The sequence below is a fragment of the Furipterus horrens genome, unplaced genomic scaffold (assembly GCF_987537825.1).
Source record: "Furipterus horrens unplaced genomic scaffold, mFurHor1.1.pri manual_scaffold_4, whole genome shotgun sequence".
Classification (NCBI taxonomy): domain Eukaryota; kingdom Metazoa; phylum Chordata; class Mammalia; order Chiroptera; family Furipteridae; genus Furipterus; species Furipterus horrens.
Genome location: NW_028327174.1, coordinates 120,648,636 through 120,720,724, shown reverse-complemented (window position 1 = coordinate 120,720,724; position 72,089 = coordinate 120,648,636). Strand labels below are relative to the sequence as shown.

General features: G+C 39.1%; 1 protein-coding gene and 1 pseudogene across 1 annotated transcript; one reads left to right on the top strand and one right to left on the bottom strand.

Moving 5' to 3' along the window:
* The first annotated feature begins 47,100 nt into the window (after nucleotides 1–47,100).
* On the top strand, nucleotides 47,101–69,917 carry FAM240B (family with sequence similarity 240 member B). The gene is made up of 2 exons (XM_090275184.1): nucleotides 47,101–47,243; nucleotides 69,830–69,917. The coding sequence occupies exons 1-2, from the start codon at nucleotides 47,101–47,103 to the stop codon at nucleotides 69,915–69,917; spliced, it is 231 nt and encodes a 76-aa protein (XP_090131310.1).
* On the bottom strand, nucleotides 65,554–67,628 carry LOC150012758 (nucleolar RNA helicase 2 pseudogene; annotated as a pseudogene).
* Nucleotides 69,918–72,089: the final 2,172 nt, after the last annotated feature.

The window sequence follows — 72,089 nt, the reverse complement described above, 5'->3', positions numbered from 1 at the left end:
CTCTCTCCTTTTCTCCCCTTCTGTTCCCTCCCTTCTCTCCCCTTAGCATGTCTCCCCTGCATCCTATTCTCAGTTAATTTTTTAATTTTAAGTTCTCCCCCTTTCTCTCTCTCTCCTTTCTCTGCGCTACGCACCTTCAATTTTATTAAATTTCTTTATTTTGTCCCCCTTCAGTCTACATTCATTTTTCTTTCATCCCTTGCCCTTGTTTTCCTTCTGTCCCTATACATATTCTCTCTCTCTTTCTTTCTCTCTCCCTATTCCACTTTATATTGTAATCTTTTAATATTCAGAGAATAATTCTAATCTATCCCCCTCTCCCTTCACTCTCCCATTCTTACCCCTTCTCTCTTTCTACCCCATCCCCTCACTTCTTTCTCTACCTCTCGTATTTCTCTCCTTCATCCCATCTTCTGTCAACTCTTCAATTTCAATCTTCCCCTCCCTGATATCTGTTCTTCCTCCTGATTTCCTTCCCTCCTCTGTGCTCTTTCCCTCCCCCATCCTCTTGCTTTCCTATCTCCTATTCCTCTCTCTATATATTAACCCTTTCTCTCTATCCTACAATTTTATATCACGTTTTAATCTCCTAATATTTTTATAATATATAATTTAAAAGAATTTTAATCTAGTCCCCCCTCTTCTACCTCCCCTTCTTCTTTCGTTCTCTCTCCTACCCTTCTCTTCTCTACTTTCTCTCTCTCTTTCCTCTCTCCCTTCCTGTCTTGCTATTTTCTACTCTGTATTTTTATTCTTGAAAAATTCTTTCTCAATCTGTTTCCTACCTTCTAACCTCCCCAGCCCTCTCTTTCAATTTCTGGCTGTCTGTCTGCCTGTCTGCCTGGATGTCTGTTGTGTCTACCCTACTTTCCACGCTAATCATATAGTATGTACCAATTATATAATCCTAATACTATACACTTCCACTTTCTCACTACACACTGTAACCCTCCCCTCCTTTTCAAACATACAGTGTGTTAATTGCTCTCTTACATAACCTTGATCCCAATTTCTAATATTATTACTCTATCAACTCCAGCTCAAAAATTACCCTTCCTTCATTTAAAACAACTCCTTTCTGTTTCTCCTACAAAATAAGATTCCCAGTATCTCCACAAGTATATTAACACGGGCTCATTTGCAGCCTATAGTGAGATTGTAGTTGGGGGAGATATTGGAGGGTGTGGGTTTCTTGCCTGGGTTGTGTGATTATGTTTTAGCAGCACCTCCACAAAAGATCTCAAGACGAGGTGGGCAGAGTGACTCTCAATCAACTAACCAGAGAAAAAGATCCACCAAAAAGTAGCTGAAATACAACCAGACAGATTAAAGAAATATCATCAAGGACAACACAGATGGAGATCAAGGAGGGCGGAGGAGTAAGTGGAAGCTACGCTAACCTCCTCCTAGGACCAGCCAGCACTGACTCAGCCCCAGTACAGCAGACAGACCATTCCCCTCCAAGTGGCGTCAGACTAAGGGGAAATAAAAGCCCTGCCTACAGGAATTAAGCTGCCACACCCACAGTCCTTAAGCCTGATGGCCAATCACAGATTGAGTATATTAACAACTAAAGACAGACAAAGGCAGTAGATCACTGAAAGTCTCCAATAGGCTGCCTAGGGCCAGTCTGGTACATGATCTGACGCTACCAGAGGCAGATCCAGGAAGAGCAGATCATTCTAAGAAGCACCAACAAACAACAGGAATCACAAAAATGGGGAGACAGAGAAACAACCCCCCATCAAAAGGAAAGCTAGAATGCCCAGAGAGAGTACTAAATGAAATAGAGGGGAGCAAAATATCAGATACGGAATTTAAAACATGGATTATGGAGAAGATGAATGAGCTCAGTGGAAACTACAAAGAACTCCAGGGAAACTACAAGGAACTCCAGAAAAACTACAAGGAACTCACAGAGAATTACATGAGCATGAAAAAGGACATAGAAGCTATCAAGAAGAGCCAGGAGGAAATGAAGAATACGAACTCTGAATTGAAGAACACAGTAGAAGGAATTAAAAGCAGGCTAGAGGAAGCAGAAGATCGGATCAGCGAGCTGGAGCACAATGTACACAAAAACTCCCAGACAATGCAACAAAATGAAAAAAGACTGAACAAGACTGAAGAGGTTGTAAGACAGCTGCAGGACAACATGAAACATAATAATATCGATATCATAGGAATTCCAGAAGGAGAAGAAGAGCAAGGGATAGAAAACCTCTTTGAAAAACTAATGACAGAAAACTTCCCTCACATGAGGAGAGAAAGAGTCACGCAAATCCAGGAAGCACAGAGAGTCCCAATGAAGATAAACCCCAACAGGCCCACCTCAAGACACATCACAATTAAAATGGCAACATTCAAAGACAAAGAGAGAATCCTAAAAGCAACAAGAGAGAAACAACTAATAACATACAAGGGAGCTCCAATAAGGCTATCCTCAGATTTCTCAGCAGAAACACTACAAGCCATTGCAAAAAATATTCCAAGCAATGAAAAACAAAGGCCTACAACCTAGAATACTATACCCAGCAAAGCTCTCATTCAAAATGGAGGGTGAAATAAGGAGCTTACAAGACAAAAGAAGGCTAAAAGAATACATCTCCACCAAACCAGCAATGCAAGATATGCTAAAGGGTCTGCTCTAAGAAGATAAAGGAACAGAGAGAGACAGAGAAGAAATGAGGATGAATAAGTACTTATCAGTAATAACCTTAAACATAAATGGATTAAATGCTCCAATTAAAAGACATAGGGTAGCTGAATGGATTAGAAAGAATGACGCACATATATGCTGTCTACAGAGACACACGTTAGAGCAAAAGATCTACACAGACTGAAAGTAAAGGGATGGAAAAAAGTATTTCAAGCAAATGGACATGAAAAAAAGTTGGGGTAGCAATGCTTATATCAGACAAAACAGATTTCACAGCAAAGTCCATAAAAAGAGACAAAGAAGGGCATTTCATAATACTTAAGGGAAAAATCCATCAAGAAGATATAACCCTTATAAATATATATGCACCCAACTTAGGAGCATCCAAATATATAAGGAAAATTTTGAAAGACTCCAAGAAAGATATAGACAGCAACACACTCATAGTAGGGGACTTTAACACCCCATTGTCAACAATAGACAGATCTTCAAAGCAAAGAAACACCAAAGATATTGAGGCCCTGAACAACACTCTAGATCAAATGGACTTAGTTGATATATATAGAAGTTTTCACCCCAAAGAAGCAAAATATACATACTTCTCAAGTGCACATGGAACATTTTTGAAGATAGACCACATGATAGGACACAAAACAAGCCTCAATAAATTCAAGAAAATTAAAATTATATCAAGCATCTTCTCAGATCACAATGGCTTAAAATTGGAAATCAACCTCCAGGAAAAAACTCAAAAACATTCAAACTCATGGAGAATGAATAACATGCTATTAAATAATGAATGGGTTAACAATGACATCAAGGAAGAAATCAAAAAGTTTCTGGAAACCAATGACAATGAACCCACAACAACACAAAACCTATGGGATACAGCGAAAGCAGTCTTAAGAGGAAAGTTCATAGCAATATAAGCCTACCTAAAAAAGCTAGAAGAATCTCTAATACAAAATTTAACCCTACAGCTACAAGAACTAGAGGAAGAACAACAAGCAAAACCCAGATCAAGTAGAAGGAAGGAAATCATCAAGATCAGAGCACAATTAAATGACATAGTCTAAAGTAACAATTCAAAAGATCAGCAAAAGTAGGAGCTGGTTCTTTGAAAAGATAAACAAAATTGACAAGCCTTTAACCAGGCTCATCAAGAAAAAAAAGAGAGGGGACCCAAATAAATAAAATCAGAAATGAAAGAGGAGAAATCACAACTGATACAACAGAAATACAAAGGATTATAAGAAATTATTACGAACAACTGTATGGCAAGAAATTTGACAACCTAGAGGAAATGGACAAATTCCTGGAAAACTATAGTCTTCCCAAACTGAATCAAGAAGAAGCAGAAAGCCTGAATAGACCAATAACAGCTAGTGAAATTGAAGCAGTAATCAAAAAACTCCCAGCACACAAAAGCGCAGGACCGGATGGCTTCACAAGTGAATTCTACAAAACATTTAGGAAAGAACTAACTCGTATCCTCCTCAGACTATTCCAAAAGATCCAAGAAGAGGGAAGACTCCCAAACTCGTTCTATGAAGCCAGTATAACCCTAATTCCAAAACCAGGTCAAGACACAACAAAGAAAGAAAACTAATATTTCTGATGAACATAGATGCTAAAATCCTCAACAAAATATTGGCAAACCGGATCCAGCAACACATTAGAAAGATCATACACCACGATCAAGTGGGATTCATCCCAGGGATGCAAGGATGGTTTAATATTCGCAAATCAATAAACGTAATACACCACATACACAAAATGAAAGACAAAAACCACATGATCATACCAATAGATGCAGAAAAAGCATTTGATAAAGTACAACACCCATTTATGATAAAAACTCTCAGCAAAAGGGGAATAGAGGGAGCATACCTCAACATAATAAAGGCAATATATGAGAAACCTGAAGCCAACATCATACTCAATGGGCAAAAACTGAGAGCATTCCTCCCGAGATCAGGAACAAGACAAGGATGTCCGCTCTCTCCACTCCTATTCAACACAGTCTTGGAAGTTCTAGCCACAGCAATCAGACAAGAAAGAGAAAAGGCATCCAAATTGGAAAAGAGGAAGTAAAACTGTCATTATTTGCAGATGACATGATAGTGTACATAGAAAATCCTTTAGACTCCACAAAAAAACTACTTAACCTAATAAGTGAATTCAGCAAAATAGCAGGATACAAAGTCAATATTAAGAAATCGAAGGCATTTTTATACACCAACAATAAAAACTCAGAGATAGAAACTGAAAGAAAAATCCCATTTACCATAGCAACAAGAAAAATAAAATACCTAGGAATAAACTTAACCAAGGACGTAAAAGACCTGTACACAGAAAGCTACATAACACTGAAGAAAGAAATTAAAGAAGATACAAATAAATGGAAGAATATATCATGCTCATGGATGGGAAGAATCAACATCATTAAAATGTCCATACTATCCAAAGCAATTTATAGATTCAATGCAATCCCTATTAAAATACCAATGACATATTTCACAGACCTAGAACAAATACTTCAAAAATTTATATGGAACCAAAAAAGAGCCCGAATAGCCACAGCAATTTTGAGGAAGAACACAGTAGGAGGAATCACAATACCTGATATCAAACTATACTACAAGGCCACGGTAATCAAAACAGCCTGGTACTGGCATAAAAACAGACATATAGAGCAATGGAACAAAATAGAGAGCCCAGAAATAAACCCATGTTCATATGGTCAACTAATATTTGACAAAGGGTGAAAGAACATCAAATGGAGTGCAAAGAACCTCTTCAACAAATGGTGTTGGGAGAACTGGACAGGGACATACAAAAAAATGAAACTGGACCACCAACTTACACCATACACCAGAATAAACTCAAAATGGATCAAAGACTTAAATGTAAGCCGTGATACCATAAAAGTCCTAGAGGAAAAAATAGGCAGGAAAATTTCAGATATCCTACGTAGCAACATTTTCACTGATATATCTTCTAAGGCAAGGGAAATAAAGGAAAGAATAAACAAATGGAACTACATCAAACTAAAAAGTTTCTGCTCAGCTAAAGAAAACATCAGCAAGATGCAAAGGAAACCAACCATATGGGAAAATATATTCGCCAATAACATCTCAGACAAGGACTGATCTCCAAAATATATAAAGAGCTCATACGACTCAACACCAAGAAGACAGACAACCCAATTTAAAAATGGGCAAAGGACCTGAACAAACACTTCTCCAAAGAAGACATACAGAGGGCCCATAGACATATGAAAGTATGCTCAACATCACTAGCCATCAGAGAGATGCAAATAAAAACCACAATGAGATACCACCTCACACCAGTCAGAATGGCCATCATCAAGAAACCAACAAACAACTTGTGCTGGAGAGGATGCGGAGAAATGGGAACCCTGGTGCATTGCTGGTGGGAATGCAGACTGGTGCAGCCACTATGGAAAACAGTATGGAATTTCCTCAAAAAACTAAAAATGGAACTGCCTTTTGAACCAGCAATTCCATTGCTAGGATTATATCCGAAAAGTTCTGAAACACCAATTCAAAAGAACCTGTGCACTCCAATGTTCATAGCAGCATTATTTACAATAGCCAAGTGTTGGAAACAACCTAAATGCCCATCTGTAGATGAGTGGATCAAAAAACTGTGGTACATTTACACAATGGAGTTCTATGTAGCAGAAAGAAAGAAGGAGCTTCTACCATTTGCAACAACATGGATGGAACTAGAGAAAATTATGCTTAGTGAAATAAGCCAGGCAACAAAAGAAAAATACCTTATGCTGTCACCTATTACAGGAAACTAATGAACAACACAAACAAGTGAACAAAATCGAACCAGAGGTATGTAAACAAGAAGTAGACCAACAGTAACAAGGGGGGAGGTGGGAGGGAGAGAAGCGGGTAAGAAGGGGAAGGGTCAAGTAAAAAAAAAAAAAGAACATGTATGAATGACCCACGGGCATGGGCAACTGAGTGGAGACTGAATGTGGGGGAAGGGAGGGACAGGGTGCAGGGAAGCAAGAGGGGGAAAAAAGTGAGAAAACTGTAATGGAAAAACAAACAAAAAAATTTTTTTAGTGGGGCAAAAATGAAAATATGAAGAATGGAAATGCCAGTTCAGTGAATATTAGGAAAAAGGTTTTCCTTCACGTTGTATATTTTTCTCCCTATTTGATTCCTCCAGAGTTTGGCATTCTAAACAAGTAAGTAATGACATAAGTTTCTTTGCATAGAACTAATAAGACCAGTTGTTAATAGAGGTTCCTTTTTTTTTGACCAAGTCTTTGACTGGAATGTCAAGCCTAAAGGAGACATACTTGGGCTCAGGTTGTTACCAAAAAGCCCTGAGGAACGGGGAATGACTTTCAAAGGTAAGAAAAGCCTGCGAGATAAAAGGCCTGGTACCATAGTTGGTTGTGTGGTCCACAGCAATCTTTCCAGGGAAGAAACAAAGGTTGTTTTCCTGAAAGATGGCTAGAAGGGACCTTAAGGCACAATGAAAAACCAGAAAGACTTGGAAAAAACAGGTGTGTCCAGGCAAGGATGAATGCCAGATATGTGGCTCAGCTTCTGTGCCCTGAAGAACAGACTGAGGGTCACGCCAAATATTCCTTGGGTAAGTTCCAGCAAAGCAGAACTAGAGATCATAAGTGATCATTTGCTGCTCTTGTTATGTTTATGCGAATGAACAGGATAAATTAAAAATGGACTTAATGTAGTCCCTTTAAAGACAAGGAGGGTAACCTTAGGGAGAAAAATCATTATTCAAGGAAAATCACAATGATCAGTAGTAGAGTATAAAATAGGGCAACTAACCATCTTAAAATTTCTTCTCATTTAAAATATGGTTTCACTTGAAAATTAAACCATGTCTGTGATATCATCAAAGATATTCAAGTTGTAGACAAATAGAATTTCAAGTGCCTTGCAACTGGATGTCTTCCCAATAAGACAGTCTTACAGATTTAGAGACTTGTTTGTGGGTTATGTTACATAAATTAACATGTGTTTTCTGTTTTCAAAGGACATAGGCCTATGATCGCATTACCTGAGTGATTATCTGTATGCATAAGCCTCACTTAATCCTCTCTGCAGCGCTGCCTCCTGAAACTCAATGGTTTGGCTGAACTAAATGGCTGGGTTGATGAAGAATGGGGTGGTCTGTGGGCTTCACTTTAAAACTGGTTTCTCTTTTCTGTCCTAATGGCTTGGACAGAAAAGGCCCAGAGGTCTGAGAGGGGGAAAACCTAAACTATTTCCCTCAGCCCAAACTAAGTATAATGGGCAAAAGGGTTTTGGACACATGAGATGTGCCTAGCACACCTTCCTACAAAGAAGCCCCCCCTTTTTTTTTTCTTTCTCCTAATGTGGAACATTGAAAAATTAATCCCTGCCTTTTGTCATCTAGTAGTTATGGATTGAATTATGTCTTTTAACCCTTTTCGCCAAATCTGTTGCCCCCAGAACACAACAAGTATTCCAGCCTGTTACACCAAGCACGCCATTGACCAGAGACAACCAACTGACCTGCAGTCTGCACGATCCTTCCCCGTGTGGGAAGGCCACCCTCCCCTCCACACCCCCACTATTATTAGGGTTTTCTGGATCCAAGGGTAGGTAGGACGACGACCATGTCCAGCTTGACGCAGCTAGAGGAGCTTGAGACCTTCGCCCATTGTCCTTTACAAGATTACAAATGGTCTTAATATCTGAGAGGGGAGGGATAGTTATTTTTTATGAACCAGGGGTATGGACTTAGTGAGGGATTGCTGGGGGAGGGAGATGCTGGGTGGAGGGGAGTAAAGGGGAGAAAATTGTTTAATGTTTTAAAAAACATCAAAAAATAAATAAATAAATAAATAAACAAAACAAATCAACAAACGATAAGTGTTAGTGAGAATGCAGACTGATCCAGCCACTGTGGAAAACAGTATGAAATTTCCTCAAAAAACTAAAATGGAACTTGCTTTTGATCCAGCAATTTCACTGCTAGAATTATACCTGAAGAATCACAAACCACCAGTTCAGAAGAATATATGCACCCCTATGCTTATAGCAGTGTTATTTACAATAGCCAAGTGTTGGATATAGCTTAAGTGCCAATCAGTGGATGAATGGATTAAAAAACTGGTAGGAGGAGGAAGATGGCAGAGCAGTGAGGGGAGGCTGTGCTCTCAGGCTCCCGAGACCCGTCTGTAGTTTGGACTAATTGCAGGCAGGACATCTCAGTGAGCAGCTGGACACTGGCAGGAGTCGAGCCTTGGCACTGCTGGATTAGAGAAAAACCATCTGGGAACAACCTGTTTAGTGAGGATAGCGGAAGAAAAAGGGGCTAAACGGGATTCCTGACTGAGGTGGATGCCTGAGCTGTGGCTGGAAGGACACAAAGGCTTTTTGGCGACCACAGGCTTCCCCAGAGGGGAGTCAGGAAGAAAGCAGATCTCTGTCTGCTGGCAGAGACGGGACTCGACCAGGTGGCATTGACGCTGGAAGACGGGAGACAGCACGCTGTTGTACAAGTGAAAATGTAATTTTTCCTTTGTATTTTTCTCTTGTGAACTGCAGAGAGGGGGGGAAATTTTGGGGGTGATAGGACATTCTTGAGGCGCGCAGGTGCAGAAGTGTGCTCGCCCACTCCCCAACCCTTGCACAGGTGCGCAAGCGCAAAAGCACCCGCCAATCACTCACTTCCACTGAGCACAAGTGTCCGGGGCCCCGCCCTAGGAGGCGAGAGACCAACTCCCAGAGAGCAGCTTGGCAGGCCTGAGATGGGCTCTTGGGCACCTTGCACGCAGGGGCACCTCAGCTAGCTCCAACAGGCGTCAGAGGAACACGCCACGCTGGTCACCGCGCGCACACCGCTGCTGCAAGGAATAGAAACCTCTGACCCGCCACAGTAGACCAGCTGTGGACGCAGAAAAAGAAGAGAACACACAAAAGCTAGACTGAGTAAAAACATATCTTTTTTTTCCCCCCTTTTTCTTTTTCTTCCTGAAGGGGAAAAAAATCATATCTCTAATTTGTTTCATACAATCTCTCCTTCTCATCCTTCCTCCTTAATTGTTGTTCATTTGTTTGTGGATCTAGTTTAGCCTCCCTTTCACTCTAAATAAATAGAATATAACTACTATATAAATCCAATATTATACAATTCCACTTTCCTACTATATTCTGCACTCTTCCCTTTTTTTCTTCTATAGTTATTAACATACAATGTAAAATTACCTATTGTCTTGCACAGTCTCAACTATTATTAATCTATTATCCCCTCTCTAAAAAATCATATTTTTCCTCCCTAAAAACAACTCTTATCTATTCTTCCTATAGTATAAAAACTCTAATCTCTCTACATTTATATTAATACTGGCTCGTTGGCTGACGATAGCGAGATAGAAGGTGGGGGATATTTTTGAGGGTGTGGGTCTCCTGCCTGGGCTGTATGTTTATGTTTTTAACAGCATCTCCACAAAAGAACTCAAGGCAAAGTGCACAGAGTGACTCTCAATCAACTAGCCAGAAGGAAGATCCTAACGAAGAGCATCTGAAATATAACCAGACAGCATAAACAAATGACATAAAGGGTACCCCAAGAACATCAGGCTCAGGAAATCAAAGAGACTGCACCACTGAAACCCCCAGATCTACCATAAAGAGTCTCACACAACAAAGATGGGAAGTCAAAGCAGACAAACCCAAATAACAAAAACAAACAAGAAGAATCCAACATGATAAGATGCAGAAACAACCTCTCAATGAAAAGAAAAGAGGAATCCCAGAAAGAGAGGTAGATGGAATAGACATAGCCCAAATGTCAGACATGGAATTCAAAACTATGGTGGTGGAGTAGCTCAATATGCTTGAAAACCTCAAAAACAACTATGACAACCTCCAAGGAAGTTACCAACAGCTCCAAGAAAATTTCAGGGAACTTGCAGAGAACTACAGCAGCATTAAAAAAGACATAGAAACTATCAACAAGAACCAGGAAGAAATGAAGAATGCAATCTCTGAACTGAAAAACACAGTAGAATCAGTCAAAAGCAGACTAAATGAAGCAGAGGATTGGATTAGTGAGTTAGAAGATAATGTAGAAAAAAATTCTCAGATGATACAGCAAAATAAAAAAAGATTGAAAAAATATGAAGAAGACGTAAGGGAATTACAGGATAGCATAAGGAAGAACAAAATCAGAATCATTGGAATTAAAGAGGGATCAGAAGAACAAGGAATAGAAAAACTGAAAGGAGAAATAGTGACAGAAAATTTCCCCAACCTGATGAGAGAAAAAGTTATGCAAGTCTAGGAAGCACAGAGAGTTCCAATAAAGAGGAATCCCGAATAACCCACTCCAAGGCACATCATAGTTAAAATCGCAACATTCCAAGACAAAGAGAGAATCCTAAAAGCAGCAAGAGAGAAACAGCAAATAACATACAAGGGAGCTCCAATAAGGCTATTGACCAATTTCTCAACAGAAACACTACAAGCCAGAAGGGAATGGTCAAAAATATTTCAAGCAATGAAAAACAAAGGCCTACGACCAAGAATACTCTACCCAGCAAGGCTCTCATTCAAAATAGAAGGTGAAATAAGGAGTTTCTCAGACAAAGGAAGACTAAAAGAATACATCTCCACCAAACCAGCATTGCAAGAGATGTTAAAGGGAATGTTCTAAGAAAAAGGAAGAGAAAAAAAGAGTAGAGGAACAGAGATACAAAGGGAAATGAATAAATACATTTCAACAATAACCTTAAATGTAAGTGGATTAAATGCTCCAATTAAAAGACATAGGGTAACAAAATGGATAAGAAAACAGGACCCACATATTTGCTGTCTACAAGAAACACACCTCAAAACAAAAGATTTACATAGACTAAAGGTTAAGGGACATGAAAAAATCTTCCAAGCAAACAGACCTGGAAAAAAAGCTGGGGTAGCAGTCCTCATATCAGACAAAACGGATTTCAAAGCAAGGGCAATAAAAAGAGACAAAGAAGGACATTTCATAATACTTAAAGGAACAATTCATCAAGAAGATATAACACTGATAAACATATATGCACCCAACATAAGAGCACCCAAATACATAAAGCAAATACTAGAAGACCACAAGAAGGATATTAACAACAACACACTCATAGTAGGGGACTTCAACACACCATTATCAACAATAGACAGATCATCAAAGCAAAGAAACACCAAGGATATACAGGCACTGAACAACACACTAAACCACATGGATTTAACTGGTATATATAAAACTTCTCACCCCCCAAAATGAAAATATACATTCTTTCCAAATGCACATGAGACATTTTAAAACATAGACCACATGATAGGACACAAAACAAGCCTCAACAAATTCAAGAAAATTGAAATCATATCAAGCATCTTTTCAGACCACAATGCCTTGAAACTAGAAACCAACCTCAGAGAAAAAAATCAAAGACACCCAGATGCATGGAGAATGAATAACACGCTATTAAACAATGAATGGGTTAACAATGACATCAAAGAAGAAATCAAGAAATTTCTAGAAATTAATGACAATGAACACACAACAGCCCAAAACCTATGGGGCACAGCAAAATCAGTCCTAAGAGGGAAGTTCATAGCAATACAGTGATATCTGAAAAGGACAGCTCTAATAAAAAATCTAATCCTAAAGTTACAAGAACTAGAGGAAGAACAGCAAGCAAAGCCCAGATCAAGTAGAAGGAAGGAAATCATCAAGATCAGAGCAGAATTAAATGACATAGAGACTAAACAAACAATCCAAAAAATCAACAAAACTAGAAGCTGGTTCTTTGAAAAAATAAACAAAATCGACAAGCCTTTAACCAGACTCATCACGAAAAAAAGAGAGAAGACCCAAATAAACAAAATCAGAAATGAAAGAAGAGAAATCACGACTGATATCACAGAAATACAAACAATTGTAAGAAATTACTACAAACAACCGTATGGCAAGAAATTTGACAGCCTAGAAGAAATGGACAAATTTCTAGAAACAGAACCTTCCAAAACTGAATCAAGAAGAAGTAGAAAGTCTCAACAGGCCAATAACAAAGAAGGAAATTGAAACAGTAATCAAAAATCTTCCTGCACACAAAAGCCCTGGACCGGATGGCTTCACAGACGAATTTTACAAAACATTCTGGGAAGAACTAACTCCTACCCTCCTCAAACTATTCCAAAAAATCCAAGAAGAGGGAAAAATCCCAAACTCTTTCTATGAAGCCAGTATTACCCTAATCCCAAAACCAGGCCAAGACACAACAAAGAATGAAAACTACAGGCCAATATCGCTGATGAACATATATGCTAAAATCCTCAACAAAATATTGGCAAACAGGATCCAGCAATACATCAAAAAGATCATACACCACGATCAAGTGGGATTCATCCCAGGGATGCAAGAATGGTTTAATATTCGCAAATCAATAAATATAATACATCACCTAAACAAAATGAAAGACAAAACTCACATGATTATATCAATAGATGCAGAAAAAATATTTAATAAAGTACAACACCCATTTATGATGAAAACACTCAGCAAAATGGGAATAGAGGGAGCATACCTTAACATAATTAAGGCTATATATGAGAAGCCTGAAGCCAACATCACACTCAATGGACAAAAACTGAAAGCATTCCCCCTGAAACCAGGAACTAGACAAGGCTGTCCACTCTCCCCACTTCTATTCAACATAGTGTTGGAAGTCCTAGCCACAGCAATCAGACATGACAAAGAAATAAAAGGCATCCAAATTGGGAAAGAAGAAATAAAACTATCACTATATGCAGATGACATGATAGTATACCTAGAAAACCCTATAAACTCCACTAAAAGACTACTCGATATAATAAGTGAATTTGGCAAAATAGCAGGGTACAAAATAAATATACAGAAATCTAAGGCATTTCTGTACACCAGCAATAAAATATCGGAGACAGGGGCAAAAAAGAAAATACCATTCACTATAGCAACAAGAAAAATAAAGTACCTAGGAATAAACTTAACCAAAGAGATAAAACCCCTGTACTCTGAAAATTACGTAACATTCAAGAAAAAATAAGGAAGATACAAATAAATGGAAGCAAATACCATGTTCTTGGATGTGAAGAATCAACATCATCAAAATGGCCATACTACCCAAAGCAATTTATAGATTCAATGCATTCCCTATTAAAATACCAATGACATATTTCACTGACTTAGAACAAATACTCCAAGAATTCATATGGAACCAAAAAAGACTCCGAAGAGCAAAAACAATCTTGAAACAGAAGAACACAGCACAAGGAATCATGATACCAGACATGAAACAATACTACAAAGCCACCGTGACAAATGAAAAAATGCTCAACATCATTGGCCATCAGAGAGATGCAAATAAAAACCACAATGAGATACCACTTTACACCAGTCAGAATGACCATCATCAACAAATCAACAAACAATAAATGGTGGCGAGGATGTGGAAAAACGGGAACCCTAGTACACTGTTGGTGGGAATGCAGACTGGTGCAGCCACTATGGAAAACAGTATGGAATTACCTCAAGAAACTAAAAATGGAACTGCCTTTTGAACCAGCTATTCCACTGCTAGGATTATACCCCAAAAATCCTAAAACCCTAATTCAAAGAAACTTATGCACCCCTATGTTCATAACAGCCCTGTTTACAATAGCTAAGTGCTGGAAACAGCCCAAGTGCCCATCTGTAGATGAGTAGATCAAAGAACGGTGGTACATTTACACAATGGAATACTATGTAGCAGAAAGAAAGAAGGAACTCCTGCCATTTGGGACAACATGGATGGAACTAGAGAGAATTATGCTTAGTGAAATAAGCCAGGCAAAGAAAGCAAAATACCATATGATATCACCTAATACAGGAAACTAAAGAGCAACACAAACAAATGAACTAAATAGGACAAGGAGCAGAATAGCAGTCAATAGGGAGGAGGGGGAGGGAGAAAAGGGGGATAAGTAAGGGAAGGGTCTAGTCAAGGAATGTGTAAAAATGACTCATGGACATGGACAATGGGGAGGAATATGATTGAGGGAGAAGGGGTGGGTTGGGTGGGGCGGAGCAATGGGGGAAAAATGGGACAACTGTAATTGAAAAACCAAAAAATAAAAGGAAAAGAAATGTGGGGGGGACTTTAAAAATAAAAACAAAAGTGTGGTACATTTACATGATTGAATACTATGCAGGAGAAAAAAGAGGAACACCTACCTTTGTGACAACATGGGTGGAACTGAAGAGTATTATGCTTAGTGAAATAAGCCAGTCAGTGAAAGACAAATAAAATATGATCTCACCTAATACAGGAACCTAATGAAAAAAACAAACAAATGAGCAAAATAGAACCAGAGGCATGTAAGCAAGAAACAGACTGACAGAGACCAGAGGGGAGAGGGGAAATGGAAAATGGGGGAAAGAAGGCAAAGGTTCTAGTCAAGGAACTAATGTAAATGACCCATGGACATGGACAACAGGGTGGGGCTTGACTGTGGAAGAGGGGCAAGTTGGATGGGGCAGGGAAAGCAGTGGGGGAAAATTGGGACAACTGTAATAGAACAACAATAAAAAAATGACATTTATATCAGAAAAATAATTTCAAAGAGGTCAAAATAAAGAGACTGGAAAATAATAATGAACAATCGATCTTGTAAAACAGGTAATAATGATGACAAATAAATATTCTTAGTCCAGAAGTGACATGTACTCTAAGCAACATAATGAATGTCATAAATTATCTGGGTTTGAAAAAAATGTGATTAGGGAAGAGAAAGCATTTTCAGTTCTTGTTTGGGTGGAGGAAGGGAGGAAAATTGTAAGCAAAAAGTGCAGCGAGGGCTCCAAATCTATGGGTCAGGGGAGGAAAGAGGCAGGTGATACTTGAAAATGGCCAAGGAGAGCATGCTGCGTTTCTGGGTGCAAGGCCCTGTGTGGACCCTGCCTCAACTAGACAGCTCTTTCTGCTGCTGTCCCACCTTCCAGCAGGAGAAGTATTGCAGCGTTTCTGACCTGAGAAAATGTTCTATCATTTTTTTCTTTTTTGTCCCTTCTTTTATCATTAAGAGAATGAATGGGTGCGAGCACTTGGGGCTTGAGGCAAAGATTCACACTTCCTTGAAAGTGAACATCTCATTTGAATAAAAGTTCAACAGCCTAGCTTCAAATCCCAATCCTGCCACTTCCTAACCATGTGACCTAATCTCCCTGTGCCCCTATTCTTCCCAGTCAAGTTAAATATAAAAGTAAGGTCAAAATTAAACATCCAAATACTTGTGGATTAAAACTTCAGTTGAATCAAATTTGCACAGTTAGTAATTTGCCACACTTTAGCAAATTATTAATTTTGCAAAATTTCATGTTAGCGGATTAGGTATTTGTAGAATTACTATAAAACAAGTAGAGTAACACCACATAAGAAGTTTTTCAATAATCTTTCTATTGCAATCTTGCCAATGTTTTAAACAAAGACTGAGGAATCCTTTGTAACCAAAACAAACTTCACAGCTTTTGGAATATCAGTGATAAATGAGGAGGGGAGAGAAGGAGAAGACAAAAAGAAGGAGGGTAAGGAAGCGAGGAAGGGAGGCTGGAAGGAAAAGATAAAAGGAAGAAGAAGGGAGAGAAAAGAAAGAGAAGGAAAATAAACTATCATTAAGTAATCTGTCATCTGTCAATTATTGTTTTATTGTATTTTCTTAAGCAGAATATATATACTGTATATGAAACTTCACTTCTGTGATTTCAATGTACTCCTTGGAAACATTTTTTAATTGAGTTTCCCTCTTTAAGTTGTTGCTTTTGTTATAGAATGTACCCTGTACCATGGTTTCAGAATTAACTCCTCTCTCTCCTTTTAAAAAAAATAAAAATCTCATCTGTAAAATTTTGTTCCGCTATTAAGCTAAGAACATAGTTTAAAATAAACAGGTTTTTTGAATTACTTTTATAGATTCAACATTAAATAATAACACTTCAGCAAGATAAAATTTGAACATCAATATTAGACTAGTTGTCATGTGTAATCAAAGTTATAAAATTATAGCCCACTAAGCCAAATAATGGGTATGCAGTTAGTAGCATAGGGGAAGAATTTGATGAAAACCAGAGCTATTTTTGTTATCCGAGAAATGAGTATTCTAAATGTTTTCTCCTAAGAACAAAATGTTCTCAATAATAGGATAAGAGCCACTCTAAAATGAGATGTTGATCTCACTTGGATGCATTTTATTGGAAAACACTCATCAGAGGTTAATTCCTGCTTCAACTGGGAGAGAATTAAGCAGACCATGCTATGTCATCACCAGATTTGTTCAAGGATTAATGGCTCCAAAGAACAAGATGCCTTTCTAAGTCTTCCTGTAATATTACACACAAGAGTGACTTGTCTCACTGTTCCAGTCCCCTTTGCACACTGAGGGGAAGACAGTGACTTTTCACAAGTGTCAGATGAACAGGGCACATGTATAATCCAGTACATTTTCTAAATCATCTCTCTTGTTTCAGGTCAAGTCATAGCACTCATGGGACCTGCCAAAAAAAAGCTTGCCTGTCCTGGGGTCTGTGGAGTAGTAAGAGATGTTTAAAGCATCTCTCACCACAAGGGATGGCTGCAATGTCCCTGGAAAGATATTGTCTGATTCTACTACTAATTTTATTCAAATGACCTTGAAAGGCCGAGACTTCTGTAAGTCCTCCGCTCCATATATAAAGGGCTACAACAGTGAGACTTCAGGACAGCACCAGTGCCCTTCACAAATCAGAGCTGAGGAGTCAGGACAGAGGCTGTAAGACTTGCTCTTCTTTGCACTCCAGCAAGATAGTAGCTTGCCTACAAATTCATCTTTAAGGTACAGTCTCTTGAGTTTGTGTTGTCAGGAGTGGGAACAGCTCGCCTGTGCTGGACACTGAGATACACTTATTATTCCTGTGCCTTTGCTGTCCGCTTGAACTCATTTTCTCCTCACTTTGAAAAGCCTACTCTGCACCTATTTGAGAATAGATTTAGACAGGCCAAGAGAATTTTTTTCCTTTCTGATTTGTGTCAATAATGCATGAATTTCAAGTTAAAGGCTGAAAAAAAGAAAAAGAAATTAGTGTTGATCTCACTGAACAAGACTCCCTTAAGATTAAATAAAACAAAAAATATATCTTATGTTGATTGATGAATAACTTAGTTCCAAGGAAATATTTATCAGAAGTGCCAGGACTATTGAGCCTCCTTAGAAAGAAAACTGATGCAAGAAGATTAAACTTTAGTTTGGGGTTTTTACTTGACTGAATAACCTGGAATTTGGGAAATTAGATTGTGGATTTTATTTTATTTTGTTTATAAAAATGACCATTGTCTAACCCCTTATTAGATGACATAAGTACATGGGCCTCAAACAAAGTCAAAGTTCAATAAGTGTTATTTGATTAAATCAGTATTTACTAAAAGGGAGTCCTAGTGCTTTAAGTGTAAGTTAATTAGTAAGATAAGTTTAAGAATTGCCATTGGAATTGTGACTCTTTCAAACTTGAGATGTTACTGAAAATAAAGCTAATTCTCTTAATAGATATAAACTCTATTAAAAATGCCTTTGCTGTGGGGCATGCAGAGAAATACACCTGTTTATTTATCAAAGAACAACTGCCTTTTGCTAAAAGCTTGTCTAATGATATTTGCCTTTAACATGTGGGAAAAGCAACCAGATATCCTCATTTGGAAGTGAAATAACTAAAATACAAAGCCCCTCTCTGTTGAAGACAGACTCTTCTTGAACTTGATGCTGACAGATTTCCCTGTTAGAGCAAGGGATAACCTCAATGAACCTCTAGACCAAACACCTCAATTCATAGATAAGAAAACTGAAGTGAAGAATCTTTGCCAAATTCTAAAAAATAAACTTTAAAAAAGTGAATGAAATTCATAATAGACATTTAAACATGCATTTAAGATTAATAATAATATGGTCAAAATAACTAAAAGCCAAATATTATTCAAAGAAAATAGGAGAAACAGAAATTATAATGGGTCATTTAGAGTATCTATTATTGTTAGAGTTTGGACATTTCTTTTTACCTACCTCAAACTATGTGTCTTTTCATTAGCATAAGAATGCAATAAAACTGAGGTTAATGTTTATTAGTTTAAATAGTGACTTTTATATGTTTGAAGCATAACTGGATTAAAATACATACTGTCTCTGTACCAACACTGCCACGATTTGTTTATTCAATAATTCAACAAATACTTTTAAATACCAACTATTTTCAGGGGTTGTCTTGAGGTGGCACATTTGGGTATGTTCTCCTGAATACAAAACCAGAAGCTGTGCTTGTGTCTTTTTCACTAAGAGCCAAATACATTGACAGCCTGATCTTTTCTGCCTGAGTAAAGATGAGGTTTCTAAGTACATAAACTTTTCAACACTCATGTAATTGCAGAGGGTGATATGGAATTATACATTCAACATTTAACAGTACGTGGCCTTCGACTTGCAATTATGCTTCTAGGAGTTTGTGCTACAGATATACTTTGTATGTGAACAAAATGAATGATTCACTCTGTTCTTTTTTTTTTTTTTGTAATAGACCCAAACAGGAATTAATTTAAATGTCCATCAGTACAAGAATGGTTATATAAATTATGGCATATCCATATAAAATGGCAGCTATGAAAAAACTTGTGGGCTGGTAAAAAGATATTTTCTTAAGTGAAAAAATCAGAATGCAGAACAGTATAGTATGGTCCTGCTTGCAAAAAATATGTTATATATACATAGAGGGGTCAAAAGTAGGTTTACAGTTGTGAATATGCAAAACAGAGTTTATTCTTATATTATTATTTATTAATTATTGTATTATTTTCTGTATGGACAACTGTAAACCAACTTTTCCCCCACCCTATATAGATCCACACACATGCTTTCATTAAAAGGGAATGATAAATAAAACACTACCAACAGTGGATATCTTTGAGAAGTGTAGCCGGCTGCAACAATAAAGGAGGAAAAAGATCTTTAATATTAGTTTTATATCCTTCAGTACATTCTAAATTATGTTGCTGTATACATGTACTACATTTACATTTTTTTTTAATTCAGTCTTAAAGGAGTATCTTTTCTAATAGTGTAAAACTTTGAAACCCATTGACCAAATTATTTGGGGGATTTTCTGAAGAGCACAACTGAATAAATTATGGCATGCAATAATTTTCATATGCATCTTCAAATATATGAACCATCTCAACAATAAGAAAACAGTACACAGGGAGGAAAAGGAAAGTGAATGCTATTCTGCCCCATTATTCTTGCTTGCAAGGGTCTTATTTGCTTCAACATCACCATCAGTGTGCCAGCTTTCTCCCCTTGACAGCCATGCTTGCTGCTCCCCTGTCCCACTACAACAGTCCTCCTGGACTTGTGCATTTAGACTCAGCTGCCCTTACACATCTTGAGTTTCTAAAAATTTATTCCTAATTGATTGAAATCATTTGGCTTGTTTAAAAAGCACATGCTTTGGGTTTAGAAATGTGGGACAACTACTACCATGATTTTATTCTCACTCAACAGGGAAACAGAGATGATTAAGAAGCCTTCCTTCTAAATATTCAATTATCTTTAAAAAATGTTTCTGGAAACATAATTATTTTGGGGCAATCAGGCTCTGACTAGTGATAACTCTATTAAAAGAGATACACAACCCATTTCTGTTTAGAAAAAAATAACATTGATTAGTGAATGCCAAATAGCCAGTGGGCTAGAAGTTTGGGGTGCCCGGGGGGGAGCAGAACAAATATTTTAGCCAGCTTATTTTTTAGCTAGCCAACTTACCTTTAATACATTTTACTTTTTTCCCTTTTTGATGACTTTATTGGGGTGATACTGAATAACAAAAGTATACAGGTTTCTGGTGCTCAATTCTACAACACATCATCTTCACACTATATAGTGTCTTCACCACCCCAAGTCAAGTCTCTGTTCATCACCATTTATCCCCCCATACCCTCTTCCACTTCCCTCCACTCCATCTCCGCCCAGCAATCACTGTACTATTTTTCATGTCTGTGAGTTTTTCTCTTTATATCTTTTCAATCCCTTCACTCCCTAGCCCCACCCTGACAGCTGTCAGCCTGCTCTCTATCTATGAGTCTGTCTCTATCGTGCTTGTTAGTTCAGTTTGTTCATTAGGTGCCATATATGAGTAAAATCATATGGTGTTTGCATTTCTCTAATGGCTTACTTAACTTAGCATAATACTCTCTAGGTCAATTCATGCTTTCACAAAGGGTAAGATCTTCTTTTTATGGCTGAGTAGTATTCCATTGTGTAAATGTACCACAAATTTTTTATCCACTCATCAACTGATGGACACTTGGGCTGCTTCTAAATCTTGGCTATTGTATATAACACTGCAATGAGCATAGGGGTGCATATATTTTTTTGAGTTAGTGTTTTGGGTTTCTTCAGATAAATTCTCAGAAGTGGAATCACTAGGTCATAAAAAAATCTATTCTTAATTTTTCTGCAGTAACTCCATACTGCTTTCCACAGTGGCTGCACCAGTCTGCATTCCCACCAACTAGTGCACTAGTGTTCCCTTTTCTCCACATCCACCAGCACTTCTTGTTTGTTGATTTATTGTTGATGGCCGTTCTGACCAGTGTGAGGTGATATTTTCTCATGGTTTTAATTTGCTTCTCTCTGATGACTAGTGATGTTGGTCATTCTTTCATATGCTTATGGACACTCTATGTCCTCCTGGGAGAAATGTCTGTTCAGGTCCTTTGACCATTTTCTAACTGAATTGTTTGTCTTTTTGATGTTGAGTTTCATAAGTTATTTATAAATTTTGACTATCCCCTATGTGTTTTTAAAGGAATAGAATATAAAATTTGCTAGAGAATTTACCACTTTGAACTCAAAATTTATTGGACCATTTTGACTGACTAGATGAATGGTGTCAGTATGAAGGAATCATAGGTGTTTTATCCATTGGACAAGCAAGCCTGTGACACCCTGTGTGAAGGGCATCAATAAAGTAAAATTCTTGCCCCATGGTAATTTAGAATCTAGCTGAAGGGACAATAGTATGTGGGTGAAGTCAAGGAAAATGGAGACCTGGCTCCTGGTCCCAACTCAGCCAGGCATGGAAGCTCTCCATGTTTCAGTGGAGCTGGGAGATGCAGACCCAGGGACTCCTCTGTGAATGGCAGGATGGTCTCTCAGTTCCCTCCCAGCCCCAATTAGGTGACTAGACATTGAATGAAACAGCCTGGATATTACCAATATAAAGTTACATGACTTAAAGCCCTGGCTGCTGTGGTTCAGTGGATTGAGCGTCGGCCTGTGAGCCAAGTGTCTCTGGTTCGATTCCCAGTCAGAGCACATTACTAGGTTGCACATCAGGTCCCCAGTTGGGGGCACGAGTGAGAGGCAACCACACAGTGATGTTTCTCTCCTTCTCTTTCTCCTTTCCCCTCTCTCTAAAAAAATAAAATAAATAAATTATTTGAAAAAAAAAAAGCTACAGGACTTAGCAGTGACCTAGGAGAGAGAAGAAGCTAAACTCTGATTGCTTTTGCTTTGTGTTGTTTTATTTTAACTACATGTTCCTAGTGTATGTTTCTCCTGGAATCTAAGGAAAAGCTACCTGATCCATGGAGAACTGAGAGGTTTTTTCCATTGGTTATGTAGAACTCAACAACTGCTGACTAAAGACAAATCTGGCCAACAGGTATGTTTTTATGGTCCATACAGTGATTTAAAATGTCTGAAATTCATTAGCAACAATTTTAAAATAAGATTACCATTTTTTAAATAAGAGTTCTCAGCTTCTCTTGGAAAACTCAAATTGTGCCTCCTTTCAATGAGCCATGTGTTTTAAAATTTGCCACAGGGCCTTCTGAATGCATCTGGACCCCAAAAGGCTCCTGAGTCTGTGCCCCTTGATTGGTAGGTAATCAATATTATGGATGTAAATTAGACAGCCCATAATTTTATTAAGCACTTAGTGAGTCAGGTGCTAAACATTTCCCTTCTGTATGATCTCTTTGGAGAAGTGTTTGTTCAGGTCCTTTGCCCATTTTTTAAATGGGTTGTTTCTTTTCTTGATGTTGAGTCGTATAAGCTCTTTATATATTTTGGAAATCAGTCCCCTGTCTGTGATATCATTGGCAAATATGTTTTCCCATATGGTTGGTTTCCTTATCATCTTGCTGATGTTTTCTTTAGCTGAGCAGAAACTCTTTAGTTTGATGTAGTCCCATTTGTTTATTTTTTCCTTTATTTCTCTTGCCTTAGGAGATATATCCGTGAAGATATTGCTACGTGGGATATCTGAAATTTTCCTGCCTATGTTTTCCTCTAGGACTTCTATGGTGTCACAGCTTACATTTAAGTCTTTGATTCATCTTGAGTTTATTCTTGTGTGTGGTGTAAGTTGGTGGTCTAATTTCATTTTTTTGCACATCCTTGTCCAGTTCTCCCAGCATCATTTGTTAAAGAGGCTCTTCTCAATCCATTTTATGTTCCTTCCTCCTTTATCAAATATTAGTTGACCATAGAGACCTGGGTTTATTTCTGGGCTCTCTATTCTGTTCCACTGATCTACATGTCTGTTCTTATGCCAGTACCAGACTGTTTTGATCACAGTGGCTTTGTAGTATTGTTTGATGTCTGGTATCGTGATTCCTCCTGCTGTGTTCTTCTGTCTCAAGATTGCTTTTGCTATTCGGGGCCTTTTTTGGTTCCATATGAATTTTTGGAGGATTTGTTCTAGGTCAGTGAAATATGTCATTGGTATTTTAATAGGGATTGCATTGAGTCTGTAAATTGCTTTAGGTAGTATGGCCATTTTGATGATGTTGATTCTTCCCATCCAAGAACATGGTATTTGCTTCCATTTATTTGTATCTTCCTTAATTTCTTTCTTCATTGTTGTGTAATTTTCATTGTACAGGTCTTTTATTTCTTTGGTTAAGTTTATTCCTAGGTACTTTATTTTTCTTGTTGCTATAGTAAATGGTATTTTCTTTTTTGTCTCTGTCTCTGATATTTTATTGTTGGTGTACAGAAATGCCTTAGATTTCTGTATATTTATTTTGTACCCTGCTATTTTGCCAAATTCACTTATTATATTGAGTAGTCTTTTACTGGAGTTTATAGGGTTTTCTAAGTATACTATCATGCCATCTGCAAATAGTGATAGTTTTACTTCTTCTTTCCCAATTTGGATGCCTTTTATTTCTTTGTCTTGTCTGATTGCTATAGCTAGAACTTCCAACACTATGTTGAATAGAAGTGGAGAGAGTGGAAAGCCTTGCCTAGTTCCTGATTTCAGGGGGAATGCTTTCAGTTTTTGTCCATTGAGTATGATGTTGGCTTCAGGGTTCTCATATATAGCCTTAATTATGTTAAGGTATGCTCCCTCTATTCCCATTTTGCTGAGTGTTTTCATCATAAGTGGGTGTTGTACTTTATTAAATGCTTTTTCTGCATCTATAGATATGATCATGTGAGTTTTGCCTTTCATTTTGTTTAGGTGATGTATTATATTTATTGGTTTGTGAACATTAAACCATCCTTGCATCCCTGGGATGAATCCCACTTGATCGTGGTGTATGATCTTTTTCATGTATTGCTGGATCCTGTTTGCCAAATTTTATCGAGGATTATAAAGGATGATGGGCGAAGGTCTCGAGTTCCTCTAGCTGCTTGAAGCTGGACATGGTAGTCGTCCTACCTACCCTTGGGTCCAGAAATCCCTAATAAGAGTGGGGGTGTTGAGGGGAGGGTGGACTTCCCACATGGGGAAGGATTGTGCAGACTCCAGGTCAGTTGGCTGTCCCCGGACAATGGCGTACTTGGTTTCACAGGCTGGCATCCTTGTTGTATTCTGGGGGCAACAGATTTGGCAAAAGGGTTAAAAAACATCATTCAATCTATAACCACTAGATGTCAAAATGCAGTAATTAATTTTTCGATGTCCCACGATAGAGAAAAAAAAAAGGCTCCTTTGGAGGACAGTGTCCCAGGCACATCTCACTTGTCCAAAACCCTTTTGCCCATTATACTTAGTTTGGGCTGAGGGAAATAGTTTAGGTTTTCCCCCTCTCAGACCTCTGGGCCCTTTCGGTCCAAAACATTAAGATAGAAAAGAGAAACCAGTTTTAAAGTGAAGCCCACAGACCACCCCATTCTTCACCAACCCAGCCACTTAGTTCAGCCAAACCATTGAGTCTCAGGAGACAGCACCGCAGACAGGATTAGTGAGGCCTATACGTAAAGACAATCACTCAGGTAATGAGATCATAGGCTTATGCCCTTTGAAAACAGAAAACACATGTTAATTTATGCAACATAACCCACAAACAAGTCTCTAAATCTGCAAGACTGTCTTATTGGAAAGACATCCCGTTGCAAGGCATTTGACATTCTTCTTGCCTGTAAATTAAATATCTTTGATAATACCACAGACATAGTTTAACTTTCAAATGAAAACAAATTTTAAATGAAAAGAAACTTTTAAGATGGTTAGCTGCACTGCTTTATAGTCTACCACTGATCATTGTGATTTTCCTTGAATAATGATTTTTTCTCCCTAAGATTACCCTCCTTATCATTAAAGGGACTACATTAAGTCCATTTTTAATTTATCCTGTTCATTTGCATAAACACAACAAGAGCAGCAAATGATCACTTACAATCTTTAGTTCTGCTTTGCTGGAACTTATGCAAGGAACATTTAGGATGATCTTCAGTCTGCCCTTCAGAGCACAGAAGCTGAGCCATTTACCAGGCATTCAGCCTTGCCTGTATACACCTGTCTTTTCCAAGTCCTTCTGGTTTTCCATTGTGCCTTAAAGTCCCTTCTAGCCATCTTTTGCGAAAACAACCTTCATTCCTTCCCTGAAAAGATTGCTGTGGATGCACAACCCACCACGGTACCAGGCCTTTTATCTCGTGGGCTTTTATTACCTTCGAAAGTCATTCCCAGTTCCTCAGGGCTTTTTGGTAACAACCAGAGCCCAAGCATGTCTCCTTTAGGAATGACATTCCAGACAAAGACTTGGTAAAAAAATAAAATCTCTATTAACAACAGGTCTTATTAGTTTTATGCAAGGAAACTTATGTCATTACTTACTTCTTTAGAATGACAAACTCTGGAGGGATCAGATAGGGAGAAAAATATACAATGTAAAGGAAAATCTTTGTCCTTCTAATATTCATTGAACTGGCATTTCCATTCTTCATATTTTCATTTTTGCCCCACTAAAATTTTTTTCATTTGTTTTTCCATTACAATTGTCCCACTTTTTTCCCCCTCTTGCTTCCCTGCACCCTGCCCCTCCCTTTCCCCACATTCAGTCCCCACTCAGTTGTCCATGTCCGTGGGTCATTTATACATCCATGTTCTTTGACTAGACCCTTCCCCTTCTTACCCCCTTCTCTCCCTCCCACCTCCCCCCTTTTTACTGTTAGTCTACTTCTTGTTTACATACCTCTGGCTCAATTTTGCTCATTTGTTTGTGTTGTTCATTAGCTTCCTGTAATAGGTGACAGCATAAGGTATTTTTCTTTCGTTGCCTGGCTTATTTCGCTAAGCATAATTCTCTCTATTTCCATCCATATTGTTGCAAATGGTAGAAGTTCCTTCTATCTTTCTGCTACATGGTATTCCATTGTGTAAATATACCACAGTTTTTTGATCTACTCATCTAGAGATGGGTACTTAGGTTGTTTCCAGCACTTGGCTATTGTAAATAATGTTGCTATGAACATTGGGGTGCATAGGTTCTTTTGAATTGGTGTTTCAGGATTTTTCGAATATAATCCTAGCAATGGAATTGCTGGTTCAAAAGGCAGTTCCATTTTTAGTTTTTTGAGGAAATTCCATACTGTTTTCCATAGTGGCTGCACCAGTCTGCATTCCCACCAGCAATGCACCAGGGTTCCCATTTCTCCGCATCCTCTCCAGCACAAGTTGTTTGTTGACTCGTTGATGATTGCCATTCTGACTGGTGTGAGGTGGTATCTCATTGTGGTTTTTATTTGCATCTTTCTGATGGTTAGTGATGTTGAGCATTCTTTCATATGTCTATGGACCCTCTGTATGTCCTCTTTGGAGAAGTGTTTGTTCAGGTCCTTTGCCCATTTTTTAATTGGGCTGTGTGTCTTCTTGGTGTTGAGTCGTATGTGTTCTTTATATATTTTCGAGATCAATCTCTTGTCTGAGATATCATTGGCAAATATATTTTTCCATGTGGTTGGTTTCCTTATCATCTTGCTGATGTTTTCTTTAGCTGAGCAGAAAGTTTTTAGTTTGATGTAGTTCCATTTGTTTATTCTTTCCTTTATTTCCCTTGCCTTAGGAGATATATCAGTGAAAATGTTGCTATGTGGGATATCTAAAATTTTCCTGCCTATGTTTTCCTTTAGGACTTTTATGGTGTCACAGCTTACATTTAAGTCTTTGATCCATCTTTAGTTTATTCTGGTGTATGGTGTAAGTTGGTGGTCTAGTTTCATTTTTTTGTATGTCCCTGTCCAGTTCTCCCAACACCATTTGTTGAAGAGGCTCTTTTCACTCCATTTGATGTTCCTTCCCCTTTTGTCAAATATTAATTTACCATATAGACCTGGGTTTATTTATGGGCTCTCTATTCTGTTCCATTGATCTATATTTCTGTTCTTAGGCCAGTACTAAACTGTTTTAATTACCGTGGCCTTATACTATAGTTTGATATCAGGTATTGTGATTCTTCCTACTGTGTTCTTGTTCCTCAAAATTGCTGTGGCTATTGGGGCTCTTTTTTGGTTCCATATAAATTTTTTAAGTATTTGTTCTAGGTCTGTGAATAATGTCATTGGTATTTTAATAGGGATTGCATTGAATCTATAAATTTCTTTGGGTAGTATGAACATTTTAATGATGTTGATTCTTCCCATCCATAAGAATGGTACATGCTTCCATTTATTTGTATCTTCTTTAATTTTTTTCTTCAGTGTTATAAAGTTTTCTGAGTACAGGTCTTTTACCTCCTTGGTTAAGTTTATTCCTAGGTACTTCATTTTTCTTGTTGCTATGATAAATGGGATTTTTCTTTCAGTTTCTATCTCTGATTTTTTTATTGTTGGTGTACAGAAATGCCTTCGATTTCTGAATATTGACTTTGTACCCTGCTATTTTGCCAAATTCACTTATTAATTCGAGTAGTTTTTCTGTGGAATCTATAGTGTTTTCTATGTACACTATCATGTCATCTGCAAATAATGACAGTTTTACTTCCTCTTTTCCAATTTGGATGCCTTTTATTTCTCTTTCTTGTATGATTGCTGTGACTAGAACTTCCAACACTATGTTGAATAGGAGTGGAGAGAGTGGACATCCTTGTCTTGTTCCTGACCTCAGGGGGAATGCTCCCAGTTTTTGCCCTTTGAGTATGATGTTGGCTTCAGGTTTCTCATATATGACCTTTATTATGTTGAGGTATGCTCCTTCTATTCCCATTTTGCTGAGAGGTTTTATCATAAATGGGTTTGTACTTTATCAAATGCTTTTTCTGCATCTATTGATATGATCATGTGGTTTTTGTCTTTCATTTTGTTTATGTGGTGTATTACATTTATTGAATTGCGAATATTAAACCATCCTTGCATCTCTGGGATGAATCCCACTTGATTGTGCTGTATGATCTTTCTAATGTGTTGCTGGATCCGGTTTGCCAATATTTTGTTGAGGATTTTAGCATCGATGTTCATCAGTGATATTGGCCTGTAGTTTTCTTTCTTTGCTGTGTCTTGACCTGGTTTTGGAATTAGGGTAATACTGGCTTCATAGAACGAGTTTGAGAGTCTTCCCTCCCCTTGGATCTTTTGGAATAGTATGAGGAGGATAGGAGTTAGTTCTTTCCTAAATGTTTTGTAGAATTCACCTGTGAAGCCATCTGGGCCAGGGCTTTTGTGTGCCGGGAGGTTTGTGATCACTGCTTCAATTTCACTAGTTGTTATTGGTCTATTCAGGCTTTCTGCTTCTTCTTGATTCAATTTTGGAAGACTATATTTTTTCAGGAATTTGTCCATTTCCTCTAGGTTGTCAAAATTCTTGCCATACAGTTGTTCGTAATAATTTCTTACAATTCTTTGTATTTCTGTGGTATCGGTTATGATTTCTCCTCTTTCATTTCTGATTTTATTTATTTTTGTCCTCTCTCTTTTTTTTCTTGATGAGCCTGGTTAAAGGCTTGTCAATTTTGTTTATCTTTACAAAGAACCAGCTTCTACTTATGTTGACCTTTTGAATTGTTAGTTTAGTCTCCATGTCATTTAATTGTGCTCTGATCTTGATGATTTCCTTCCTTCTACTTGATCTGGGCTTTGCTTGCTGTTTTTCCTCTAGTTCTTGTAGCTGTAGGGTTAAATTTTTTATTAGAGATTCTTCTAGCTTTTTTAGGTAAGCCTGTATTGCTATGAACTTTCCTCTCAGGACTGCTTTCGCTGTATCCCATAGGTTTTGGGTTCTTGTGTGTTCATTATCATTAGTTTCCAGAAACTTTTTGATTTCTCCCTTGATGTCATTGTTAACCCATTCATTATTTAATAGCATGTTATTCATTCTCCATGAGTTTGAATGTTTTTGAGTTTTTTCCTGGAGGTTGATTTCCAATTTTAAGCCATTGTGATCTGAGAAGATGCTTGATATATTTTCTATTTTCTTGAATTTGTTGAGGCTTGTTTTGTGTCCTACTATGTGGTCTATCTTTGAAAATGTTCCATTTGCAGTTGAGAAGAGTGTATATTTTGCTTCTTTGGGGTGAAAAGTTCTATATATATTGAGTATGTACATTTGATCTAGAGTGTTGTTCAGTGCCTCAATATCTTTGGTGTTTCTTTGCTTCGAAGATGTGTCCATTGTTAACAATGGGGTGTTAAAGTCCCCTTACTATGAGTGTGTTGCAGTCTATATCTTTCTTGGAATCTTTCAAAATTTTCCTTACATATTTGGGTGCTCCAAAGTGGGTGCATATATATTTATAAGGGTTATATCTTCTTGATGGATTTTTCCCTTAAGAACTATGAAATGTCCTTCTTTGTCTCTTTTTATGGCCTTTGCTGTGAAATCTGTTTTGTCTGATATAAGTTTTGCTACCCCAGCTTTTTTTTCATGTCCATTTGTTTGGAATTCTTTTTTCCATTCCTTCACTTTCAGTGTGTGTAGATCTCTTGTTCTAAGGTGTGTCTCTTGTAGACAGCATATATGTGGGTCATGCTTTCTAATGCATTCAGCTACCCTATGTCTTTTGATTGGAGCGTTTAATCCATTTACATTTAAGGTTATTACTGATAAGTACTTATTCATTGTCATTTCCCCCCATTTGTACTTGTGTTCCTCTCTGTCTCTGTCTGTTTCTTCATCTTCTTAAAGCAGACCCTTTAGCATCTCTTGCAATGCTGGTTTGGTGGAGATGTATTCTTTTAGCCTTCTTTTGTCTTGGAAACTCCTTATTTCACCTTCCATTTTGAATGAGACCCTTGCTGGGTAGAGTATTCTTGCTTGTAGACCTTTGTTTTTCATTGCTTGGAATATTTTTTGCCATTTCCTCCTGGCTTGTAGTGTTTCTGCTGAGAAATCTGATGATAGCCTTATTGGAGCTCCCTTGTATGTTATTAGTTGTTTCTCTCTTGCTGCTTTTAGGATTCTCTCTTTGTGTTTCAATGTTGCCATTTTAATTATGATGTGTCTTGAAGTGGGCCTGTTGGGGTTCATCTTCATTGGGACCCTCTGTGCTTCCTGGACTTGCGTGACTTTTTCTCTCCTCATATGAGGGAAGTTTTCTGTCATTAGTTTTTCAAAGAGGTTTTCTATCCCTTGCTCTTCTTCTTCTCCTTCTGGAATTCCTATGATACGGATATTATTACATTTCATGTTTTCCTGCTGCTGTCTTAGAACCTCTTCATTCTTGTTCATTCTTTTTGCATTTTGTTGAACTGTCTGTGAGTTTTTGTCTACATTGTCCTCCAGCTCACTGATCCAATCTTCTGCTTCCTCTAGCCTGCTTTTAATTCCTTCTGCTGTGTTCTTCAATTCAGAGATCATATTCTTCATTTCCTCCTGGCTCTTATTGATAGCTTCTATGTCCTTTTTCATGCTGGTGTAATTCTCCATAAGTTCCTTGTAGTTTTTCTGGAGTTTCCTGTAGTTTCCCTGGAGTTCTTTGTAGTTTCTGCTGAGCTCATTGAGCTTCTCCATAATCTATGTTTTGAATTCCATATCTGATATTTTGCTCCCCTCTATTTCATTTAGCACTTTTTCTGGGGATTTTACCTTTCCTTTCAATGGGGGGTTGTTTCTCTGTCTCCCCATTTTTGTGACTCCTATTGTTTGTTGGTGCTTCTTAGAATCATCTGCACTTCCTGTATCTGCCTCTGGTGGTGTCAGATCATCTACCAGTCTGGCCCTAGGCAACGTGTTGGAGACTTCCAGGGATCTACTGCTTTAGTCTGTCTTCTTTAGTTGTTAATCTATTCAATCTGTGATTAGCTGTCAGGCTTAAGGACCGTGGGTGTGGCAGCTTAATTCCTGTAGGCAGGGCTTTTGCTTCCCCTCAGGCTGACACCACTTGGAGGGGAATGGTCTGCCTGCAGTACTGGGCATGAGTCAGCACTGGGACCTGGTAGGCTGCTCCTCTAGTTCTCCCCTCAAAGTCACCGCGCCAAACTCTCCCCAAGTGTCTCCAGTCCTCTCTGCCTTCCTTCTGCTTGAGCCCCGGATAAATGGGGGCCAAAATATTTTTGTATGTGATCCACTTAAGAGCTCTTTTTCTCCAGCTGTTTCTCTCTGGCTAGCAAGAAACCCTGTGGCTTTTCGCTTTTCTCAGCTGGATACTATTTTACTTCCCACTCTGTTGCTGTAGGTTGGGAAGCCCAGCTGGGGGTTTAGACCCTGCCCTTCTCAGGGGGAACCTCCGGCTCCTGAGCTGTTTCTCAGTCCCTTCAGCTGCCACCGGTGTGAGCCCAGCCAGCCCTTCCCCTTCTCCGCACTCCCTACCGGTCACGTTGTGATGTAGTGGCCTTTTCTCTATTTTCGTGGTTATAAGACTTCTTTCCAGCTAGTGTTCGTTTCGTTATTTCAGATGATTTCTCCAAAATTAAGTTGTAAATCCAGACTGGTCCTGGGAGGAGGTTAGTGTAGCTTCCAGTTACTCCTCTGCCATTTGGATCTCGTTTCCTGCGGCAATTATTACTGTGATGTTCTCATGGTGATTTTCTATTATCTTCATTTCTTTGACATTTATTCATTAGAATTGTTCTGAAAAAAATAGTTGCTTCTTCTCCTTCATGTTTCATTAATTTATTTCATTAATTTATATTGAATTCATTATTTGGGTTGTAACTAATATCATGTTATTTATTTTGCTGCTCAAATTCTTTCCAGTTTTGGCTATCAAGAATTCTTTCAAGGTTGTTCCTTTGTCTTTTTGCAATGCTTCCCACCTATATCTTAAAACTTTTCTTACTTTTTAGCATTATAAAATGCTTACTACAAGGAATTGTAAAAGGTAAAGTGTGTCCAGGGTTTCTTTACAGAGGTTTATGGACTGCATAAGAGACTGCAGGCAAGGGAAAATGTGAGAGAAGCAAGGTAAATTTAATTTTTCTCTTGAAAGGAGAGGAAAATAATTTTTATTTTTAAATTTTTAAAAAAAATTTTAAGATTGTGAAACATTACAAGAATAAAAATTTCTCACATATTGTTCACCCAAATACATCTCTCACCTACATATTTTTATGAATCATTTGAGAATAAGCTGACTCATCATGGGCCTTCACTTCAACATGCTTCATTTTGAATGTCCTAAGAATACAGTCATTCTCTTCCATGATCACAACATGGTCATAAAGTTCATGAAGCTTAATGTAGATACAATCCTGTTATGGTCCATATTCCAATTTTGTACATTGATTCAATATTGACCTATACAGCATTTTGAAATTTAATTTTTGAGCCAATCTACTAACTAGACTGATATTTATGACCTTACTGGTCCTCATCCCAAGCTCAGTGCCTAGAGTTCCTATGTTCTACAAGGGTGATGACCAATCTAGTGAGTAAGAACCCTAGATCAAGCCCACAAGACTGACAGTGTCAAGTTGGACATGGGTGGGTCCAAGTAATGCTTTGGCAGAGCTTTTGGGGTAATTATATTTTTTGATGACAGGCACTGATTAGTCATTTTTTTCTAGGGTAGGTAAACTTTCCCCTAAATGAGTGAGGAAAGCGATTCAAACTGTGGGATGTGATGACAGGATCTTTGGAATCAGACAGCATAGATTCAGAGCTCAGCACCAGCATTTACTGGTTCTGTAATTTTGAAAATAATTTAAATCTTCTAAGCCTGGCTTCTTCTTGTTTGGTAACTAGGGAAATAATAAGTCCTACTTCCCAGACCTACTGATATCATTAATTGAGATAATTCTCCAGGTCTCCTTGACAACTGCAGAGCAAGATTTGTCATTCACTGTTACTTAGGTGTCACGTCAGCACCCAATGAGTGAGCAGACCAGGGCCTGTGAAGTCAGCAGATCTGGGCTAGGTTCCTGGCTCTCCCCTGTGTTAGCTTGGAGACTGAGGGACAATCACTTAACTGCAGATTCACTCCCTCATCCACAAATAAGGGAATAATAAAAACTAACACAATATGTTGAGAATTAAATGAGATAGCATTAAGATTATACTCATTGCAGTTTGATATGAATGTAGATAATGATGTTGATGATGATAATAACGATGATGATGATGGGCCAAAGATTATGTTAAACACTTCAGATGCTAATCTCATTTAACTCACAGAAAAATCCATTTTTTAATATGAGAAATTTAAGTTTTAGAAAGGATATATGTTTCCCAAGGTCACCTTACTGCCCCAAATGGCCTTTTATTTTACCTGTGCCTTTTCTTAAAACCCAAATATCAAATTGTGGGCAAAATCTGAGATGGCTTTGAAGCATATTAGTTGGAGATAAATCTGTGGACATGGACTGGAGACTTAAATTTAAATAACCTGTCTGAATTTTGGAGAAGAGGTTAAAAAGAAAATGTTTTCTAAAAAGGTGCTAAACTGAGGAGAAGCAGTTCCATGTAATTCTCCTACTTTCTTTCATCTGTGAAGGAAGAAAGAGCAAAAAGAAAACATTTTAACCTCTGTCCAGTGGGGCCCAAAGGTGGGGTAGGAGGAGAAACCTATCAAAACTCACCAAAAGTTGTAGTCATCTTAGCAACTGGACCTAGGAACATCATTCCTTAAGGTATTTTTACTGCAGGTGACAAAGACCACCTGAGAAAAAAATGAAATGACAACCATGTTCCCAGATGCACGCAGAGGCAGAATTGCCAGGTGATGAAGTGCACATTTGTGCAGGATGATAAGGGTACATTTTACAAAGTGCTGGTGTAGGAGCAGTCAGTGCCCCATGTGCATTATGTTTGTGTGTGTCCTCATCATGACATGCATAAAACCGATTATAGTGTGCACTGCTGACGAAAGATATTAATGAGGGGGAAAAGGAAGTTTGTTTTAATGTAATAATCATGGAGTAATCTTTAAAAAAAAGTTGATCTAGTTCAGTCTTGATAAAGAATTAATGATTTTCACAATGCTCAGAACAAATTTAACCAGGAGGTATGCTTCTTGAGCTACCCATCTGTTTCCATGAGTGACATCTTTATAGCTGGTTGGCCAAGTAGTGTGACAGTAATGAGCACAGGTTTTGGAGTTGGGCAGGGTTTGAATTCCAACTCCATCACCTTCAATGAGATGACCTTGGGCAATGGTCTGCCTTTTTGCAGCTCCTTTGCCAGCTGTGGAGAAGAGTAGGTTATGAGAAATGAATGTGAATTCTAAAGCACTTTGAAGAATGCAGGCATTCAGTATGTACTCAATAAACATTTTAATAAGGCAGAGGTCACAGAGCCCACCAGCCAGTAGCTGAAAGCATGACAACAGGTTTTATCTGGCCCCTTAGCGAAGAAAACTACCCTGCTTTGTCCCTGAACTCGCTTTCACCCCTTTTCACCCCAGGACCAGGAATCAGTTGCCAATGCCAATGGATTTTACCTTATTGTCTATCTTAAGGAAGAGAAATATTTCTGTATAGCCATGTTTTTATCAAAATTGGAGAAGCAGAAAATAAGTGCAGTGAACTTGGTAAATATTTTAAAGGGGAGAAGTAGTTACTATTCCTAAGTAGTTATTATGAAAATAACCAGAATAACTCATTCATGTGAACTTCTACCCACTATAGTTATTTAAACTTGCTTGCTGCTTATGAATTTTGAGCCATTGAGGGTGAAGGAAAACAAAGCTACCTGAGTGTCAATAAAAAGAAATTAGAGAATCTCAGAATTTGAGGAAAATAAAAAGTCAGTAAAAGCACACAAAATCACCTGAGAAGTCTTTTTCCCTCCAATCTCTATACACCATGGGGTGAAATTAGCAAATTGAAATTTAGAAGAAATGAATGTAAAAATCTAAAATGTGGGCTCATTTTTTTAAAAGCTGCATAAGAACAGAAGAGAGACACCAGATTTTGAAAAATTCCTCAGTAAAAAATAATTTGATCTTGAAGGTCTTTAAGTGACTCAGGAGGTTTTGGGTACCTGCTAGGTTAACACATCTGCATATTCCTTAGAATTTCTTATTTCTGTGACTAGAAAAGCACAGCCTATCTGTCTCACAGGAGATCACAGTGATTTCTCGTCTTCTGATCCCTCTAAAAGAATGACTGGGGAAAGTAATGCCTTGTTGGTCTCATTTGAGCCTCTTCAAGGGCAATGTTGGATACATACAACATGTGGTTGATTTTCTCTGCCTGAAGCATGAGCAGGTACAGAGGAACAGTCAGTACCCCTAGGGAAAACTAGATACCTTTTATTTCCTGTTCTTTGCTTTATTTTGATATTTTTATAAAATTGCTATCAATTTTGTTTCTTTTTTTCCCCTCAATTTTGTTTCTTGAGGCTCCAAAGCAGACACCAGTTACTACCATGCTGCTCACAGAGAGCACAGTAGATAGAGCAACGAATGGAAAACAAGTGAAAAACAGAAGGGTAAGAGGATGGTACAGCCCATCTAAAACAGAATGCAAGTCCTCTTGCAGAAGTTCTTACAAGTTGCCATGATCTTAGGTGCTGAAGTCCAAGTTTCCCAGGAGTTACCAGCAAAACAAGTGCTTAGCCTGTGAAATAACATGGGAAGATTGAGTCCAAGCTTTAGCAGAGTGGCAACTGTCAACTTTGGTAAGATAATCACTTCTTAATCATCTTGGGCATCACTCAGTGAATGTGTTCATAGAGTCTGAACACAATGATCCCTAAATATAATCCCTAAATGATGTAAGGGTGAAATTCATCACCAAGAGCTTTTGCTAAAGGCTTCTCTGTACACAGTCCAAGACTAGAACTTGGACAAGAAGGGAAGCATCTTATCCCTGAGATTGAAGTCTTTCTAGTCTTGTCAGCCCAGCAACAGAGATAAATAAACCTTAAATATATACTGAGTCAATAAGGAACAAAACATTTAATATTATGTATAAACTAAAGACAATGCAAACTTAGGTGGTGATTCCTTGGTAAGGATTGGGACAACAGACTGTGAGTCTTGAGAGCCAACATTTGCTGTTTGTAGATGAACACTTAGGGAATGAGTGGCAATGTGTTGGACATTTTTCTCTGTACTACCACATTTAATCTTCACTTCATGAATAATAAAATTTGGGCTCAGAGCACAGGGAGAGTTTTTTGACCCAAGTCATAATAGTGGCAGCAATCATTTGTCCTCCTCAGCTCCCTGACCATCCAGGTTATTAGGGCACAGCCTCCACGCTGGTGAGTGAGGTGAGGACTACGGTTGTGTTTGGCAGACAGAAGAGCTGTGTTGACATGTTCCCTAGGGGGTGAGGTGAGTCTTGGTGTAGAATTCCAACTCCAGTTGTTGCTGGGATGACAACATGAGTGAGTCTGGCCAATGGCGGTTAGGGGGTGATATTTATATGCTAGAGTACAGAAGCAGGAAAGTGGCTGTTCAGAGAGACTAGGTAGCACAAAGGGAGGCTGAAGAAAGTGACATAGTTCAGGATGCCCTGCAGGGAGAGCGCCAGGAGAGGTTTTGAGAAAAGCTAAGAAAATAAGACATAAAGCCAAATTTGTAAATAGAGAATGCATCCCTTAAGAGATGCAACCAGCTGAAAGTCATCTTTTTTTCAGCCAGCACAATGTTTGATCCTTTCTTGAATGGGATGTCTTGAAGCAGAGAGTGTGATCTGCAGATGACTGTGGTGCTCACAGATCCCTGTTGTTTAGGTCTAGTAGCTTCACTGATTTGTGAGTGATGTCTGGTTGGCCCCTGAGGAAATCTGAGTTCATGATCCTTCCTTAAGTCCTCTTGAAGGTCACAGTCACCACACTCAAGCTCCTTGATGAAAAGAGAGGCTCCAGAAGTACTTTCTGACCAGGAGGGAACAGGAAGCAGAGCCAGTATGCATCAGATTCTTCAGAATCTGCTGCCTAGTTTCTTTTGGGCTCTCCCTAATTTTATTTTAACATCACCCTGCTTTCAGCTATTTACCTTAACCTAGTTCATAATTAGGCAATTACAGGGTCTCCTTCCATGTCCAAACCATACTGTTTTACCAAATGGAGTGAATGTGAAATGTGAAATGTGACATGATGTGATGATATGAGCCATCTGTGTTTCTGCACACACTTCTTTTTTTTTTAAAAGTAAAAGGCTCTTTAGAAGAAAATGTTAAATCTAAATTTCAAAAAAAAGGTAAAAATTCCAGTGAATGCTTATTTAACCAAATTATTTCTCTCAATACCAAACACCTAATATGAACTTGAAAATTTTAGAAGTATTTTGTATTAAAGGAATGTGTGAATAAATCATGCATTATCTTTTGTCTAGTTACATTGCAAGTTCTGCATTAACATCTTCCTCCCAGTTTAAAGCATTTATACAGTCAGAGGTCTCATCAGGAAAATGAGTGGCCTTAGATAGTCCTGCAGCTTGAACTAAACCCATGGGGAATGTAATTTCTATAGAGGAGCACTCATCCCATACTCTAGTTCTATAAATAAAATATATATGTTTGTTAACCACTCTTTCAATATTGAGTCTCTTGGAATTTATTAGAATTCTATATACTGTCTCCATTAGCCTAGGAAAGACAAAAAGGAAAATAGGCCCTTAGAAGATGTAGAGTATGCTCCTGTCAGGTTGAAGGATGGGTCCTGCTCCCTCCTGAGAACTCAAGCACAAGCACCTACTAGGCACCAGGTGACACAACTACAGATGGTAGCTGGATTTGATCACTTCCCTTACCCAGAAAGTACAAAATCACTACCATTCCACGTGAAGTCAGATCTTCCCCCAGTGTCTGAGATACTCCTAAAGGGCTATTGTCATTTCCAGGACAGCTCTTTTTCTGAGAAAATTAACTTGGAAAGAGATCACTTAATTTAATTTCATGAAGAATAACTAAGTTAAAGATAATAAAAAACAAGATAAGACCTGGTCTCTCTCTTCAAGAAACTCGACCCTGCTGTTACAAAATCCTCCGTGCCTCTTAGCCACAGGAAAGAGAAGAACCTCTGAGCACCTCCAAGGAGGAGAGGGCAGCAAAATCAAACTTCCTCTTTTCTAGGCCATGATATGTGTGGTGGGCAGAGCACTGGCTCTAGATTTTGACAGCGGCACCACTCTCAAGCTGTATAACATCAAGGTCAATTCATGTCTCAAAAATCAATTTTCTTTTCCACTTTATTCACTGATGGACACTTAGGTTGTTTCCATATCTTAGCTATTATAAATAATGCAATTGAAATTGCAACATGGGAGTGCAGATATCACCTCAATACCCTTCCATAGTGGAGTTGCTAGATGACATAATAATGCTATTTTTAATTCTTCGAGGAACCTCCACACTATTTTCCACAGTGTCTGTATTAATTTACATTTCTACCAATAGTGCACAAGGGTTCCCTTTTCTCCATGTCCTCCATTTGTTATTTCTTGTCTTTTGGATAATAACTATCCTGATAGGTGTAAGGTGATATCTCATTGTGGTTTTTATTTGCATTTCCCTGATAATTAGTGCTGCCTGGGTAAATAAGATGTGATTATATATATATATACATATATATATATATATATATATCCACAGAAGATGTGAGATTTTTTTTATATATCAAATAGAAGGAATATTATTAAGTCATGAGAAAGAAGAAATTCTTTCCATTTGCAACAACATAGATGGACTTTGAGGACATTATGCTAAATGAGATAAGTCAGACAGGGAAAGACAAATACTACATTATATCACTTATAAAAAGAATTTTAAAGAAAAGCTGAAACTGCAAAAACAGGGAGTAAAATTATGATTTTCAATGGCTAGGAGATGGGTAAATAGGAGAGATGTTGCTTAAGGGTGAAAACTTGCAACTCAGTAGATAAATAAGGCCTGGAAATATAATGCACAGTATAGTGAATATAGACAATACCGTATTATAATCATCAAACTTGCTGAGAGTCTAGATCTTAATTATTTGCTTAACAACGACAAAAAAGATAATTATGTGATGTGATAGAGGTGCTATCACTACAGTAGCAAGCCTATTCTAATATATAAATTTGTCAAATAAACGTTGTACACCTTAAATTTACATAACATATATTTCAAATATATTTCAATTAAAAAAATCAACTTCCTTATGGGAGAAATGAGAGAACAATGGCTCTCACACATCTGTATGACAGTAAATGAGAATCATCCATGGAACCCTTGGCAGACTGCGACGTCCTCTCTCCCTTCTCCCCACAGTCTGATCTGCTGTCTTCCCCAGCCTGCCTAAACCACCAAATCCCCTCTCCCATGCTCCTGGCTACAGAAATGACCAGATGAATAAGGATCTAGAAGGAAAAATAAGAGAAGTGCTTTTTTAACTTTTAAAGTTATTTTATTTTTAAAATTTTTATTGTATTTTTTCTGTGACCATTTAGTCCCCTTGTACTCCCCCCCACCCACAACCACCACACTGTTGTCCATGTCCGTGAGTCCTTTTTCTGTTTTGCTCGATCCAAAAGTGTGTGTGGTAATCTGTATATAATACTTAAATCTGCTTTCAGTTCTAGGAAACCAAGTTTCTTCTTACTTGGAGCATTTACGTATCCCTCCAAGTAGGAAGATCTTGCCTCTTCTCTGAAAGAGGTGTCAGTCTGTTATTATAAACATAATATAAATAAAATATAAAATATTCTATGCTATTCCATATTATAAATCATTCTATATTATCAAATATATGTTCTGTATTATATTATTCTATATTATAAAACATTGTATTTCTATAATATAGAGTTACTATTCTATGTGATAAATACAAAACAATAAAGAGGTGTTATTTATGTCCTTTTCTAAAGTCCTTTCCCACCCAGTCCTATGGCTGCCCTTGGAAATCTTGGTTTCATGGAATCACTGGGACTTTGTAGTGGGGGAGTGGACCTCAGGTCCTTTCCAATTTCCAGCCAAGGAAAAAGCTTCTCTCTAAATAGGCATTCAGAAACAGGCAGAGAGAAATCTGTTTTGCAGTCCTTTGTGTATGCTAGAACCATTAAGATCTGGGAATGGTCAGTGTTCCAGTAAAAAGTAAATATTTTTTAGTATTAAACATGTGTACTTTCCTGGGATACACACACACATGCCAAATAAGCTTGTTTGGGACATGACCATTTTCAAACATGATGAGCATTTACAGAGGAGAGAGCACTTGTTTTGAAGATGGACAGACATAGGTTCAAATTCCCACTTTTTCATGTGCAATTATGAGGCAATAGGCAAATTCTCTGTTTTCTCATCACATCAGTGAGTGTGAAATTACCCATCTCTGAGCTGTAGTGAGGATAAAATACCTATCTCACACTATGTGCTCAATAAACCCTAGAGGTTATTGTTATTCTGTGAGCACAGGTGGAAAGAGTGTTACATTTGTGGAGTGCCTAGTTGCTATTTGCATATACTATCAATTTTACACACACATACAACTGTGAAGTAACTGTTAAATTTTTTCAACAAAGTTGAAATCATGACTTTTATAAAAACGTAAAACAAAAATATATCAATGTCTTATTAAACTTATTAATTGTGAGGCAACCAGTAAGATATTACAACTGATTCAAAGAGGAATTCAAGAAAACACACATATATAGGTGTCGCAGAACCAATGCAAATTCTTCTTCTCCAGCACCCAGAAAAATATATGTGGTAAAGTTGGAATGTCTGACATGCCTATATTGCAGATATTACAGCAATCATGCTTGCCCTTGCCGCAGGCGTGCACTGAACCACCAGCTGACTGCTAATCATGCTCCTGCTGCTTGCCGCACAATCTCTTATTGCTCACCGCGTGATTCTCCAGTGCAAATTCTGTCCCTTATATACTATGCATAGACAAAGCTGGCTACTAGCCAAAATATGACATCAATGCTTATATAACTGCAAGTGTGCTGCACATGCAAATCTAATTATTATCTTTAAGCAGTCTACACCTGGTCATCTGGGTTGAGGGAGTCTGAGAGACTCCATTGTCCTCACACTTCACCCCTTCAGACTTCCTCCCTTACAATCCACACAAAATCTATCTTCTGTGAGGTTCCCTTGGTGAGGATGGCTGAGCCCTGTAATCCATAAACTACACCAGCAATAAAGGCTATAATAACATAAGTATGCACCCATTCCACTAGGGTGTTAGTTTCCACCCTAGGGGCAAAAAGACAAAGCAGTTACTGGAACCAACATTGGCAAGTCCCTCCCTTCAGGTAATATACATGCAAGTTTCTGATCTGTTGACAACAGAGTGGAAGGCAAAGGGGGCCTCCAGGGCGCGAACACCACACCTTCTATGCTTCAACTGGGGGCTCTGCATCTACTTGCAGCAGGAGGGGGAAACTAATAACAGGCCACAGAGAAATTACAAAAGAACCACAGAGGAGTGTCTCTGGCCAGCTGGCCCCGGATAAGTTACTTGTAACACTGGAGGCCATTGTCCAATTACCCACAGCACTATCTGCAAGTCTTTTTCTACTCTCTGTCCCCAAGGAGCAACAAGTGCAAGCCAACGTACATGAGGGGGCCTTTACCTCTCAAGGCCAGGTCCAAGTAGCCATCTGGCCTTGCTCTAGGGCCTTAAGCGTAGGCAATAAGATTTTCCCTTGTCTTCCTATGCCTGGCTTCAGAAAGGCGTCCTTGGTCTGCCTCTGTAGCTGGATAGGAGCAGCTGTCTGGTGGAGCAGCGCTTCCACCAGAGCTGGCCCTCCCCTCTAGTTCTTCTTGTTCAGTGTCTGGAGAACAGTCCATAGGCATTTTGTCCAGTCCCTCAAAGTGGGAGTGGTAGCTGTGACCCATAGGCCTTGCTTCAGTAAGCTATTATACCATTCAATGATACCTGCAACCTGGGGGTGATAGGCTGCATGAAATTTCCAGCTTATCTGCATGTCATGGGCCCACTGCTGCACCTGTGTCCCAGTGAAATGCATTCCCTGATTACTTTCAATAATCAGGGGCCACCCGTAAGCAGCACACAAGCGTTCAAGCACAGCAAGTACTGCTTTCTGGTCTGGGTGGCATGCTAGGTATGCAGCCAGCAGTCCGGTGGTCATGTCCACACACGTGATTGCATACTTATACCCTCCAGAGTTGGGCAAAGGTCTAATAACATCAATCTTCCACTGAGTCAGTGGTACTCATCCTCGTACCACCAGTCCAGAAGTTTCTGCAGGCCTCTGGGGATGTTTTCAGGAACAGACAGCACAAGTCCCACAAGCTTCCGGCATCTCTGCTAAGGTGACAGGCAGTCCCCATGATTTCACAGTTGACCACATAGTCTTTTGCCCAGTGTAAAGAAGACATCAATGCAACCACTAGGCAACTTCCCTCCCTGATGGGCTACTAGGCACTGTTTTTAGGCATCACACTTTGGCTAGAGTGTCGGTTTCATCATTCCTGGGGGAAGCTAGAAGTGCATGCCCAGTTACATGGTACTCGGTGACATAGTTCTGGTGACCTAGTTCCCATAGGTCTTGCCATAAGGTCTGTCCCCCACAAAGGCCTGTGCATAACCATCCATTTGTTAGCATGCCATGTGGAGATCCAATGAGTCGGGTCTCAGTACACTGCCCAACTATCTGTACAAACAGTAAAAGGTGGTGCCTCATGAACAACTATGAGCCACATGGCTCTCAGTCCTGGCAACTGGCAACTCTGGCCAACTCCAATATCCAACCAGATAGTGTCTGTTTCTGGCTGGATTGCCACAGCAGTCCACATGGTGGGTTGGCCTCTGCTATACCCATCCATGTACCAAGCATCTGCAGGGACAGGTGCCTTTCCTTCATGGAAAGGACAGGGTTCCATATCTTCCACTGTGACAGGAGCAGTAGCCCTTACATAGGTAACAGGGCCTAATACCTCCTGCAACTTAGCCCACAAAGGGTTAGTGGAGAGAGTGCTCCTCTGCTGCAGATAAGTCCCCACTTGACAAGTGTGGGAGTCTGAGCATTCCCACTTCATTGCTTATCCATCCATACTCGAACCCATCCTGCAATAAGATAGGTGGTCTTCACCATTACAAGGGCAGTTCCTGTTATAGCTTCAGTGGCTATCCGAGCAGCATTTGCTTCTTAATTAAGGAGTACTGGACTTCAGCTCCTTTCCACAACTGGGACCAAAACCCTAAGGGTTGCTGCAGCCATTCAGAAAACTGCCAGAGTCCCCACCCAAAGCCCTCCTGTGTCACATGCACATCCAGTTCACAGGACTTATTAGGATCTACAGTATGCAAAACTTGAGTGCAATTAATAATGCATTTTGCCCTCTGGAACATTTGTTTTGAAGTTGGGATCCTGTCCCACTTTGCCCCTTTCCTTACTAGTGCATAGAGAGGATGAATTACTTGAACTAGATGTGATACAAACACCCTCCAGTACCCAAGAAAAACCTAGAAATGCTTGAAGTTGCTTCACTGTGGTAAGGACAGGGTATGCCTTAATTTTATCTATCAGTGCATCAGGGATAACTTTTGTCTTACGAGACCAGACAATCCCCAAGAATTTGACAGATAATCCAGGCCCTTGTAGCTTGGCTTTGTTGATTGCCCAGCCACATTTCTTCAGATACAACAGCACTGTGCTACCACTTTCTCTAATTCTGCAAGAGAATTACTGGTTAACAGAATGTCATCAATATAATGGAAGAGGTGCACTTCGGCAGACTGCAACCATTTGGGTAGGTCCTCTGCCACAAGACCATGACAAGTGGTTGGGCTATGCAAATACCCCTGTGAAAACATCATAAATGTTCATTCCTGGCCTTCCCAGGTAAAGCAAACTGATCTTGGCTCTCTGGAGCAATATCAATGGAGAAGTAAGCATTTGTTAAGTCAGCTCCAAAATGATAAGTTCCCGACTCATTACTTAACTTGCCCATCAAGTCTATCACTGAAGGGACCACTGCATGTATCAGGGGAATAACCTTATTCAGCTCCCGATAATCCATAGTCATTCTCCATGTGCCATCTGGCTCGCACACCGGCCATACAGGAGAATTATAGGGGCTGTGGGCCTCTCTGACAATTCCTACCTTCTCCAACTCCACTATAGTGGCTGTGATTTCTCATGCCCTCCAGGCAATTGGTACTACTTGGTTGCTGTCACCTGCCTGTGGGCTGAGAGCTCCACTAGGGAGTGCTCAGCATGCCCCTTTACTACTGTTTTTACTACCTGCATGCACAAGTGGAACTCCCCTATAGTAGTCTTGATCCACTTCCCCTGAAGTACATCTATCCCCAGAATGTACTCAGGGATGGGAGGCACATAAACAGTATACTCAAGTGGGGGCAGGTGCCCAATGCCTAGTGAAAGTTGCACAGCCTTCACTTTCATGCTGCACCCCCTCATAACCATCTATATGGGCCTCAGGCTCTGGGAACTTCTCAGAGTTCCCATACAGGAGGGCGCACTCTGCTTTCATATCTACTAGGGCTAGATTCCTCTGGACATTTGCAAGTGACCAGTGGATTGCTACCTCCATATATGGCCTCTGTTCCCCATCTGTCCCCTCTGGGCAAGGCCCTTGGCCTCCTCCCTATTTGAATTTCCAAAGGATATTGCTCTCCTCTTGGGAGGTGGCTGGTGCTGCCAAGTGATCCTCCAGGCATATGGTGCAAACCTCCCGGGAGACAGCCTCAGACTGCTTTAGTTTCTTGTTCTTCTGAAGTCACTGGAAACGTTGATTGGCCCACAACTGCTTCCACAGTTCCAAGAGATAAGCATTAGGTTTCCTGTCAATCTTGTCATTGCCAACTCTGCCTCCTAGGAGATACACCCACATCTGTGCAGGGGCCACCCAGATGGGCTTGCCTTTCATCCGAAGGGAGGGAACCTGTGACATAACTCGAACTCCCTTCTGGGCACGCTGGCTCTCTGCCTCTCCCAGGCTTGCTACCATTGTAGTGACATCATTAATGTGATGCCCAACCACAGAAACAGAATTTCTATAAGGGACACAAAAGAAGCTGCTAGGGCATGCTGCAATACAATGTCCCTTATCCCCACGGTGAACATCTCATTGTCCGGGCCGCGAGTGTTCATATTAAACATGGTCTGGTGCATGCCCAACTCCCACAATGTCTGTGCCAGGTCCGCACAGGACTGCCGGCTATTTACAGTGTCCAGCATGTCTCCTGCATCAGCCTACACTGTCTGAACTGTGGCCGTCACCCAGTCTAAAAAGGAATGGGATCCCTGCCCTGGCATTTGCTATTTACCCCTTTGTCCCACAAGCAGAGAAGCCGCGCAGCCAGTGGTTTGCTGGCCTTCTGCCTTTTCGAGATCAACTAGTTTGACCTGGGTGTAGCGGTAATACATAGAGTGCTCCGCCATCTGGGCAGGGCCTTCCAGGCCACCCCCTGGTGATACAGGCTGCTGGGATTTCATTTCTGCAATAAAATGGTGTGGGCACATAGGGAAGTTGGATCCTCCCCCTCTTCTTCCTCTGAAGATTCAATCATTATGGTTGGGGAGGCGGAGCGCCGAACCATCGCTCAAGTGGTGTCATCTTCTAGCATGCAATGCAAGCCTTCAGAGAGTCACTCTTCTCCCAGAAGCTCCAAAACATATTGTCTCCTGTGACTGCTGTCTCTGCCATCCTGCCTGTTTCTATGCTGGTCCCAGCTGCAGCTTGTAGGGCTGCAAGGAAGATCCACCCAACAGAAGTGGCCACTGCTGCCCTCATGCTTAGCTTCCCTAGGCTTTTTTCCACCTCCTACAAGGCCTTCTCTACCATTTCGAGAGTGCCACTGACCTCAGGCCAGTTCTGTGGGGGAGTCCAAGCTATGAGGAGACCTGCCACCAAGTGCCGTGCACAGGTGGCGGGCCACCCCTCCATGCCTCCCATGGGCACGAGTTCCAAACTGGATCGCTGCAGATCCTGCTGACTATGTCAATTATCACGGAACCAATGCAGATTCTTCTTGTCTGGCAACCAGAAAAATATGCGAGGTAAAGTTGGAATGTCTGACTTGCCTTTATGACAAATATTACAGCATTCACACTTGCCCTCCACTGTGGGTGTGTGCTGAACCACCAGCCAACCACCAACTACGCTCCTGCCACTTGCTGCATAATCTCTCTTCACTCATCATGTGATACTCCCGTGGGGAATTCTGCCCCTTATATACTATGCATAGACCAAGCTGGCTACTAGCCAAAATAGGACATGAATGCTTATATAACTGCAAGTGCGTTGTGCATGCAAATCTAATTATTATCCCTAAGCAGCCTATGCCTGGGCATACGGGGTAAGGGAACCGGACAGACTCTATTGTACTCACAATAGGCAATCAAAAATACTGAGATGAATTTACAAGTATATGAAAAATTGGATGATTTTCATAGGGATATTAATTGCATCCCATTGGACAAAATTTATTTGAATTTCCATGTTCAAGAATGATTTGTGCTACCATATTTTTTCTATATTTTAAAGTTGTAAACTACCTCAAAGGCAATAAAAGTGGCCAGCTTTTATATAATCAGGTAATCTGGAAGGGTTACTAGACATCTTTTTTTGTTCATTTCAAAATTGTTTTGCAATATTTTCTGACATAATTACTTTCCCCATTTACAGTTGAGGAAACGGACTCATAGTGACTGTGTGAGTTGCATTGTCTACAGTCACATAAAAGTAGAAATGGCAGTGTCTGGATTCAAACTCTTCTTTCACCAATCCAAAATTAGAATAGCTTTATTTAAGGACTGAGATTTGTTTTTCCTTCTGTTTGTTTTTTAGAAGATGAACAATCAATACATCCGTCGGGAAGTCTTTTGCTGTGAAACATGTCACAAGCTCAAAAGCTTCTGGGAAAAAGAAATTAACAAACAGACTTGCTACCGGCAACTAGAGGAAGATCGTCAGGGAAGGAGTGCCCTGAAAAAGTATGTGGATTGTTTCTCTGCTACTTTTGAAAAGTAGATTTCTCCAGAAATAGACTAGATGTGAAAGTGGGGAGACTAAATTATTTTTATTACCCACTGTTCTAAGAATGAGATCTCAGGGCAGGGGTAGGGGTCATCACACACCATGAAGAGCCACAGAGGAAGCATCAAGTTTCAATCAGGTGGCAGAAGACAGAACAAAAGGGAAAATCTAAGCCAGAGTCTTTATTGGGGTTTTCATGAGAAAGACAAGGAAGGAGTGGGTAAGCAGCTTAGGACTGGTGAGTTTGAATAATTCTAGAGGGCTTTAGTCTGTAGATGTGGTCCCTAGCTGCCTGGTACCTGATCCTGGAATGATTTAGGATGGGAAATATGACTTCATGTGTGACAGGTATATAAGAAAATGGTTGGGCCCACAGATGCAGGATTTGGTTTAAATGCTAGCAATCAAGCAATTTGCTCCCTCTAAGAAAGGGCAGCCCCAAGAAGGGCAGTCTTTTGTGGCCAGCAAGATTTTTAAGATGTCAGAACATCATAAAATATAGAAAATTAAAGACGCGATTAATTCATCTGTTTATTCAACCTTACCACAATCTATACCAGGGTTTCTCAACCTCACCATATTGAACATTTAGGGTCAGATAATTCTTTCCCGTGGGGGGCTATCCTGTGGTTTGTAAGATGTTCAGCAGTGTCCTTCAAAACATCAGATACCAGTAGGACTGCCTTGCTCCACTGTGGCAACCAAAGTACCCCCTGACATTAACAAATGTCCTCTGGAGGGCAAAGTCACCCCAACTGAGAACCACTAACTTGTAGATAAAGATGAGCATTTTTATGTAAATAAAAATGAGTTTCTGTCATTTATAATATCTTGATGAACTAAAAAAGTATATTTCCCTCACTCTGCCTCTGTTGCAATCTGCAGCACATGAGGTTATACTAAATTTCAGGATTAAATCAGTAGATATGTGTAAGTGTGAAAGATCCCACATCTGGAATGATACATATTAAGATTTGGGGAGGGAAAGCTAATGTGGTGTTTTCCTCATTGACAAATGGACTTGTTGTTCTATCTAAAGGAGTCTGCTCAGAGGGAAACATTTACTTATATGAGAAGACATATGTCACATGTGTCAATGTTGCTCTGAATAAAAAGGCCAGCACCTGCCCTCACATGTGCAGAGCCTTAGAGCAGACAGATCAGCTCAGTTTTTCAGGGAATGATTTTTCTGTCTCTAAAATAGAATCAACCCAGCCAAGCTGTTTGTGAATGTTCATCCACAAGTGGAATGGCACCCAAGTGTTCTGCTTGTCATCAGGGCACTGTGCCTCCACGTTTATTAGCATGCTGAGATTCAAGCATGTGTAATTCACATGTACTGAATCAACATTAACTTATAAAAACCTTTCTTAAGCCCCTAAGGGGAAATAGTCTCTCTACACCCAGGGATGAACTCTGCCATCATTCAAACTACATTCCTGTTTTTCCAGCAAGCAAAACCAGGCTCTTCTACATGATAGAAAATCCACATGTTAAAGTATCCAGTCCTGGAGATTCCAGGAGAGCAAAACGAGTCACTTGTGTGGTCCCTGCCATCATCCTCCCCTCAATCCTGGCCCACAAGTCCACTGGAAACCAGATTCCAATATGGACCCTGTACTACATCTTCCCTCCCAGAAGTTCTGGGGTGCAATATTAAAAGCAAAACTTGCAATGCAATGTGATTTTTGTCAATATGTTGATTCAACACGGGAGGAGACAGATACCGTGTCACTCCCGAGTCGGACTGCACAGCCATTCTCGGCGGTGCAGATAGACTCTTAAGCTACACCATCGTCTCTCGAGACGGACGGCTGCCGACAACGACAACGACATATATATATATATACAAAGTCAATTTGTATGTATAGGAAAAAGATTAGAAAAATACACTCAGATATTAAGAGTGGTGATATTTGATTGGTGGGATGGCAGATATTGTGTGTATACTCTACTTTGTTCCAAGTTTTTATAACAATACTGTGCCATTTTTTAATTAGGAAAAAATTTTATAGAAAAGGCAACCAATTGAAAATGGTGCATTAAAGAAACACATTAATTCTCCAGGCTCCCATGTGCCACAGAAATAACCCCCATCAAAGTTTGGGGTAGTCTGCTCTTCCTTCCATAGGCAAAAGAATAAATCTTCACAATGTGCTCATGCTGAAAAACTTCATCTTTATATCTCCCAAATAAAAGTTTAAAGACATGGACAGAGCTGCTGCATTGCTTGGAGCAGAAGAAGATCTAAGGAGCAGGGGAATAGGAGCAGCTTCCTATGTCTGCCCCTCTGTTCTGAGTCTCACCAGAACTATTGCCCTTATAAACTGTGAATAAAAAATTCAAAAGCCTTAATTTGGTAAACAATGAATGACAACTTAGTGGTTTTGTCATTATTTTTGCTAAAAAACAAAAACAAAACAAAAAGCACATAAACATATATCTCTAGTAAAACAGATTGTACAAATATATATATATATATATATATATATATATATATATATAATGTTTTTAACCACAACCAGAACCAAGAACATTTGTTTAAATCCTGCTGATCTGAGCAAAGAGTTTGAAATGCAGTGTACCCTTGCAAACCAATGAATGCTATAACCCCCCTGGGCCCTACTCCAGTCCTGTGGGCTATGCCTCCCCACAAGTGCACACTCTGAACACACACATCCTTTTTTAGTCTACCCTCCATTTCTATGGGCAAATTCAAGTCACTGTGCAGTCAAGATATGTTCTAAGTGAACAGTAGAAGTCAAAAATCTCAAAATTTTCCACCACCACCTTTGCTGATATAACAAAGTCAATATTACCTTATGTTTTTCTCACATTGCTGAGCCCAGCAAGAACCTATGCCAAAGCTGGGGGGGGAACAGAAACAAGTGTTTTGTCAAGGACATGCTCATTAACACAGGCCTGCAGACTTACTGACTGAAAAGAATGCAGTAGTTTATGTATGTGGCAGAGGCCTTGGAGGTGAGATCACAAGCAAAGTGAGAAACCCCCTTACTCTCTCTGAGTCCAACTAGAAAGAAGCAACATGACATAGGTTGGAGAAGTTGAAAACTGTTTGCGAATAACTGATTGAGGCAATCTGAGAAAAGTCAGGTGTGGCATAGATATGAAATGACCAAAACTCTTGGTTTGTTGTGACAGTCCAGGTATACACCTATAATTTTATGATAATTATAGATTGCACTCCCTTTTATTTTCAAAAGTATTCAGTTTAGATAATAAATTACATGGATACCTAAGTCTAAATGTCCACCCTGTAATCATAACTGAGAAATATACAGTGCTTATATGCAAAAGTATGGTCTTCAAAATACGTCTTTGAAATTTAGCAGAGCTCACAGTGTCAGACAGACATAAAATCTGGTGGAGCTGAGTGGGGAGAGAGTTTTATCAAGCCTCAACTCAAGACCACTCACATTTCTCTACTCAGATTCCTGCTTATCAACTGTGTCAGTCAGAATGCTTTCAGCTGCAGGTAACAAAATATTCCATTTATAAACTTCTAAAGACAGATGAAATCATTATTTCAAGCTTTTTATAAAATAAGATTTAGTCTTTGAAAAACAACCAGTGAGAAAGAATTTAATTAGGTTTTTTATTCAAGCTGAGGGAGTCAGGAAAGTGGCTGGTAAATTGAGTTGGTCCTTGGATGTGGCAAGGCTGTTAGCCTGTGTTGATTGTTGACATGACCTGCCCTATGTCATGAGCTGGAGGTCACAAGGAAACCAAAATCAGGTCTATCTCTCCTCATGAAGGGAAATCCACTGCAAAGGCATATTTATTACTGTACCAGAATAGGAGCAGCAAAAATCATCATCTGACCTTTCATATTAAAACTAAAGTGCAGAGATTATGATTAAAGCCCTTTTCATTAATATATGAACCCATACTATATCAAGAAGTCCCTCAAGTTTAGGGAAACACAGACATAAACCCTTATTATTGAGCTTTAAAAGATCCTAATGAAAAAATTTATTTACTTTTGAGACAAATTAAGTTACAGAACCTGTCAGAGATACTTAACAAAAAGAGGACTTCCAGCCAAGATGGAGGTATAGACAGATATGCTGTATCTCCCTTCACAACTAAGAAGGAGTACAGCTGCCTCAAAACTGGAGAGAAAAAGAAGTTCCAGAATGTCAAGCTGCATGGAAGTCCAACAAACAAAGATATAAGGAGATATACATTCAGACAGATAGGAGGGGTGAAGTCAGGGTAGAGAGGACGTGGTGTAGAGGCAGTGGTGACAGCAGCCATGACTGGCCAGAAAAAAGCACAGTCACACATTTTAAAAAGTAGGGATGTACACCTGGGGAGCACTTCCATCACCAGACCAGACCACACAGCTCACAGTACCAGTGCAGGGGGAAAAATAAAGCCTCATTGCTTATGACTGTGAAAACCAGTGGAGGTTGGGGCAGAGGCAGAAAATGCCAGTCTCTCAGCAGAGTCTGTTTTTTTAGAGGGCCCCATGGTCCTAGAATGTCCACAGACCCACCCAATCTGGGAACAATGGCTAGGGCAACAGCTAGAGAGGCACCAGTCCCATATGGGAAGTGGGAAAAGTGCCTGGAAAAAGGGTGAGTGCTGAGCAAGCAGCATTGTTCCCTCTCAGACCCCTCCCCCACATACAGCACCACAACATGGTGAAACAGGCCACGCCATACTGACAAATACCTAAGGTTCCACCCCTTACAACATTAACAGGTGAAACAGCTCTACCTAAGACATAAAGGCAAACACAAGAACCTGTCAAGTTGAGGAGACAGAGAAATATGGCCCAAAAGAGGGAACAGATTAAGGATCCAGTAGGAGAATGAAGCAAGGAGGAGACAGCCAACCTAACAGATCCAGAGTTTAAAACACTGGTGATGAAGGTGCTCACAGACTTGACAGATATGCTTGAGTACAGCAAATACATAAGGGAAGAAGTGAAATCTATGCAAGTAAAATGAAGGAAAATCCACATAAAACCAATGGTGAAGGGAAGGAAACCAGGGTCCAAATTCATGATTTGAGACATAAGGAAAAAATAGTCAAATAGTACAGAATGAAGAAACAAGAGTTGAAAAAAATGAGGAGAGGCTTAGGAACCTCTGGGACAACTTTAAACGTACCAATATCTAAATCATAGGGATGCCAGAAGGAGAAGAGGAAGAGCAATAAATTGAAAACACGTGAAAAAAATAATGAAGAAAAACTTCCCTAATTTAGCAAAGGAAATAGACATACAAGTCCAGGAAGCATACAGAGTCCCAAACAAGCTAGACCCCAAAGAGGACCATACCAAGACACATTATAATTAAAATGACAAAAGTTCAAGATAAAGAGAGAATCTTAAAAGCAGCAAGAGAAGAGAGCTACCTACAAAGGCTTTCCTATAAGACTATCAGATGATTTCTCAAAAGAAAACCTGCAGGCAAGAAGGAACTGGCAAGGAGTATTCAAAGTGATGAAAAACAAGGACCTACAACCAAGATTACTCTATCCAGCAAAGCTGGAACAGAAGGGCTGATAAAGTGCTTCCCAGACAAGGTAAAGCTAAAGATGTTCATCATCACCAAGGCATCATTATATGAAACGTTAAAGGGACTTATTTAAGAAAAACAAGATCAAAACTATGAACATCAAAATAACAACAAACACAACTATCAACAACAGAACCTAAAACAAAAAACAAAAAAACAACAACCCCAAACTAAGCAAACAACCAGAATAGAAACAGAATCATAGATATGGGGATCATTTGGAGGGTTATCAACTGGGAGGAGGAAGGGAAGATATGGGAGAATGGTGCAGGGATTAAGAAGCATAATTGGTAAGTACAAAATAGGGGGAAGTTAAGAATAATATAGGAAAGGGTGAAGCCAAAGAACTTATATACATGACCCATGGATATGAACTAAAAGGAGGGTGGGATTGCTGGAGGGAAGGGAAGTACTGGGAAGAGGGGAGCAAGGGGAAAAGAAATTGGGACAACTGTAACAGTATAATCAATAAAATATACTTAAAAAATAAAAGAATTTGTGAGACTAGTCTTCAGGTTGGAGCGGTTGGTTAAAAACTAAGATATAGAATGAATATTTAATAACCATAATGAAGAAATAACTACAAAAACTACTCACAGATAAATACCAATATATGTCTCTACAGGCTCAATAAATCATTAGTCCTTAAGTAAAATGTGGAAAGATCTGTGTGTGAGGCAGTTGCCCACAAATGGAAGAATAGCAGTCCCATATTTTATCCCCCTTTCAAACAGACAGACTATGTTTATGTGTTTTATTTTTATTTAAAGTTGAGGTAGAATGAGAATTATAACCAATGTCTTAACATTCTCTGATATCCTTAATTCTCTCAATATTTTAACTTCCAATCCTCGGTCGCTAATCTGCTTAAACAATACCACAATCAAACAACAGGCTGACACTCCAGATTTTCTCCATTCTTTCTTGGGCCCATACTTGAGCAGAATTTTAAGTAAGAAGTTTCCTGGAGTCAATCTGGTAAAAATTTCCTGGAGCCTTCAAAGTATTTAGTGCCCTCTAAGCTATTCAGCCCTGGGAATCACTCTGAAGAAAATAGACTGGTACATGGACAGAGTATTAAGTATTATGACCCTCATTTTAGGGTTATTTATAAGAGCAAAAAATAATGTTGAATAATTTAAAAATATTTTATTGTGTATTTATTTTTCTGTAATAAAATGTATTATTTCACTTTAGCAGTTATGAACTGAGCCATACCCCCCAAATTCATATGTTGAAGCCCTAACTCCCCCTGTACCTCAGAATGTAACAATATTTAGGAACAGAACTTTTAAAAAATTTAATTTAGTTAAAGTGAGACTTTTAGGGTGGACCCTAATCCAATCTAACTGGTGTCCATATTAAAAGAGGATATTAAACACATAAAGAAACACCAAGAATGTACACTTAGAGAAAGCCATGTGAGGATGGAGCAAGAAGGCCATCTACAAGCCAAAGAAATGTCTTGGGAGAAACCAAATCTACTGACATTTTGATTTTGAACTTCCAGCTTTCAGAACTGTGAGAAAATAAATTTTTTATTTTTATTTTGGTTTCTCAGTTACAGTTGTCCCCTTTTCCCCTAATTTCTCTCCCCCACCCATCCCACCCCCTCTCCCGCAATCATATCCCTCCCCATTGTCCATGTCCATGAATCTTTTATGCAGGTTCTTTGACTAAACCCTTCCCTTACTTATCCCCCTTCTCTCCCTCTCCCCTCCCCCCTATTGACTGCTATTCTGCTCTTTGTTCTATTTAGTTCCTTTGTTTGTGTTGTTCTTTAGTTTCCTGTATTAGGTGATATCATATGGTATTTCACTTTCTTTGCCTGGCTTATTTCACTAAGCATAATACTCTCTAGTTCCATCCATGTTGTTGCAAATGGCAGGAGTTCCTTCTTTCTTTCTGCTACATAGTATTCCATTGTGTAAATGTACCACAGTTTTTTGATCCACTCCTCTACAGGTGGGCACTTAGGCTGTTTCCAGCACTTAGCTATTGTAAACAGTGCTGCAATGAACATAGGGGTGCATAAGTTCTTTTGAATTGGTGTTTCAAGATTCTTCGGGTATAATCCTAGTAGTGGAGTCGCTGGTTCAAAAGGCAGTTCCATTTTCAATCTTTTGAGGTAATTCCATACTGTTCTCCATAGTGGCTGCATCAGTCTGCATTCCCACCAGCAGTGCAGTAGGGTTCCCGTTTCTCCACATCCTCGCCAGCACTTGTTGCTTGTTGATTTGTTGATGATGGCCATTCTGACTGGTGTAAAATGGTATCACACTGTGGTTTTTATTTGCATCTCCCTGATGGCTAATGATGTTGACCATTTTTTCATGTGCCTAGGGACCTTCTATATGTCCTCTTTGGAGAAGTGTTTGTTCAGGTCCTTTGCCCATTTTTAATTGGGTTGTTTGTTTTCTTGATGTTGAGTCGTATAAGCTCTTTATATATTTTGGAAATCAGTCCCCTGTCTGTGATGTCATTGGCAAATATGTTTTCCCATATGGTTGGTTTCCTTTTCATCTTGCTGACGTTTTCTTTTGCTGAGCAGAAACTCTTTAGTTTGATGTAATCCCATTTATTTATTTTTTCCTTTATTTCTCTTGCTTTAGGAGATGTATCCGTGAAGAGATTGCTACGTGAGATATCTGATATTTTCTTGCCTATGTTTTCCTCTAGGACTTTTATGGTGTCACGGCTTACATTTAAGTCTTTGATCCATCTTGAGTTTATTCTCGTGTGTGGTGTAAGTTGGTGGTCTAGTTTCATTTTTTTGCAGGTCCCTATCCAGTTCTCCCAGCACCATTTGTTAAAGAGGCTCTTCTCACTCCATTTTATGTTCCTTCCTCCTTTATCAAATATTAGTTGACCATAGAGGCCTGGGTTTATTTCTGGGCTCTCTATTCTGTTCCACTGATCTATATGTCTGTTCTTATGCCAGTACCAGACTGTTTTGATCACAGTGGCTTTGTAGTATTGTTTGATGTCTGGTATCGTGATTCCTCCTGCTGTGTTCTTCTGTCTCAAGATTGCTTTTGCTATTCGGGGTCTTTTTTGGTTCCATATGAATTTATGGAGTATTTGTTCTAGGTCTGTGAAATATGTCATTGGTATTTTAATAGGAATTGCATTGAATCTGTAAATTGCTCTGGGTAGTATGGCCATTTTGATGATGTTGATTCTTCCATCCAAGCACATGGTATTTTTTTGCTTCCATTTATTTGTTTCTTCTTTAATTTCTTTCTTCAATGTTATGTAATTTTCAGAGTACAGGTCTTTTATCTCTTTGGTTAAGTTTACTCCTAGGTACTTTATTTTTCTTCTTGCTATAGTAAATGGTATTTTCTTTTTTGTCTCCGTCTCTGCTATTTTATTGTTGGTGTACAGAAATGCCTTAGATTTCTATATATTTATTTTGTACCCTGCGATTTTGCCAAATTCACTAATTATATCAAGTAGTCTTTTAGTGGAGTTTATAGGGTTTTTTAGGTATACTATCATGTCATCTGCATATAATGAAAGTTTTACTTCCTCTTTCTCAATTTGGATGCCTTTTATTTCTTTTTCTTGTCTGATTGCTGTGGCTAGGACTTCCAACACTATGCTGAAAAGGAGTGGAGAGAGTGGACAACCTTGTCTAGTTCCTGATTTCAGGGGGAATGCTTTCAGTTTTTGTCCATTGAGTGTGATGTTGGCTTCAGGCTTCTCATATATAGCCTTAATTATGTTAAGGTATGCTCCCTCTATTCCCATTTTGCTGAGTGTGTTCATCATAAATGGGTATTGTACTTTATTAAATGCTTTTTCTGCATCTATTGATATGATCATGTGATTTTTGTCTTTCATTCTGTTTAGGGGATGTATTATATTTATTGATTTGCGAATATTAAACCATCCTTGCATCCCTGGAATGAAGCCCACTTGATCATGATGTATGATCTTTTTGATGTATTGCTGGATCTTGTTTGCCAATATTTTATTGAGGATTTTAGCATCGACGTTCATCAGTGATATTGGCCTGTAGTTTTCTTTCTTTGTTGTGTCTTGACCTGGTTTGGAGATTAGGATAATGCTGGCTTCATAGAAAGAGTTTGGGATTTTCCCCTCTTCTTGGATTTTTTGGAACAGTATGAGGAGGATAGGAGTTAGTTCTTCCCTGAATGTTTTGTAGAATTCACCTGTGAAGCCATCTGGTCCAGGGCTTTTGTGTGCAGGGAGATTTTTGATTACTGTTTCAATTTTCTTTTTTGTTATTGGTTTGTTGAGACTTTCCACTTCTTCTTGATTCAGTTTTGGAAGGTTGTATGTTTCTAGAAATTTGCCCATTTGTTCTAGATTGTCAAATTTCTTGTCATACAGTTGTCTGTAGTAATTTCTAACTATCATTTGTATTTCTGAGGTATAAGTCGTGATTTCTCTTCTTTCATTTCTGATTTTGTTTATTTGTGTCTTCTCTCTTTTTTTCTTGATTAGACTGGCTAGAGGCTTGTCGATTTTATTTTTTTGAAGTACCAGCTCCTAGTTTTGTTGATCTTTTGGATTGTTTGTTTAGTCTCTATGTCATTTAGTTCTGCTCTGATCTTGATGATTTCATTCCTTCTTCTTGCCCTAGGCTTTGTTTGTTGTTGTTGTTCTAGTTCTTGTAGCATTATGGTTAGGTTTTTTATTTGAGGTTCTTCTATCATTTTCAGATATGCCTGTATTGCTATGAACTTCCCTCTCAGGACTGCTTTTGCTGTGTCCCACAGGTTTTGGGTTGTTGTGTGCTCATTATCATTAGAGTCTAGAAATTTCTTGATTTCTTCTTTGATGTCATTGTTAACCCATTCATTATTTAATAGCATGTTATTCAATCTCCATGAGTTTGGGTGTCTTTGATTTTTTTCTCTGAGGTTGGTTTCTAGTTTCAAGGCATTGTGATCTGAAAAGATGCTTGATATGATTTCAATTTTCTTGAATTTGTTGAGGCTTGTTTTGTGACCTATCATGTGGTCTATCTTTGAAAATGTCCCATGTGCACTTGAAAAGAATGTATAGTTTGCTTCTTTGGGGTGAAAAGTTCTATATATATCAGTTAGATCCATGTGGTTTAGTGTGTTGTACAATGCCTGTATATCCTTGGTGTTTCTTTGCTTGGATGATCTGTCTATTGTTGATAATGGAGTGTTGAAGTCCCCTACCATGAGTGTGTTGTTGTTGATATCCTTTTTGTGGTCTTCAAGTATTTGCTTTATGTATTTGGGTGCTCCTATGTTGGGTGCATATATGTTTATCAGTGTTATATCTTCTTGATGGATTGTTCCTTTAAGTATTATGAAATGTCCTTCTTTGTCTCTTTTTATTGCCCTTGCTTTGAAATCCGTTTTGTCTGATATGAGGACTGCTACCCCGGCTTTTTTTTCTGGTCCGTTTGCTTGGAATATTTTTTTATATCCCTTTACTTTCAGTCTGTGTAAATCTTTTGTTTTGAGGTGTGTTTCTTGTAGACAGCAAATATGTGGGTCCTGTTTTCTTATCCATTCCGTTACCCTATGTCTTTTAACGGGAGCATTTAATCCATTTACATTTAAGGTTATTATTGACGTGTATTTATTCATTTCCCTTTGTACCTCTGTTCCTCTCCTCTCTTGTTCTTTTCTTCTTTTTTCTTAGAACACTCCCTTTAGCATGTCTTGCAGTGCTGGTTTGGTGGAGATGTATTCTTTCAGTCTTCCTTTGTCTGAGAAACTCCTTATTTCACCTTCTATTTTGAATGAGAGCCTTGCTGGGTAGAGTATTCTTGATTGTAGGCCTTTGTTTTTCATTGCTTGAAATATTTTTGACCATTCCCTTCTGGCTGGTAATGTTTCTGTTGATAAATCAGTTGATAGCCTTATCGGAGCTCCCTTGTATGTTATTTGCTGTTTCTCTCTTGCTGCTTTTAGGATTCTCTCTTTGTCTTGGAATGTTGCCATTTTAATTATGATGTGCCTTGGAGTGGGTTTTTGGGGGTTCCTCTTCGTTGGAACTCTCTGTGCTTCCCGAACTTGTATAACTTTTTCTCTCATCAGGTTCGGAAAATTTTCTGTCACTATTTTTCCTATCAGTTTTTCAATTCCATGGTCCTTTTCTTCTCCCTCTCTAATTCCTATGATCCTGATATTATTTCTTCTCATGCTATCCTGTAATTCCCTTACATCTTGTTCATATTTTTTCAATCTTTTTTCATTTTGCTGTATTGTCTGGGAGTTTTTCTCTACATTATCTTCTAACTCACTAATCCGATCCTCTGTTTCGTTTAGTCTGCTTTTTACTGATTTTACTGTGTTTTTCAGTTCAGAGATTGCATTCTTAAGTTCTTCCAGGTTCTTGTTAACAGTTTCTATGTCTTTTTTTTTTATGCTGTTGTAGTTCTCTGCAAGTTCCCTGTAATTTTCTTGGAGCTGCTGGTAACTTCCTTGGAGGTTGTCATAGTTGATTTTAAGGATGTCGAGTATATTGAGCTTTTTTACCACCATTGTTTTGAATTCCATGTCTGACATTTGGACTATGTCTATTTCATCTATCTCTCTTTCTGAGGATTCCCCTTTTCTTTTCATTGAGGGGTTATTTTTGCGTCTTACCATGTTGGATTCTTTTTGTTTGTTTTTATTTATTTATTTATTTGGTTTTTTGGGGGGGGTAGTCTGCTTTGACTTCCCTCCTTTGTGGTGTGAGATTCTTTATCGGAGATCTGGGGGTTTCAGTGGTGCAGTCTCTTTGATATCCTGAGCCTGATGTTCTTGAGTTACCCTTTATGTCGTTTGTTTATGCTGTTTGGTTATATTTCAGATGTTCTTTGGTAGTATCTTCCTTCCGGCTAGTTGGTTGAGAGTCACTCTATCTGCTTTGTCTTGAGTTCTTTTGTGGATATGCTGTTAAAAACATAAACACACAGCCCAGGCAGGAGACCCACACCCTCAAAAAGTATCCACCACTCTATCCTGCTATCGTCAGCCAACGAGCCCATATTAATATAAATGTAAAGAGATTAGAGCTTTTATACTATAAGAAGAATAGATAAGAGTTGTTTTTGGGGATGAAAAATATAATTTTTGATAGAGGGGGTGAAAGATTAATAATAGTTGAGACTGTGAAAGCCAGTAGGTAATATTTACATTGTATGTTAATAAAAATAGAAGAAAAGGATAGAAAAATGCATAATATAGTAAGAAAGTGGGATTGTATTGTATTTGGGTTTATATAGTAATTATATTCTATTATTTAGAGTGATAGGGGGCTAAACTAGACACACAAACGAATAAACAATGATTAAAGAGAAAGGATGAGGAAGAGAGGTTATATGCAACACGTTAGAGATAAAGTTTGTTATTCTTTTTGGAAGGGGAGAAAAAAAGAAAAAAAAACACCCCCCCCAAAAACATCCCAAGAAAATAGAAGAAAGAAAAGAAGAAAGAAAGAAAGAAAGAAAAGAAAGAATATAGAAGAAAGAAAGAAGAAAGAGAAAAAAAAAAACCACAACCCCCCCCCAAAAAACCCAAAAGGGAAGAAAGAAAGGAACAAAGAATGATAGAAAAGAAAGAATAAAGAAAGAAAGAAAGAAGAAAGAGAGAAAAAAATTGAAAAAAAAATTATACACCCCCATAAAAACCCAAGAAAAGAATAAAGAAAGAAAGAAAGAAAGAAAAGAATTAAGAAGAAAGAAAGAAAAAGGGAGAAAAAAAAAAAGCGATGTTTTTACTCCGTTTTAGCCTTGGTGTGTTGCCTTCTTTTTCTGCATCTGCAGCTGGTCTAGTGTGGCAGGTCAGAGGTTCTTGTTTTTTGCAGGACTGGTGTGCGCCCCCGGTTGCCGCAATGGCGCGCGCCCACGGTTGCCGGCACGTCGCGCTCCCTTGCTGCCCGCTGGAGCCAGTTGAGGTGCCCTTGCGCGCGAGCCCCTGCGCGCTCGGGTGGTCCGAGAGTTTGCCCCACAGTTGGAGCCTATTGTTGCCGGGCCGAGGTGTTTCTGTGTTCGCGCCAAGGTGCCCCTGCGCGCGTCCCTGCCCACGCGGGCGGCCCGAGAGCTTGTCCCGGGATTGGCGCCTATTGTTGCCGGGCCGAGGTGTTTCCGTGTTCGCGCCAAGGAGTCCCTGCGCGCGTCCCTGCACTCGCGGGCCGCCTGAGAGCTTGTCCCAGGATTGGCGCCCACTGACCCCGTGCTGAGGTGTTTTCGCGCTCGCGCGCCGCCCTGTGCCCTCAGTCCCGCTGAGCCGAGCTCCGGGAGTTGGTCTCTCGCCTCTTAGAGCGGGGCCGGGGACACTTGTGCTCAGTGGAAGTGAGCATCCGTGGGTCGCCTCCTCCCGCTGTTCCCGTGCTGCAGCTGCCCGCCTTCCCTCACCCGTCTGGGCGGGCACGAACAGAGCCTGCGCTAGTGGTCTGCTTTCCAGCCCGGCGCCCGGCGCCCACGGGAGCTGGCTAGGGGTATCTGTGCACGGTCCTCTGCGTGTTCAGTGGGCCCTCCCTGTGCCCGTAGGGGCACTGATCTTATGTCCGTTGGGGAGTGTCCGAGGGACGCCTGGACTCGGCCCCGCGCACCTGGGCCAGTGAGTGAGAGCACTTCCCTATGTGCGCCCCCGTGACCCAAGGGTAGGGTTGGGGAGTGGATGAGCGCGCCTCTGCGCCTGGGCTCCTCAAGAATGGTCTACCACCCCCAAACTTTCCTCCCCTCTCCACCGTCCACTAGAGAAAAATATAAAGGAGAGTTATGTTCTCACTTGCCCGGCAGCACGCTGTCTCCTGTTCTTCAGCGCCAATGCCACTTGGTCGAGTCCCGTCTCTGCCAGCGGGTAGAGATCCGGTCTCCTCCCGACTCCTCTCCGGGGCAGCCTGTGTTCACCAAAAAGCCTTTGTGTGCTTCCAGCAGCAGCTCGGGCAGCCGCCCCAGTCAGGAATCCCGTTTCGTCCCCTTTTCCTCCGCTATCCTCACTAAACAGGTTGTTCCGAGATGGTTTTCTCTAATCCAGCAGTGCCAAGGCTCGACTCCTGCCAATGTCCAGCTGCTCACTGAGATGTTCTGTCTGCAATTAGTCCAAACTACAGACGGGTCTCGGGAGCCTAAAACCGCAGCCTCTCCTCACTCCTCCGCCATCTTACCTCTGAGAAAATAAATTTTTGTTGTTTAAGTCACCCAATCTGATATTTTGTTGTGGTAGCCCTAGAAAACTAATAAAAGCATTTATCTAATCTTTCCATTTTGGTTATCTTTACTCTTAAGAATTAACAAAGATATATATATATATATTTAATTCAAGCATCAAAAGCATCAAGAGAGGGTGTATGTTTAGAAGTGATTTTCCTTCCCATTGAGCCTCCTAGGCCTGCCCTCTGAAGAACACTTGACATCCATGGTTTCTTGTATATGTCTCCCCAAAACCCAAGTTTGAATAAGAAAATAAATATGTATCCAGTATTTTTATGTAAAAAAGCCCCAAACTTTTAAAACTTAGTCTACCTTAATAAGATAACCCACTTAATTCTTCTTTAGTGTTTTCTTTTGTAATGATGTAACAATTGATTTAACCAATCACATCGAAAGACAGGTCGTTTTTCATTTGTTGGCTTCACAAACAATATTGTAATAAAGATATCTGTACATACATTTTTGCATGTATGGATAGATATTATGGGATAGCTTCATAGAAATAAAAATATTAGGTAAAAAATGAGTTTTATAAAAGTTTTATAGCCTCCTTGTCTTGTCAAGATATTGTATTAATTTCAACTTTCATCCTGAGTATGGGAATGCTAATTTACATAGTTGCTAATACTGTGTTGTCAAACTTAACCATTATTAATCTAACAAGTGAACATAGAATCTCACTGTCTTTTGTTGTTGTTGTTGTTTTGTTTCATTTGTTTGTTTGTTTTTTCATCACCATTTATCCCCCCTATACCCACTTCCACCTCCACTCACTCCCCCACCCCTGCAATCACCACACTGTTGTCCATGTCCATGAGTTCTTTCTCACTCTCTCTCTCTCTCTCTCTCTCTCTCTCTCTCTCTCTCTCTCTTTTTCCCCTCAGTCCCTCCACCCTACCCCAGGCTTCACCCCACTCTCACCCATAGCGGTCGGCCTGCTCTCTATCTATGAGCTGTCTCTATTTTGCTTGTTAGTTCAGTTTGTGTTTTAAACTGAATTTAATCAATTACATTTGATTGAGGTTTGTGATATGTATAGGGAACAGCTGGATTTCTTTTTCTGGAGGGGCCAATTTACATTCTCTGCCCATCTAACTACAGATTTTCCTCTTTATTGATTTATGGTCACCATGCATTTGTTTTCTATTCGTGTGAAGTTTGAGTTTTGTTTTGTTTTGTTTTAAGTACTAAGACTTTTATTATGACATAAAGCAGTATTTTATACATTAACTCAGTTTTATAGTAAAAATTTTATGTACAATTGTAAAGAAACCACTGTACAGATAAACTCAATGTAAAAATGAACTGTATTTTATGTTCATAAACTGGAGAATATTTTCTCTGTAGAATATAGTAAAAATAATAATGTTCCCCAGGCTAGCCCAATAAGCTCATTTCAATCAAGCAGTTGCTAAATTATATAGTTATAAATATGGTTTGAACTTGGGGAAGCAAGAATATTTAGCTTCATTTATTGAAACAGTCATAGCCATGTTTTCCTTAAAACTAAGTTGCATAAAGTGAAATATCCAATAATCTTCCTCTTACTTTTGATTTAGCCCTAATTATTTTTTTTAGGTTAATCTACATAAAGGTTTAATAAAGGGCAGGTATTGTGTCCTTTTACCTGCTTGATAAGGTACCCAATTTCTATCCAAACTGAAATGTTTTGGTGGTTATGAAAATATTGAGAAAAACCAGAATCTAACAAATTATAATCCACAAGATCGGTTTTTTCATGAAACACCTTCTCCTAAATTCCTGAGGCTTGATAGGAAGTCATGAGTAACAGGAGGAAAAGTGGTAACATTGACAAGTGGATCAAGGAATAAAAACCAAGAGAATGTAAGGAGGGTAGGTGGGGCAGAGGAGAGAAACAGGGAACAAATTGGGACAACTGTAATTGAACAACAATAAAATTTTTAAAAAATTAAATTAAGAACAAAACCCCAAGAGAATTTCTGAGAACAGAGAAACACCAGTCAGGATTCAAAGATGGAACTGAGTTCAAACAGAAAAAGAACATTGCCTCAAGAATCAGCCATCTGAATCCCTTATCGCAAGGTGATCAAGTAAGAAAGAGGTAGTTAAATATAAAGACTCAACCAAGTGAGAGAAACCAGGTCATAGAAAATTTTCACTTAATTAAATAAAAACACGACCGGCCATGTAGTTTAACTTCTCCCATCATAGTTTATTCCCTGAGATTTGCAGTACAGAATTTTGAGAAATTAAGGCAAGAAGACAATGGTGCTCTTAAGTTCCTGGATCATGCAGAAAGTTTCCCAGAGAAGTAATATTTGAGAACTCAAAGACTTATCTAGCCAGAGACTATATCAAGTTCTTCAGTTTCCTTAAAGCAACAACTTAAAATAATCACATATTTTGTCTTAAAAAAAAAGTTTCCTAAGTAGCTAAAACGTCCCAATGGAATAGCAGTTCCTATAGTGTGGCTATAGGAACTAGGCCTTTGAGAAACTAAACCGGATCATTTTACCTAAAAATTTCAGTTTGCCCATTAGATGTTAACCTCCAGAAACATTAATGACTCATTAAGTTTTCACCATTAAAGGAATGCTTTATCATGCATCTTCACTTGTTCTTCTCTTTGCTCTCATCAGATATTTCTTTCTCACATATGAAAATTATTTTCAGTGTTTGTTTTTTTTCATTCTTCAGCAATGCAAATCTCTGCCCCCTAACTCCCTTAACTCCTTCTTGGTAAATAATGTTATCTTCCAGTAGGAAGTGGAATACATTATCATCAAGCCCCATTTATCCAGCCTTCTTACTTTTGAAGAAAGTTATGGGGCCATCCCATACATTTGGAATTCCTTAAAGATACTTGCTTTCTATTAAAATATTTTGTTATAATATAGATGTATAAAATCTGTGAAGAATTCACTGAAGCATAAATCCCCTTATATTGAGAAGCTAAAAATGTATCAAAGTGCACATAACAATGGCAAATCCACATAATGTCTCCTATCAAATGCATCACCGCCCTCCAAATCTAGAGTATATGCTGGCATAAACTTTATCATGTCCAAGCTAAGTTTGAAAACTTGCTTCAAAATACTGCTCAGTATTAATTCTCAGAAGACATATTATAGGACCATATGAGGAATTGCTAGGCAGATGGCTGAGAAATGTCAATTACAGAACAAAGTGCTTCTCCAGAGATTGTTGCATTCCCCATAGGTATTTAGGGAAGAACACTGTTAAGAGATACCTTTTTAAGTATAAAGACAGGTCAACTTAAACGTGCAGGCAAATACATGCTTAACTTTATCATATAATCCATAAAAATGCATTAGAATAAAAATGTAATGAATTTATATACCTTTTCAAAAGGAAAGCCTGATATAGAGGTAGCAATCAAGTTATAAATGACAATCATCAGAGAAAATAATTTGGATGAAGCGTGTCTCTGGAAGAGACGGGCCTGAACAAGTGGTCAGGAAGGAAACAGTGTACTTTTAACTTTGTATGGGGGGGGGGGGATTCAGTTCCATGTTGCCAAACATTGTTTTGTTTTGCCATATAAATCTTCTACTTCAATTACTGACCAAATGCTTTACTAAAGCTCCGTTTCTGGCCTTTGTTTTGGAATCTGTTATTTCTGTTGCCACCTCCTGATCACTGTCCTCTGAAGTTTCTGTATCCTTCCCGTGGTCCTTCCAGGTCCGGTTGCTCCGTGACCACAGAGGGTTGCCAGCGCCGTGAATCATGCCATTTTTCCTGTATTTCTGTTACTGCGGCAGTAGGGACATCAAAGCAAACACCCTGCATTCCTTTGAGAAAGACCATCCCCTTCACATTGGAATCAATCCCCTCACCCAGTTGCTCTTTCAGTTCTTTACAAGCATAACTAATGTTTGGCATTTCAATTGAGCACTTCAAGATCATGGTCACAAAGCCCGCTTCTGCGTTGATCAAGGAGCACTGGTCTACAGATGTGGCACCTGAAATATGGTCCAGTGCTGCCACCAGGGCTTCCACAACTCCCTTCTCTTTTATCAGTTTCTCAGCTGATTGCTTAAAGTGGCTAATAGCAGTGGGAGGTACAGAATCCAAAAGCCTGGTGGCATCTTTGCTGGAAGATTTTATAATCTCTGTTGCAGAAGAAACACCTATTCATTCAAATTTAATTCCCGTTTTTTGCTCCACTTGTGCTAACTGATGTTCTTTCTTGTGCTGATAAAAGCAGATGCAAACTCCAGTCCTTCCAGCTCTACTGGTTCACCCAGAATGATAAATGTAGGACTCCACATCCTTTGGTGAGGAGCTTTGTACAACCAAATCAACCTCAGGGATGTCTAACCCTCGCGCAGCAACATTGGTTGCAACCAAAAGTCCAAAATCACCATTTCTAAAACCTTTCAGGGTGATTTCCCTTTGCTTCTGTGGAATGTCTCCATGTAATGACTGTGCATCCTGCCATATGGAGACATTCTGAGACAATTCCTGGGCTTCTTTCTTGGTTTCACAGAAAATGATGGTGTGCTCGTGAAAACCACTGTACACTTGGATCACATCCACAATAGCTGCTGCTCTCTGCGTCCAATGACACTTGATAGCCAAATGCTCCACAGTTATTGCAGTTTTCTGAGTCCTTTTACCAATCAGGTCCACCTGTTCATATGTAGATTTCATGTGTTTCTTAGCAACATTATATACCCAATGAGGACAAGTTGCAGAAAAAAGCAGTGTTTGGGGATAGTCTTCTGAATCTTTCTTGTATGCCACACTTAAAAGATCTTCCACTTGATCAACAAACCCCATATCCAACATCTGGTCAACTTCATCCAAAACAACATGCTTAATCTTGGTGAGATCTAGATTGCCATTCTGCAGGTGGTCTTTGATATGACCTGGTGTTCCAACCAGGATGTCAATCCCATTCTGCATACATTCAATTTGACCTCCATAGTGTGTTCTGCCATAAAAACAAGCCGCTGCCAACTTTTTTGTGATGTCGCTGAAGTCTGCTTACTTGATTTGCCAATTCCCTTGTGGGTGCAAGAACCAGTACCTGAGGAGCATAGCCTCTCTTCTGGTCTTGCAATTCTCCCAGAAGCTTCTCAATCAAAGGGATGGCAAAGGAGAATGTTTTCCCAGTTCCTGTCCGTGCCTGTACAATTAAATCTTTTCCACTATACACATGGTGAAATGTCTTTGCTTGTATAGGAAACAGGAAGGTCACCCCATGGGCTTTGAGAAGTTTAATAGTCTCTTCAGATATGGGGAAATTAGAGAAAGCTCCTTCTTTTTGTTCCATAGATATTTCCTGCTCCAACTCACTGTTGCTTTCCTCACTGGCAGCTTCATTGGAGTTAGAGTCAGGTCCAGAATAAGAGAATCCGTTCTTTAGTTTGGGGCCTTTCTCCCCAATGTCTCCATTCATTCCCTTTTCTTTCTTCATCTTCTTGGGCTTAGGAGCACCTACTTCTTCTTCAGAAGGGTCCTCATTTTTTTTTAACTTCTTGGTTTTAGAAGAAACATCTTTCTTTTCCATGGGCTCTTTGGTTTTTTCTACACTTTTGATTTTAGGAGAAATCACATCATCTTGAGATGGCTCCTCTTTTATTTTTTTCCTATTTGGATTTAGGAGAATTCATGTCAACCTCAGAAGGCCTCGCTTTCTTTTTAACTTTTTTAGCTTTGGGGGAAATAGCTTCTTCCTTTTCTTCTGCTGCCTCTTCAGTCTTATTAGATTTTGGCTTCTCTTTTCTACCTTTATTCTCATTTTGTTTTTGCGGTATCTCCACTTTCCCCATGGCTGCGTCTGATTCCAAATCCGTGTCACAAAGGAGTTTCCCCGGCAACACTCAGCACAAGCTGTATAGGCCTGCTGATCTCGACTACCGTGTGGAGAGGAAAAGCTCTATGAGTTTGGATAAATGCTCAGAATGATGTAATCACCACAATCAAGATATAGAATGGTTCCATCACTCTAAAAATTTATCTCATTATGTTCTTTTATGGTTAACTTTTCTGCCAATTTCTAATTCCTGGCCACCGCCGATCTGTTCTCTATCCATCCGATTTTGCCTTTTCCAGAATTTCATAAGTGAATTATACATTATGTAGTCTTTTGAGTCTGCCTTTTTTCACTTAACAAAATATATTTGGAATTAATTCTTGTGTGTATCAATCTCTCATTCCTTCTCATTGCTGAGTACTATTCTGTTACACAGACATGTCATAATTTGGTTATTATTCCTTAGTTGAAAGGCATTTAGATTATTTCTAGTTTGGGGTGACTATAAATAAAACAGTTATGAACATTTACGTACAGTTTTCTGTGTGAACATAAATTGGCATTTCTCTTGAGTAAATACTCAGGATTGAGATTACTGGGTTAAGTGGTAAATGTATGGTTAACTGTAAAAGAAACTGCCAAACTGTACCATTTTGCACAGCAATGTGAGAGGGTTCCAATTATTCAATTTCCTCACCAACCCTTGTTTTGGCTTTCATTGTAAGAAGATTTTTTAAATTTTGTTTTTACATTTTTCTTTTTTGTGGGTTTTGGTGTTTGTTTTTGTTTTGATCATTCTATGATGTTGGTAGTACTTCACTGTGTTTCTAACTTACATTCTTCTAATTATCTTGGGCATCTTTTATGTACTTGTCATCCATACAACTTCTTAGTAAAATGTTCAAATTTTTTGCCTGTAGTATATTTAGTTGTTTATTTTCTTACCATTGACTTTGAAATTTAATATATATTCTGGAAACAATTCCCTAAATATGTGATTTGAAAATATCTTCTCTCTTTGTGGCTTGTCTTTTATTCTCTTTACAGTGTCTTTCACAGAGCAAATTTAAGTCCAAAATTTTCTTTTTTTTTAAATAAATCATTCTTTGTGTTGTATCTAAGAATTCTTCCATTAACCCCAGGGAAATAATTAAGACATCAATTTGTCAGATTTTTTCCTAGAAATCTTACTCTTACATTTTACATTGGCTCTATTCTATGATATAAGATGTGGGGTATGGATCAAAGTCCATCTTTTCTTTTGAATATACATATATGATGTCCTAGCCTCATTTGTTTAAATTTACACACACACACACCTTCCTCCATTGAGCTGTCTTTGCCCCTTGTCCACATCAATTTGTCATATTTGTGTATATTTATTTCTGGGCCCTCTATTTCATTCCATTGATCTATTGTCTGTTTCTTTCCCAACTCCACACCATCTTGATGGTGGTAGCCTTATATTAAGTCTCAAAATCATGTCATGTGAGTTCTCTAACTTACTTCTTCAAAATTGTTTGCACTAATATATTTCTTTTGCTTTTCATATAAAATTTAGAATCAGCTTGTTCTTATCTACAAAAAAGTCCTGCAGAGATCTTGACTGAGATTACATTGAGTAATATATCAATTTCAGAAGAAATAACTTTGGAGGAAAACTATATATTCATAGACTTTGTTTATTTGTCTACTCATTTTTTTCTTCACTAATTTGTAAAAGTCATGTGTTTCTCTTAAAAATATTCTTTAGAAGGCCCTTGTCTATGTGGCTCAGTTTCTTGGAATCTCAATCCATAGACCAAAGGGTCATGAGTTCAATCCCTGCTTGGGCCCATACCTAGGTTGTGGGTTTGATCTCCAGTTGGGATGTGTATGGGAGGCAACCAATTGATGTTTCTCTTTCATATCAGTCTCTCTCTCTCCCTCTCTCTCTCCCCTTCCTCTCTCTCTCAAATAAATAAATGTTTTAAATTTAAAAAATATATTCTTTAGAAGGAAAAGAAAACTTTACTGGACCAGCAGATATGAAGGCAAATGCACTAAGCCATGTATATTGTTTCTCCTCCTAAGGCTCAGAGAAGAATGGAAGCGGAGACTGGAGGAAAGACTGCAGATGCTAGACAATCCTGGGGAGAAGGAAAAGCAGGGGAAATTGTGAGCTGAAAGCCTCCTGCCTCAACCACTTCGAAGATAACAAGCCAACAAAGGCACTTTTCTAGGACATAAAACTAACACCTCCATTATGTGACTTACTAAGCAGGACACTATTTGCTCTCCCATTTGTGAGGAGATTTATATGTGAAACCTACCCCCACCTCATACTAATGGAAGTTATTATCCAATTTACTCCTCCCTGCACAGAGGACAGGATGACTGCCAGTAGGATATGAAGCCCGGGTTATTTAATATTAAAAACTCTTGGGCCCTGGCTGGTGTAGCTCAGTGGATTGAGTGCCTACCTGTGAACCAATTCCCAGTCATAATACATGCCTGGGTTGTAGGCCAGGTCCTGGGTTGGGGGTGTATGAGAGGCAACCCCACACTGATGTTTATCTCCCTTTCTTTCTCCCTCCCTCCAAAAATAAATAAATAAAATCTTAAAAATTTTTTAAAAACTTTCTTGGAATTAACACTCCCCCAGTTTCAAAGATCTGTGTAGTATAATTTATTTCCACATTTTCTTCTCATTTTGAAATCTGAATATTTTACCTAAGCTTATCAAGGGCAATGATCATGATGGAAATCTGGTTTCCCTTTGTCTTTTGGGAAAACAGAGTCATAAATCTTTTCTTTCTGTCCTTTCGTGTGAAAACAAAAATGCAAATAAGACAAAAAATGCAAATAGAAATAAGGCAATTGTTATAAAGAGAAGATTTTATTAACAATATGTTTTGAAAATAAACGGAACTAAATTTTTTTTCTCTTCATATAAGTTGTATTGTTTTTTTCATAAACATGCTTAATTAGAAATATACAGTGAAAAAAAGATAATGCTTAGTAAACTTGGTTGTTATGCCCTCACTAGTGTGTGCCTTCTGTTAATCACTGTGTTGGTTAGTTCTCTGGCGCAATAGCAATTGTCAGTTCCAGCTGTCCCCAGACACATTCTGGAATTTCAAGGCCCCCTCACTACAGCCTCCTCTTAAGCCCAGATCATGATCACAGGGCAGGAGGAATTCTATCAGTAACTAGGCTCCTCTTCCCAGGGGTTCCTCTCTGGAGGACAGGCGCAGAGTAGGGAACCCTGGGCAGCGAAGGAACATAGCTGGCCAGAGGGACTCTGGGGATGAGGTGGGAGATAATCTGAGATAGTGCTAGGGATGGCAGCTGGTGGTATAAATTTCTGCCCCTGGAAAACTAAAAGGGTTCATCATGGCCGAGAGAGCCATGGGGTGGCAAGAGGGTAGGGAGAGGTGAGTATACATCACCACAGTTTTGAGATTCAGGATGCAATGCTCAGGTCCCTCTGCAGGCTCTTATTGAATCTGGATACAAAAAATGAACAGTAAACTACAGCTGGGGAATTTTGTGTGGCGTTTAGGGGAAAAAAGAGGCTAATAAAATAGAATTTTAGTAAGGAAAAAGAACCATTGAAAATATATATCAAGGTACATAACCATGTCCATGGGTCAGGAAAATCCCCTGAGAAACTGGTTTTAAGCTGAGACTTATAAAAATGAGTTGGAGTTATCCAGGAAAATAGGACTGAAGAAATGGCTTTGACAGAGAAGAACAGCATATGTGAAGAGCTAAAAAGAGGAGCAGGAGAGCTTCAGGACAGGGACTGGGGATCTGAGGCAAACATGTGACCATGACACAGAGTGAGGAAGGGAGCTGGTCTATAGGAGGGTAGAGAGGTGAGCAGTTGCTTCCAGAGCCCAGGCTGGAGATTCTGGATTGATCCACAGGGTCACAGGAAGCCATTTAAAGGTTTTAGGAAGAATAAACTGATTAGATTTGCATTTTTATACTTTTTGGATTTTGTAATACACATACACACATGTAATTTATAAATGTTCATAAGTATGATAATCTCATACATGCAGATATGATTTTATTACAGTATACTATTAACCCTTTCTCCTATGTCTTTGCTGTCTTGGCTTGTTCCCTCCCTTTTTTCTCTACTCTCTACTGTTCACACCCCTTACCCATGTTAATAACCCAGTGTGGGTTCTCCTGCAGTTTTTTCTGTGTTCACATAGCCATGTATAGATACAATCACAATGACACTCATATGTACACGCAAACACTACATCTAAAGGGCTTTGTGTGAATGTGTTCGTGTGGTAATACTTTACAAAACGAGATCATGTCATATGCTTATGCA

Bases quoted from the DNA above. Each gene is read 5' to 3' on its own strand.
- FAM240B (XM_090275184.1), top strand. From the start codon at position 47,101: ATGAACAATCAATACATCCGTCGGGAAGTCTTTTGCTGTGAAACATGT. The intron at 47,244-69,829 runs GTATGTGGATTG...TCTCCTCCTAAG, and splicing joins GGAAGGAGTGCCCTGAAAAA to GCTCAGAGAAGAATGGAAGC.